Source organism: Prionailurus viverrinus, chromosome A2 (assembly GCF_022837055.1).
Source record: "Prionailurus viverrinus isolate Anna chromosome A2, UM_Priviv_1.0, whole genome shotgun sequence".
Lineage (NCBI taxonomy): Eukaryota > Metazoa > Chordata > Mammalia > Carnivora > Felidae > Prionailurus > Prionailurus viverrinus.
Window position 1 is genome coordinate 150,617,311 of NC_062562.1, and position 72,089 is coordinate 150,689,399.

Consider the following 72,089-nt stretch of genomic DNA (forward strand, 5'->3'; position numbering starts at 1 on the left):
CAAAGATGGCTAAAAGCTAGGAGAAATCTAATAAATGGCTGAGCATGGGAAGGAATCCCGTTCAGAGAGAATAACAGGAACAAAAACAGAGGTGGGAATTATTACACTGAACGTCGGACGGAGAGGTATCGTAAAGAGAATCAAGCGGTTTGTTGTTTCTCATGTTGCCACAAGCTTTCCACAAGTAGGCAGTGGACGGGGACATGACTGACCCCAGGGCATGGCCTGATATGACATTACCCCTACCATCCAGGCTTTAGATGATCGTGGCTTTTATGACCCTATACACAGTCCCGCGGTGAAGAGGTTTTCGGTGGCTGTCTGAGGCGAATCCTGCAATGGTGCCGGCCAAGACCGCCACCAGGGGAGTGGCCTGATGGCCTGCGGATTCTGCAGGGGCTGGATACATGGACGTCTCCAGTCCTGACCCATGAGGAACCACATTCGCCCAGCCACCACCCTCACTGGCTATTATCACCTCTCACTAGGGACCCCAAGGGGGTTCTTAGGGAAAGGTTGGGTTGCACACAGCATACACGCCTACAACTCCAAAAAGAGAGTCATGAAATTATGCTGTTTGAGGATTCAGTTGACGGCAGTGAAGGTATTCCGGGGTCCGCAGGATCCTCTGGGAGGAAAACAGCAGGGGCTACATGCCACGACTGATGTCCTTCGGCACTGCTCACTGCTTTATGAAGGCCTCCGTTTCCTGGAGGGTTTGGGTATGGTTGGGCGTAGATGGCTTGTCCAGGGTTGTCCCTATTCTTACCGATTTCCCCGTGCCAGCTGGCCAGCTACAACCAGGGTGCTCTCTGAGACCCAAAGCAGTTTTCACCGTGTAGTGCTAACTGGTTTGCAAGTGGAATCGAATCTACAACCTTGGCCTCATCCTCCCTGTGTTCTAAAGACTGAAATCATGAACTCAGAGGAAAATGTTAAATAAACCCCCCATGTGTGTATGCACGCACGCACACACACACACACACAAAGAGTGAGATGCCAACGTGAAATGGGCTAAGATAAGTAAAGTAGCTTTGTCTTGAGCAGAGCTGACCCCTCACGGGTGCAGCAGAGAATCAGGGACACAGCCAGAAGGACTTGGCCCCGTCCTCGTTCCTCCTGCGGGTTCCAGCCCCTTTCTCTTATCTTCTTTCCCACAGAAACACAGTCCTGCTGAATCTGCAACTGAAGCCAACACGCTGTCCGGCAAGCTCCCTCGTGCAGTCCATTTCAGACTTTTAAGTGATGCCCTCGGTGACTGAAGGGGCGTCCGTATGGCTGGCTGCCAGCTGCTCCCCATCCCAGGAATCCAATCTGAGCCCCGGGCGATCAAAGCCATGTGCGGCAAATCCTCAGCTAATATGTCACGTCCTGGCATAGGTCCTGGCAAACACACGCTTCGGCCTTTGTGGGTCAGCCAGAGGGTCTTGGCAAGCTGGGGACCCTGCTGATCTTGCTGCTGCTTGAGCTGAAAGAGCTGTGAACCCCGAGTCTGGGGCCATCAGTATGATAAAATATGCATAATATAAAAGGTACCATTTTAACCATTTTCAAACGTCCACTCAGTGGCATGAAGTCCATTCACAATGGCGTGTGAGCGTTGCCGCCACCCGTTTCAAGCGTCATTTCATCTTCCCAAACAAAAAGGCTGCACCCATTAAACAATAACTCCCTATTCCTCTGTCTCCCAGCCCCTGGCAACCACGGTTCTACTTGCTGCGTTTATGAAGTTGCCCATTCTAGGTACCTCATGTAAGTGGAACCACACAGTATCTGTCCTTCTGCGTATGGCTTAGTTCACTTACCGTTTGCCAATTTCATCTGTTCCAGCATGTATCAGAATTTCGTGACCTCCTAAAGCTGAGTAATCTTCCATTGTATGCATACACCACATTTCGCTTATCCATTCCTCTGTTGATGGACATTAGGGCTGCCTCCATCTTTGGGCTGTTGTGGGTAATCCTTTCATCAACATCGGTGTACAAGGATCTGTTTGAATCCCTGCTTTCAGCTCTTTGGGATGTATACTGATTCCTGGATCGTATTCTGTGATTCCGTGATTGACCTTCTGAGGCAACACCATGTCGTTTTCTACAGCAGTTCTACCATTTTATGTTCCCATCAGCAACCTCACCAATGCTTGTCATTGTCCTCTTTCTTTCTTTCTTTCTTTCTTTCTTTCTCTCTTTCTTTCTTCCTCCTCTCCCTCCTTCCCCTCCTCCTCCTCCTCCTTCTCCTCCTTTTAATAATAGCAATCCTACCATCCTAATGGGTGTGAAGTTTGTGGGGTTTTAAGTTTATTTATTTATTTTGAGAGAGAGAGAGCGCGTGCGCGAGCAAGCATGTACGTGTGCACACACAAGCGGGGAGGGGCAGAGAGAGAGGATTCTAAGCAGGCTCCATGCTGTCAGCACAGACCGCCTCGCCAGGGGACTCCGTCTCACGAACCATGATATCGTGACCTGAGCAGAGATCAAGAGTCCCCCTTTAACGGAGTGAGCCACCCGGGTACCCCAGATGCACTTTCTTGTTTTGGGTAGGGTAGGGTGTTTAAGTGGTATCTTTGGCCTCTCCCCGCTAGATGTCAGTAGCACCTCCTCCTGAGTGGTGACAATCAAAAGTGTCGCCAGGCACTACCAAAAGTGCTTGGCGCGGCAGAACAGCCCCAGTTGAGAACCGGGAAGTCAGGACTAGCTAAAGCCAGCCTGGCACATCAGGAGGAGAGGTGGGGGGTGGCCCCAGTTATTGTGACCTGAGTATTAGGAGTTCCAGTTCCAACTTGCTCATTGTCTCAGTTGAGATTTGTGGGTTTTTCCATCTAAAAGTGGAGCTCAAAGGGAACTAATTTGCTGCTATGCTACAGAAAACACGGCGTTTTTTGCTACACCACTAGGGGGCCCTGTTGCCCAAGAAAGGCTCAAGATGGTGGGGCTCTGTGACCGGTGAAGGGAGCTGAGGGCTTGAGAGGAGGCTTTTAATGAGCAGATGGTGCTCAAAAGCTCAGGTTCGTGTTCCTAAATGCACGCCCCTGCTTCTAGAAGCCCTCTCCCCTCTTCACCCCTTCTGGCTCCAAGGGAAGGATAGTTGCCTTTCCTCTCCACATACTCCTTCATGTTACAGATTCTTTCTTTGACGTTGCTTCCCTCCAAGGCTGAACTTGAAAGCCCTCATCAAATTTCATAGGTTGGAATAAAAGTACTCCACCTAAAATATTACAAAAGAATCCAGCTCACCGAGCCTACCGACACTCTGAGGTATCTAGCCACGATGATACTTAGTTCCTGAATCATGGCAGCACATAGACACCCGAGGTCAGCCTGCACACTTAGAGTCATGCACTGCGCGTGCTCTGTTGGCACTTAGAATACATTCCCAGCCCTTTCTATGCTTCCTTCAATATTGCAAGGGAGGAGAGGCCAAAGCCTACCTTCCCATTCTTTCCCAGAGCTAGGATTCTAGGTGCAATTCAGGTTGTGCCAGTGAAGCGAAATTACAAGAAGAATGGAGAAGCAAGCAGAGCTCATCTGCCTGCTCCGGGGCTTTTGGAAGAAGGTCAGTCAGAGGGGAACATTTGTGGTGTTTCACTCCACTCCCAGGGTCTGGTCAGTGCTTGAGAAGTGTGAGCCAATTGTGTGGTGTCATTAGCAGTGACAGCTTCCTGACCTGTGAATGCAACTGGAGCAATTTGATCTCGATTAGCCTAAAGTTGGTCGCCTTACTTGTGCCCATCTAATAATTATGAGAGTGCCTGATTCCCAATATTCAATCCCTTTCAGCTACGGTGGTTCTGTTTCTCGCATTGAACTCTGCCCGACCCGTGTATGTTCACTCACATGCACATGCTCTCGACTGCCTTTCCACGCTGCTGATTTAAATTTAAGTACTACTTATGGATCATTTGTTGCATGGTGCTCTTGGAGGTTGTCATCCAAAGGAATCTTCTATCGATCTTACAAAAATAGACTCTGGAACTCAGGGACCTCAGAACAGTACAAATAAATAGTTGCTAAGTTCCGTGTCATTCTCTTGGCAATCAGAAAGAATGGGATCAATGGAGTTACCTCATTCAAATAGGTTTGAGTGAAACTTGAAGAACAGGTCAACCCTGCATAGGTGAAGAGAAGGGGGACAGTAGGATGTGAGAAGAGACAGGCAGGGAGTGACATCTCAAAGGGTCAAAACCTGGATTGATGTTCTTGCTTTGCCACCTCTTCTAGTTGGGTCAAGGATTTGATCTCTGAAAGCCAACTTTTACCTGGTTTGAAAAACAAGAAAACCCTATAGGGTTGTTGTGAGGACCAGATGAGATTACAAAATTGATCTCTATCTATATATCTATACCTCTGGATATCATCATATACTACACAGATGTAGGCTAGGTGTTCTCTGTTTACCCCTGCAGACCCAGCACCTCACCTCCACATCCTGTTCAGATACTGGCTTGAATGGACAGCATCCAGGGGTGTCTTGCTCTCTCAGTGGATCTCAACGTTGGGTTCACCCAATAGGAGGCTTTCACAGGAGACTAGAAGGTAAGAGGAAAGAGGGTCAGAGCCCTTTCACCAGCTCCCTCCCTTCCAGTTCCACTGTGATCCTATACCAAAGATACAGCTTCCGGAAGGCTGCTGTCTGTCTCCCAGAGGTAGAACTTGATCGAGTTGCAGTGGTGGCTCCAGGTCACCTGCATTCTCCTTTGCTGGCTTCCCTACTTCACCCACACCATTGCACATTGTCTCTTTGATAAGCTTTCTTCAAACACCCCTTTGGAAGGCGCCATTTGTTTCCTGCCATGATTCCAGCAGATACAAAAGGTAAGCGGCTGTATTCAAATATTCCCCTTGACTACGAACCTGTGATAACTCCCTGCTGTTTAATAAAGTCAAGTCCAAATTCATTTTAACAGCATATGAAAAATGCAATTAAGAAAGTGGATCCACATTGCATGGTTTACAGGTCACCCTGCTACTTCTCCCGGCAACCATGTGCACAAAGGAGACTTGAAGCCTGAGGTTGAACATGGGGCCAGTTGGAGGGGCACAGGGATGGTCTTCCACTGGTTTCATTTCAGTCCCCTACTTCTAAGCCAGATAAACAATTCCAGAACATCCCTTCTGCCCTTTCCTTTCCCTGTTTCCCCTTGCCTCCATTCCTATGTGCTCCCCCTTTTATTTTCCCTTTTAAAATCCAAAGGTGAACACTGAAGGGGAAGCGTGAACTTAGGTGAAAGGTGGACATAGTGAACCACTGGAAAATTTCTTAGGCTTTAAAGCCCCATGGTTCATTGGGCAGCTAACCTACCAGATGAGGCAAGCACCAGATGACTCATTTGGATAACAGGAGGTCCAGATGGGGAGAGAGAGGGAGGAGGTACAAATCACAGGGGGGCTGTGCAGTCTAATCCCGACTCAGTGCCTGCCCAGCGTTCATTCTCCATCCCTTTTTCATCCAAGGTGAAGCGTCAGAGCTTAAGACTCCATTTTCATGGACTAATGACAACCCTTTTGGAGATATAGACATGCTACACCTATGCTGACCTAAAATAAGTTTTTAAAATATTAATGGTGGTGTCACAGAGACTTCGTCTCTGAATAAGGAATTACAGGCAAGTATGGTGGTAAAGCACAGGTTGGACACGAACACACCCTATCTTATTGCATCCCGCAAGTTTTACTGAGCACCTACCCTCTTAGGGATCCTCTAGGACTCTGGTAAAGGATAAATTTTATTATGTAAAGACTATCCTTTGTGGCTTACAGAAGAGGGTTCTTGCCACGGGCCTTTGGTAAATGGCTTACTTCAAGCATAGGCTCAAATTTTGTCCACCCCTGAAACCTTTCCTTTATTTCTAATAGTGTGATAATGACCCTTTATTTGGCATTTACATGAGTGAAAGAATGTGTGAACCGCTTCAGGTTTTCTTTTCTCCCCCACAATTTGCCTAGGGACTGAAATCATGTTGTATGTTTAAATGATTCCCAACAATGCCAAGCACAGGGTTGCATAGGAGTTAAATTAGAAAAATCTTGTGAGTTAGAAGATACTCTCAGGAGGGACCTATCCCTGAACGCCTCCATTTCCAGGTGAGGAAACAGACACATATAGAAATAGACATTATCAAGTTACTTATAAAACTCAGACCAGAATTCAGATCGTTGGATGTCCAATTCTGTATTCTTCCACAGCTTTCTGATAGCTTGGAAGCTGGCCAGCTCTGAGGTGTCTGTACTGACACATCAGCTCAAGGGTGAGAAGAGCATGGTAGATCACAGAGGGATGAGTCACCATGAGCTTGTCTGCTCTGAAGATTCTAGAAAGTACTGGAATCTGGTAGCTCATTCCAGTAGCTGATCCATAAGTGTTGGATGCATATAAGAAGACATTTCCCTTTTGCATCTGGAAAGTAGGTATGGCAGGTGTGAGAGGCCAACTCCCTGGATATGGTGCTCCCCAGGCCATGATGGGATGATGATCTCCATATTGTGGACTTTTGAAAGTAGGAATTATCCATGTATTCCTGCACTGCTAATCCACGAGAATGGGAATTTCCTACTTGAAGTTAGCATTTATTTTTTTTCAACTTTTTTTTTTTTTTTTTTTTTGGGGGGGACAGAGAGAGACAGAGCATGAACGGGGGAGGGGCAGAGAGAGAGGGAGACAGAATCGGAAACAGGCTCCAGGCTCCGAGCCATCAGCCCAGAGCCCGACACGGGGCTCGAACTCACGGACCGCGAGATCGTGACCTGGCTGAAGTCGGACGCTTAACCGACTGCGCCACCCAGGCGCCCCGAAGCTAGCATTTAGATCTACCATCTAAGCTTACCGTATGACGACAGATGGTTGCACTTTCTTCGTCTCTCCATGCCTTTTCACTAACCAGAGCCTTACACTCGTGGCTTGACTTTCTTGCCATTTCTGTGGAGGTGCATCATTTTCTAATCCGAAAGAAAAAGCCTTCAAGAAAATGGCACCTCCTCAAAGTCTACAACTGCTCAGCTTTTGGGTATTTTCTGATTCATTCAATCACAATAGCAAACCAATACGTTAAACACAGATTGTATTCTGGTCATTCAACAAATATCTATTCCCTGCTTACCACTGGTCAGACCTGCAAAAGGCACTGAGGATAAAACCAGAATGACACAGTCCTGTTCTCAAGGAGCTTAGTATTTGGCGGGGAAGACAGTCAGCCACACTACAGCGTGATGAATGATAGGGTAGACACTACCCAGTGCAATGGGAATGTTAAGAGGGGCAGGTAGCCCAGCCTTGGGATGGGGTACAGCGTGGTGGCTGGGCTTCTTTACTCAAGAAAATAACATCAAAGCAGAAATTGGAGAGATTAGCAGGAGCTAAGGAGATAAAATTGGGGGTTGGTGGTGAAAAAAGTAGCCTAGGCAGGAAAACCACATATACAAATTCTTGGAGACCTTCCTGTATCTCCAGGAAGTGGCAAGTTGCATAATGTTACCAGAACATGTGGTTCAAGGGTGAAATAGCAAGAGTTGAAACAGAGAGGGCAAGACAAGTTTAGCTCATGCATGGTCTTGTAAACCCCATAAAGGGGACTGAATTTTATCCTAACAGCAGTGGGGAAACCAGTGGGGGCGGGGGGGGGCGGTCAGCAGGGATGTGACATAATGTGATCAGGTCCCAGGTGAGAGATCACATAAAGCTAATAACCATAATAATGATGATAATTATTAGTACTAGCATAACTGTATTCAATGGAAGGGCAATTTCCTTCACTGAGGAGGTGAGTTGAGATAATAGCCAGCGTATAAAGTCTAGGTTTATAACATTAGGTGGTTCTGTGATTATCTTTACCAGTAATTGTTCTAGGAATTTTCCTAAGGACACACACTAAAAGGCAAACAGATATTTATCAGGCACAAAGATATTTATCAACCCATTATTTACATAAGTGAAAACTCTGAAATCTTCAAAATTTACAATAAGAGGATTAAATCAATTATCTCGAAAATGAAATAGTAAGCAGCTATCAATATAAAGTCACCAGAGATTTTTTTAATGACATGGAAGTATAAGTGAAAAAGGCAAGGCCTATGGCAGGAGTGCGTGTGTGAGTTACATGAAATTTTTATTTTTTCCTTTATACTTTTAAATATAATTTTATACAATCTACGCTTATCAAAAATATTATTTGGAAAAAAATATTTTGATGACAGTGACCGTCCATGCACTTTTCTGAGTCTCATTCATGGACTAATTTGGTGGGGCAGATATTCAGCAGACATGCACCCATACGGTTGTACACATTAACTGCTGACTCCCTTCCAATTGGTCAATGCCCTGGCATGTGCTTGGCTAAATATATATTTTTTAACGTTTATTTTTGAGAGACAGACAGAAACAGAGCACAAGCAGGGGAGGGGCAGAGGGAGAGAGAGACACAGAATCTGAAGCAGGCTCCAGGCTCTGAGCTGTCAGCATAGAGCCTGACGCGGGGCTCAAACCCACAAACTGTGAGATCATGATCTGAGCTGAAGTTGGACGCTTAACCGATTGTCACCCAGGTGCTCCTAAATATTATTAATATCGCCCCGGGAGAAGAATTTGTATCACCAGAAGATTCATTTCTGCATAGGCATCTTCCTCAGAACACGTATGTAGTTTCAATGGAAAAGTCATAAGTTTTAATGCTGGCCCTGATTCTTACTAGCTGGATGACAGATTGTTTTAATCTTCTGAGACTCATTTATAAAATGGAAATAAGAAATACCTACCCCAGAACTTACGCAGGGTGGTTGTGAGACTAAATAAATGAGTAAAGCCTCTGGCTCCAATGAGACATAGTTGGCTTCATCTTTGTCCACAGAAAGTATATTTGAGTTGCCATATTGCTTGTTGGCTAGCCTTGTAGTCATGGGATCCCACGAAGAATTCACTGACATCGTGAAGTATCTGTTATGTCTGCACAGCCTTTTTTGACTACCAAAAAGCTGGTGATTTTTTTTTTCAGGAATTGCTGGTTTTGTTGTTTTCCAACAATGGTTGAACCATTATTGACATGAAGCATTCTTTAGCTGACTTCATTCAACTGCAGAAACTTTCCACCAACACTCACTACCAGCATAGACTCATCAGGTTGTTTCTGATTGGGCATGCACAATGCTTAAAATATCCATGAAAATAGACCTTTCCTGGGATTTTCCATCAAAGTCGTTGGAAAATCTACTTCCCAGAGAAAGCTTTTCTGGTAGGGTTTTGATACCGTGGGAGGGGACATGTGTATGAAGTGTTGTGATGACTAAACCCATTCAAATTGAGAAGCCCAATGCCTACTGATGATCTAACTCAAATTTCCCAAGATCTTGTATTACCAACACAGTTGTTCAGTTAGATGGAGCTCTTGATTTGTGTGCAATGGCAGGTTGCCTATACAGCAAATAGAATTCATTTGTAGAAAAGAAAGAGAGAGCAAACATTTTTAAAATGCATTTTGTGTTGCTGTTGTTATTGTCTTCCATCAGAATGTAAATTTTAACACTACTCGATCACCTCGTGTAGGACACAGGTTTCAGTCAGTTTCCGTGGTGGATCCAGGATGGCTGCCTGTCATTGCCTGCAAGGGGTGAGGGTTTCAGGCCACAGGCCAAAGCAGAGTTAATAGAGGGGGGCGCTGAGGAAGGTTGTCCTGTGTGGGCAAAGCTGATGCTGATCACAAGTGTTTATGAATTCTGAAGAAGTGAGATGTCTTCTGTTTTTCCAGTTCTGGAAACCAAGGCTGGGAGTGGAATTGCATGAGTCACAGCTATGCACAGAAGGTTTTCGTGGTGGGTTTTAGGGCCTCAGTGATTCATTTCTCTGCATCATTTAACACTGACCAGGCAGTGCTCAGACTTGCCCAAGACCCTGTGTACACAGGGATGTCGGCCTTTTGTAACTCACAATGCCAGCCTGAAAATAGGGAGGGAATGGTCTATGAGCACTGGACATGGCCATCTATATGGACATACAGCACTGCTAAACAATGGGCAGATGCCTGGTGCCCTCTCCCCTCCAAGCCAAATCCTACCTGGGATATTGGATTCATAAACTGTAGCAGATTGTAATCTGGTAACTGGGAATGGGCTTATAGTGTGGAAGGGGGAGGCATTTGAGGTGGGTGTCATAGGGTGGGAGAGCTGGCTAACAGCCTGACGCTGAGGAAGAGGGAAGAAGGCAGATAATGGAAACTCAGGGTAGAACCGTAATGGTGCACTTGCTGAGATTCAGTTCTGCCGGCATCTCTCAAGAAGGCAGAGAATTTTATAACATATTTCAGAAAAGTGTCAACATTCTCATCAATAATGAGAAAAATTTATTTTTCTATTTTTAGATGCCTGGCAATTATCAGATCCTAGGAGAGTTACAAGGCAAGATGCCTGCCTGGGGAAGCTGGGCTTTTGTGGGTAGAAGAAGGAATTAAAAATGCAAGGTGGCTTCTGCTAAGTGCCAAATAAATGATTTAAGCAGTAATTGCCTTGCAATTGAAAGAAAGGAAAATAATCAGGGCTCCCTGAACCACCCCCTCCTACCACCTTATGACCAACTTCCTAGGGAGGAAAGAGGTTATTTGTTGAAAGAATGATAGAACTGTCAAAAATCCAAGTAATCAACTACATAAATTTTGGAGCATAAGTCACAATTCTATTTGTTCTACAAGAGTGTAAAATTTACAACTTGTCATTAAGATAGAAACTAAGAACCCACTACTGCTTCCTCTAAGAGCGTCACGCACACCCCTTGCATGATCCCCTCGTTTTCATCATGCTTATCTGTGCAGGTGTCTTTGTTACCAGCATTTGTCATTTGAGGTGATAGAGGGACCATTGGTCATCAGGTGAACTCAAGGGTGGATTTCTTTCTTGCACCTTCTGATAGGATCACTGGCATAGACTTGTACCTAATGAGGCAATTAAACAGAGAAATGGTCACGAGGAAAAGTAGATGATGTGAACCCAACAGGAGTTTACAATGTTGGCAAATTGCCTTGTCAGAAACGTCAAGGACTGGCATCATGGGATGCGAAGGACTTAGGCAGGGAGAGAGGCCAAGAAAGGTTCTTCCAGGGAGGCCAAGACTGTGATGAAAGATGTGGGCCCGGGTCTGGGTGGGCGTCAGGGGACAGCAGGGAAAGGGCATGTCTGACACAGATGTTTCTCTGCAGAGACTTGTAAGCATGTGATGTAGGGTGGTGACTGGCATGGGGAATATGAATTAGCTGCTAGTTTTGAGAAGACATGTTGTCATGGTTTGAGTTCTCCAAAGCACACTTTGAGGAATTGGGTACAAGTAGTTTATTCAGGAAGTGATCTCAGGAAGCACGGTGAGCAAGAGGGAAAATGGGATAGATGGAGGGAAAGCCAATGCAGGTGTGTTGGACCCACTTGGACCCACGGGGTCCGCAGAGGGGCTTGAGGGACACCAAAGCGTTCTTTTTTCTCGGAATCAACCATTTATCACAAAATGAACAATTTCAGTTTTTAAACATCCGATCACTTTTTCTTCATGCTTAACTGGAAATGAGTAAATGGAATTTTATTCAAACTTCACAAATACCCTTACATTTAGCCTGAGATGAAGTGTGAGAAAGTCCAACCTTACCACAAAGGTGAGCATCTGAAAATAAAGCCAGGAACCAACAGGCAATTATCAGACAGAATTAAAGCACTCCAGCGAAGTGACAATGAACAGTGATGCAGCCCTGAGGAAGACTTTTGGCATTAGGAAGCTGAAGTTTTGATTCATCCAATTCCATCTTACGGGCTTGAAGTTTGCTCCTCAGCCTTAATTCCGGGGCACTTCGGGCTTCCCCACGAATAAGCTTTGTGTGCTCCTAGTGTCCCCAGAGAAAACCTTCAGGAGAGGCAGGTGTCTGACCAGCTGAGCCATCACCCTATATGGGAAACTCCCACTGAGCTACAGGTGACTTCAGGTGTTCAGAGGAGAGATGCATGGGTGCCATCAGCTTCTGCCATCCATTCTTCCTGCCTTCAAGGAAAACTCTCAGAAAGGGACCTTGGTCCCTGGATCCCCAGCTTCCTCCTTCTCCCTCTCCCTGTGCTTCATGTCGTTTCCTTTCCCAGTCCACCTCCCCAGAATCCCTACTTTTTTTATCCTTTCCAGGTAACTGAGTGGGGGCAGGAGTTCACAGGTAGCATTTGCCTTTCAGCAGGTGTCCAAGGAAGGAATTTTTAATTATGAAATTTCATCAGATTGAGAAATACGTTTTGGGAGAGACAGAGATCTACCCAGAGCCTTGACATAAGTTACCTTCTAGGCTTCTGCCAGATGTTAGCTAACTCATAGCCCTTGGGAAACTGTGATGTTTGGTTCATGAATGCATATCCTCATCTTATTTTCTGCAAGACTGAGAACCAGGGGACAGTCTTTTGTTGACTTTTGGAAGCGCCACAACTGTAAAGTGACAGTGATATTAGCTGGGCGCCAATCTGTGAGTTGAGAGTAAGAAAAGAATTAAATAAGGTTTTAAAACATTAATCAGAAGAATTCTTTCCAACAGGCGATCTTTCCTGCTCTTGCAAGAGCAGCTGAAGAGCCGAAATGATCACAGAAACTATCAGCCAAGGATGTACCAAGTCATCCTGCACCTGAAATTATGAAATTCTCTATTCTTGACACATGTAGTCATCTCCACAGCGACTGCCTGTCATGTCACAGAGCAGACAAGAATATGAACACAAAGAGAAATAGCACCAGCGAATGACAGAACCATGGTTCCACGTCCATGTGAATAGTCTAGGTCAGAAAAATAAAAGAACAAAATCTCTTAACATGAAGGTAAAATTATCTAGGAATTGATTTTTTTCCTGAGACAGCCTTTCTCTTCACACAGACTGTTTTTTTTTTTAAGTTGATATTTTTGGGAAGGGTTATGAGGAGATGACAAGCCCATTAGGAACTACAGTAATAAGAATCATAAATCTGGAGGGAGTTCAAGGGTTCACCTTGCTCAGCTTCTGGTTGCCAAGCAGAAATGACCATGTTCTGAAGGCCTGCAGGAAAGATGATTCTACGTCTTTCTCAATGTCCCAGCTTGCATGTTTTAACCTCTCCACTAGATAGACCCTTCTTACATCAATTGTGTGTCTCGTATTGAATTTTAAGTCTCTATGTTCTGTTCTCACTGGCACACTGAAAACAGCTGGTTGCTGTGAATGCCACACTCTGCCTTGATGATAATGTATCTGCCCCTGATCCTCTGGGTTCCCTCTGTTCCTAGACCAATAGTGTTGACCCTTCGTGTGGAATTACCAAGGAGAAGGGAATGGGGAGGAATTGGCTGAGGCGGGTGTGGAGACAGCAATTTGTCCCCCCAGATTTGCAACAGTTGCTTAAAGGAAAATTACTTTGCCTGAATTTCTGCCAGTAGCAAGTTGGGTGAGGTGGCCCAGCTTTGGCCATCCAGACCCAGTGCCTTACCAGATAGAACTAAAAGTAGGGAGGAAGTGGATGGGACTGAGCTGCTCCTCTGGTCAGGACACCCTACTCTGGACTTAGCAGTCACAAAGAAAAACACTCTTTCACAATTAAGTCCACTGCACATTGGTTTTCTTGTTGGAGCAGCCTCCGTTGCACCCTAACACAGGGTACAGCCACTGGTACGGAGACAAGCCAAATGGGCAAGATTCACATTCAAAACTCTCCATGGCGGACTCAGATTTTAAAGCAAACTTCCAGATTGGGAGTCAAGTAGAGCCCCATGCAAAGCTCAGATGCCAGAAATTCCAACAGTCCACCAGCAGACAGCTCACTCCGGATCGAGGCCAGGGCAAGCTGGGCTCTGGTTACATACTTCCAGGTCCTCAGGCTGAGGACCACCCCATTCTCCTTTACTTAGGAAGTTATCAGGTTGGGGAGGAAGAGAGGAGTTCTTCCAGGGCTCACCTGAACTCCACGCTCAGGCATTAAAAACTGTGGATCATCCACATACCTGTGTGTGTCGAGACGCCGTCATGGTTGAATCCATTTCCTCAGCAGGTTCCACTGGTGCCGGGACTTGAGCAAACCTCTAAGAGAAAAAGAAGGTGTTAAGGGGCAGGGGGAGTGGGACATGTAGGCCATGAAGCATGGCTCTCCAATGATTCTTCATTTTTGTCCCATAGTAATATTTGCAACACGTACAGACCCCATCATGCCTTATCTCATTTGATTGTCCTGGCTAGTTTTGTCTCTTAGAGAGAGAAAAGTAAGCAGGAGCCCAAGTCGCTGAGGGCACCACTGTTCTTGGGGGCTCTCTACCCATAGTTCTGCTTGCTTTCATTATTATTTTTTTAAGATAGTCTTTTTTTTTTTTTAATGTTTATATCTGAGAGACAGTGGGTGGGGAGAGGAGGGGCAGGGAGAGACAGAGACAGAACCTGAAGCGGGCTCCAGGCTCTGAGGTGTCAGTACAGAGCCTGAAGCGAGGCTCAAACTTGTGAACAGGGAGATCATGACCTGAGCCAAAGTCAGATGCTTCACTGACTGAGCCTCCCAGGTGCCCCAAAGATCATCTTTTTTTTTTTTTTGAGTTTATTTGTTTTGAGAGACAATGAGCGAGTAGGGGAAGGAAAGAGAAGAGGGAGAGAGAGAGAGAATCCCAAGAATGCTCTGCACTGTCAGCACAGAGCCCAATTTGGGGCTCAAACCCATCAACTGTGAGATCATGACCTGAGCCAAATCCAAGAGTCAGTTGCTTAACTAACTGAACCACCCAGGCACCCCTGCTTGCTTTCATTATTTATCTTCATTCACCCTTTGTTAAATTGCCTCAAACATGCTTGTTTCACCCTTTTGGACGTTATTGCTGGGAGTAGAATATGGTAGAATTCCTGTAAAGACCAAGTTTGCAATATCTATCAAAATGATAAGTATATTTACTTTGGGGCTAGCAAAACCACTTCTGAGAATTATTCTCCTGATTATCTCCACACACGAAATGTGTAAGTATGAAATTATTTATTGCATTATTGTTGATAATAAGAAGAGACTGGAAACAACTTAAGTGTTTTCAATAGGGTATTGGTTAATTAAACCATGGTACATGCCCACAGTGGAATCCCATGCAGCTGTTACAAAAAGATAGAAAGACAGAAAGATGGAAAGACAGACAGACAGACAGAAAGAACATTTAGAAACTCTGTATCTTTTAATATGGAAGAGCCTTGGGATGCATTGTTAGGTGATAGAAGCAAGATTTAGAGCACTTTATAAAGCATGTTACCTTTTGTGTATGGAAAGGAACACACCCAGTTTATAAGAAAATAATAAAAATAAATACAAGAGAGGGCTCAAAGCTCAGGAAGTGGGTGAGCGAGGACAGGGAGAGAGTGAGCCTATTCAATGTATGGCATTTTATTCATTTTGATATTTAACTCCATATACTGCCTACCCAAAAATAATAAATTAAATGAAAATAAAAGCTAGTTCTCTTCCTGGGATTCTTTTGTTTAATAAAGTCTGGAAAATATAGCTCAGAGATGGAAGCTGACTCAGTTTACCAGGTAACCAATGACAGAACTGAAGTTCCAGAAGCAAAGGGACTGGGGAAAACTCATAGCTGCTAATATGACAATAGTGGTCTGCTATTATTAGGAACCTGGAAATGACTTACCAAAAAAAAAAAAAAAATGCTTCAGTCAAATCTATTCATTATGGAAAGAGGATGGAGAGAGAGCATTTAAGGTTTATTATCATAGAATTATTATTATGGTTATCAGGAGTTTTATATATTTTATCTCACTTGGTCCTCTCAACAATACTATAGGGTACTCTCAGAATTTCCATTTGTTAGAGGAGAACACTGATCTCAGAGAGGCTCAATAATTTGCCCCAGACCACAAAGCAAGTGGGAGAATGGCTGGGATTCACAGAAAGCCTATTTTAATTATGAAAGAAAAACCATTATCAGATGCAAATCCAATTAATCTACTCAGTTATTTGTTCAAAAATGTTTAGTGAGCGTCTATTAAGTGGTAGGCGCCACTTTAGATCCTTGCGACTTATTAATCAGATTAGCTTTCCTTAAATACAGAATAGATGTCTCTTGGAGTTTGTCTCAGGAGTTTTTGATCTATTTCCTGTTCTGCAGATGTTAGCTGCTTGCACTGGGAAAAGGGATCACGCTCAGCCTCTTTTCTCACCCACTTTTCACTTTATTTCTTTTTTTTTTTTTTTTTTTTTTTTTTTTAATTTTTTTTTCAACGTTTATTTATTTTTGGGACAGAGAGAGACAGAGCATGAACGGGGGAGGGGCAGAGAGAGAGGGAGACACAGAATCAGAAACAGGCTCCAGGCTCTGAGCCATCAGCCCAGAGCCTGATGCGGGGCTCGAACTCCCGGACCGCGAGATCGTGACCTGGCTGAAGTCGGACGCTTAACCGACTGCACCACCCAGGTGCCCCCACTTTTCACTTTATTGATGGTTGGCTAAGCCCCCAAGAATCAGGAAAGAAAGTGGAGCCCAGGTTACTGACTTTCGATGCAGATACTCTAACCTCTGCCCATATGCACTCAATGAACGTCCTATTCTCCGATCAATCAATCCTTGGGGAGGAGGAGCTAGTAAGAGCAGCAGAAAGAGATCAGAGGTGGGAATGTGGTGAGGGTGTGGGCAGAGAAATGCCCCCTTCTTCTCCCATCTTGCCCATTCACACACTCCTATCTGAGCAACATTTCCCTGGGACTCTAGGGGGAGCGTCAAAAGTGAAATCTCCCAAATCTCAGACAAAACCGTTATTATTCTCTATTTTTACTAACAACGTAAAAGAAAGGTTGCCAGGGAAATGCAAAGATTTGGGTTAAATGGGATGCTGATAAGTATCAATGGCATTTTTGAGGGCTGTATCTCGAGAATTTGGTTAGAGAAGCTCTCCTGCTAGTATTAAGCCCATTGGACTGGAAGCGGACTTTTCCTGACCAGCTTCTTTGTTCTGAATACCGAGCAATTTGGGGGAAATCTACCACATTACATTATGTCCACTCACAAAGCAACTGACAATATTTCACACTGTGTTAATAGGAGAATCTGGAGCAGTCACTGCCCAGACTAGGACATTTCTCATGTCATACAGTTTTGTTTTGTTTTGTTTTGTTTTGTTTTGTTTTAGAGAGACAGAGAGAGAGAGAGCATGAGCAGGGGAGGGGCAGAGAGAAAGAGAGAGAGAGGGAAAGAGAGAATCCCAGGCAAGTTCTGCACTGTCAGTGCAGAGCCTGACACAGGGCTCTATCTCACAAACTGTGAGATCATGACCTGAGCCAAAATTAAGAATTGGATGCTTAACCAACTGAGCCACCCAGGCACCCCATACAGCTTTTTGAAGTCCGGGATGTCTGATGCCCTTAGGTATTTATTCCCAATACCTCCCCTGCTCATACTTGATCTAGTTCCATCTTAACTTTATTGTTTCCCTGATTTTATTTTCCTTTCAAGGTACTGAGCTCAAGGAACTTCAGGAGCCACAGGGAAGACAATGGTCAAGATGGACAATTGTTCAAGCTAGGAGACTTAATAACTAAAAGGCAGTTCCACCAAGAACCACCTTATTGGAGTGGTTCCGATCTCCAATTCATGTTTATTTAACGACCCTTTAAGGTCCTGCACTTCTCATCAGACTCACCAGCAGGACGGGGTAGTTTCCCTCAGAACTTAAAACACGTTAGTACGCGTGACAGAGACTCTGGTGCTCACTCATACCTAGAGGCACGTGGGTGGGCTACATTTCCCTGTACCCTTGCAGGTAGGCTGATCATGTGATAAGTGATGGCCGATGGGCTGCAAGTGGGGTGTTGTCCAGGGCTGAACGTCTACTTGCTGTGATGAGAACTCCAGCCCTCTCTTCTCCTGCACATGGTGGTCATGGAATCCTCTGGGAGAGGGTCCCAAGAGCAAGGTACCACTGAGACACTACAGGGACAATAGCTGCTTGGAACGTTTTCCAGATCCATAGTGAACCATTTCTTGTTAAGCCCCTGAGATATTTGTATTGTTACGACAGCATCATCTAGCTTACCCTAACTGGTACACCGTGTGCTTTTAGCTAGCTATAGCTTTTGTCAGCTCTCTGAACAAACTGGAATCACACGGCGTTCTAGAAGTTAAATGCCTAGCCACCATCCCAGAGCATGCTTAAGGAATAACCAAAATATCTATTGCCATCACGAATAACTGTTCACCCAAGGCAAGGGAGAAGACCCTAATCCCTATAGGAGTTAGTGGCACCTCTATCGATGGAAATGGAAAGAAAATACCAATTTTGGCAACTCTGAAGAACACATTAGAAGTCTGGAGGGTCCGTGGGGCTCCGGGTTAGCTCCTTCAGCAGCTCGGTTATGTTATCAAGGATTCACATTATTTTCCAAAGCTGACAGCGAGGCAGTGTGTCAGTTCCAGACATCACATCCACATGGGACGATGTTCAAAGGGAGAAGAGAGATCAGCTTATCCCGGGTTTATCACTCAAGAGAGGAAATATTTCCCACAAGCCTCTTCTCATCTGCCAGAAGTGGTCACATGCCCAATCCTGAAGCCATCGCTGGTGAGGAGGACAGAATCGGCAGCAATGACTTAGAACCAATTACAGCAGGTGTAAGAGGATGGGTGTTTGGGCGGAACGGGTGTTGGAGAGTCTATCACAGATATGATCTCTGTTTCCACTTTGCAGCCAAAGAAATAGACATTCTGGGGGCATTTCCTTCCTTTTGGTCCTCCTGAGGTGACTCCTGTTGTCTGGATTCTTCTATCACGACCACACGTTACCGTGTGACAGACGCTCCAGACGCTCACACTTTTGGTCGTAGATTTTGCAATAACTTCTCATGTGCCTCCTCCGGCTCATCTTGTTTTTCTTCAGTCCACTCTGCACGCCCCTGCTTGATGAAGGTTCTTAAAATCCTCCTCTCATGCCGACCCATCTTCCTGCAGTTATGTTTAATCTCCCTCTCTCGTCATTGGTCTTTGCTTCTGACGTCTCTGGGTATTTTTGGTATAGCAATCCCATCCACCACTGCTAGGCAGACTCCCCTCTTCAAATCACTCCCCTGGCAGGGCACCTGGGTGGCTCAGTCGGTTGAGCATCCGACTTTGGCTCAGGTCATGATCTCACGGTCCGTGAGTTCGAGCCCCTCGTCGGGCTCTGTGCCGACAGCTCGGAGCCTGGAGCCTGCTTCGGATTCTGTGTCTCCCCCTCTCTCTGCCCCTCCCCTGCTCATGCTCTGTCTCTGTCTCAAAAATAAATAGAAACATTTAAAAAAATTAAAATAAATCACTTCCCTTGCTGCTCAACACATCTGGCTCAACGCAGCAACTCCTGCTTCCATAGTTTCGTGTCTTTTCTCTCATCTTGAATATCTTATTCCACCTTCTCTGCCTGTCCAAAGCCCTTGACCATTTGTGTCGAACTCACCTTGTTCGCAAAGGCTTTCTTGGCTACCTCCAGCCCGTGCTGGTCTCTCCTCACTGAATTCTTACTTCACATGTAATCGACGTCCTAAGTGTGATCCTTAGTACGTGCTAAGCTGCTCTCCCCAAATAAATGAGGTTGGTCTGGAGAGCGGAGACCACTGTTAGGCTTCGTTTCTGTACACATTTGGCACGCTTCACTGATCTTTCAGTCAATCAGCAAGCAATGACGGAGACCCGCTCCTCATGGTTACACTGTGACCTTAACCCAGAGGGAGTCCAGGAAAAATCTGTACTGATTGAGCGCATTTTGACTCAGAGGGGACGGAGAGGTCCCCTCTGAGTAAGATCAGCTTCGGAACAGGACTGGGAGTTGAATCTCGTGTCTGGAAGCTTCGAGCTCACTTCGGATAACTTAAATCTGGGTACCCGTTTAGAAGGTCATGCTTCTGGAATTGCATTCCAGAGTCACTGCAGAGGGTTGAGAAGCACTTGGTGTAGCCCTTTAAACAAGAGCTCCACTCACACATAGGTACTTTTGTAGATACTATCCTTTTTGTATGAAAAAAGAGGTGTGCCTCAGTTCTTTTTGGTTTAATAAATGGGGAGATATTCACAGAGACATTGCATCCTTCCCCTTGTGATCAGTGATATGCATTTGCCGGCCAGTCAGTCTGAACAGCGCATACGGACAAGCACCACTGAACAGAGGGAAGAAAAGCGTCCCTTGGAGGAATTAGATTGTTCCTCTACCCTGTGCTTTGTGCACCAGACCTGTAAAGCCCTCCGGACCCTGGGCTGCTTATGTTGTATGTGACTGTGTGAGATGGGAATTAACACATAATTCTGTGTCCCAGCTTTATTGCTGAGGTCCATAATGAGTCGGTATAATTAAGCACCATTTGCCTGGTTAGTTAGTTCAGGTGTCTAAATCTGTCACAATAAAGTATGTGATGTTAAACATGTTTGGATTAGAACCTTCTGGAGCCAATGCCAATGCAGACAGCTATATTAATCACATGGGAGGTTATCTTATTTGAGATTTTCTATGCACCTCTGAGTTACAGTGTTTCATCCATCAAGGGCTTGCTGAAGACATCTGTAAACTTTGATTTATTGCACTGTTCCTGGTACAGAATTAAATAGCATTATACTCAAATATATTGGCTTAATTGACAGGTAGAGATTTAATCCTGTTAATTATCTAGCTTGCCTGAAAGCTTTCATTAACCCCTTGCTGAATCGGCAGGATTCAGAAGAGGTATCTCGGTACCTGTTTCAGGCTCAGGTAAATCCATCATTGTCTTTCCTCTTCACAAAGTTTATTCCTGCCAGCCCCAGTTTGTGAGTAAACACGCATCCCTACCAGACAAGTATGTCATCTGGGGTCATCTCCTCTGGCTCTCGACAGCCCATTCCTTTAGGTAAATGACATCAGGAGGTTTGTGGTCAGGGTCTCCCCTGCCTTTGGGTTTTGTAGGTGAGCATTTAATGAGATAACATACATGGAAGTTATTCATTCATTTATCCAACATGCTTTAATTGAGCACTTACTATGTTGAGGAACTCTGCTAGGATGGAAAAAGCAAAAAAAAAATTTACGCATATATATATATAGGACAGTTCAAATCCTCAAGAACTTACATCATTTATAAATCAAGGTGATCTACAAATGTATAAGACACCTATTAATAATTCTTTATATCTGTGCCATTATAATAATGCGTGCTAATAGGTTCTCTATGTCAGAAAACATCTGTGCAGTTAAACTTTATCCTCCTAGAACTAGGACTTCAACAAAGGACACCAAGGTGGAAAATTTTAATCAGGGTGGCAAAGGAGTCTGGGAGACATCTGAAGGGGATGGAGATTTGGAGCTCTTCGGCTCCTCCTCACAAAGCATCTGTTGCTTCCTGCAAACATGGCAGGATCCCACCCATAGAGCCACCTCTTAGACTTCTCTACCCCTCAGGTCGACTAATGTCCTCCCTGCTGGGCTGGATATGGAGGACACAGAGAGAGGACAGACCTCTCGGCCTTCCTGCAACTCACAGTTTGGCGGAGACACAGACAGCAGTTAAGAAGGCAATGAGCAAAGGCCCCACAGGGGGGCTATCAAAGCCCTAAGAACACTGACAAGTTCAAAGCAGTGGAAATTATCATGAGGACTGCAAACACAATGCAGAAACCCTCAGGTCACATTCTGGCTTATTAATCTTGGTTTCTTAATCCGTAAAATGTGATGATTAAGGGGCACCTGGGTGACTCAGTCGGTTCAGTGTCTGACTCTTGGTTTTGGCTCAGGTCATGATCCCAGGGTTTGTGAGTTCAAGCCCCGTGTCGGGCTCCTCGCTGACAGTGGAGAGCCTGCTTGGGATTCTCTCTCTCTGCCCCTCCCTGCTTCTCACTCTCTCTCAAAAAATAAAATTAAAAAATGTGAATATTAATAATAGGTAACTTCTATGGGTTTTGTGAGGAGTAAATGAGTTTTTACAGAGTTTATTATAGTGTCTGGAATATCATAAGTACTTAGTACAGGTTAGCTACTGGTATTATTACCATTGTTATTTTGGGGTCACATCTTCTATTATCCCAAACAATACAAGTTTAAAGAACTCAATCTAGTTGGTTGAGTGTCTGACTTCAGCTCAGGTCATGATCTCCCAGTCCATGGGTTTGAACTTCACATCAGGCTCTCTGCTGCAGCTTGGAGGCTGGAGCCTCCTTCAGATTATGTGTCTCCCTCTCTCTCTCTCTGCCCCTCTGTCTCTGTCTCTCAAAAATGAATAAACATTAAAAAATAAAATAAAATAAAATAAAATAAAATAGAAGGAATTAAATGGCAACAGTAAAAGCAGAAATCATTTTTTAAAAAGCCAAAATCATAATGTGGGAAAACAGCAAAATATACTCAGCACTTACAAATTTAAGTTTTGAAAAGATGGGGACACACGCGTGCTTCTGGATAACAAGACTGAATACTGTAACAATGTTCATTTTCCCCAATTTAGTGTATCCATTTATTAAAAACCCAATCAACATGCTGATGGGATATTTTTTAGAAATCAGCAGTATCTGGAGAACAAGTGAGGACAGCTAAGAACATTTGAAAACATTCTAATAATATTAAATTCATCTGACCAATCTAGATTAGAAGAAAAGTTATTTTGAGAGCAGGCAGACATCAGTATAAAAAGAACCTGATACCTTACTGAAATACTAATTGCCATCAATCTGGAATTCATATCTACTCACTCCCAGCTCTGGATCCTTTTGCCTCTTTGATGCACAGAGCTCTAAATCAATTAGACAGGTTGAGAATAAATTGCTCATGTCCCTCAATACAAGCCAAGGAAAATAGTGAAACCCTAAGGCAAAAATATCTTTGGATCTTATTCAGATGGGATCCTGTGTATTTAGTGAATTTTGTTATTCGTTTCAAAAATATCTATTTTAATCACAAAAAGAATTTGGTGCACATGAGCCATTATGAATCTTTTTGATTATTTTCAGTCCATGTTTTTCTCATTTTCAGGCTGGGAAGTTTGGGAAGTTCCTGTTCAAATGTTAACTTTGTTGGCCAAGGGTAAACGCTACCACTTATAAGTAATTTGTAAAGTGACCGCTGGAATGATTCGAATTAACAGTTTTATCCCTAGGGTCTAGAAATACAGGAAGTTGCTTCATCCGACATATGAATGAAAGGAGAGGAGATTTGATGGTGGGAGCATGGCCTGGGGAGATTGTTAGCTGGGATGAGGCTCAGGATACTTGGAGCTGGCAAGATAACAGTGGGACAGAATGCACAAGGATCCCCCCCCCACCCCCCGTCCTCCCAAACATACAGGTATTAAATGAAAGATGGGAAGTCTAGAAATAGAGGGGTAGCAGTATAGCAATCAGATGTTAGTGTCAGTACTGATTTCAAATACTAAGCACCATCACCAGGCTGTGGGTTAAGAAAACATGTTCTAGGGGTGCCTGGGTGGCTCAGTCGGTTGAGCAACCGCTTTCGGCTCAGGTCATGATCTCACGGTTTGTGAGTTTGAGCCCCGCACTGGGCTCTGTGCTGACAGCTCAGAGCCTGGAGCCTGCTTCGGATTCTGTGTCTCCCTCTCTCTCTCTCTGCCCCTCCCCCACTCATGCTCTGTCTCTCTCGGTCTCAGAAATAAATGAACATCAAAAAAAAAGAAAGAAAGAAAACATGTTCTAGAGTCAAAAAGACACTGACTTAGGTCCTGGCTCGACCACTCATGAGCTGTCTAATGTTAAATGGGTTTCCTAAACACTCTGACTCCCAAGTTCCTCATTTCTAGTTCAAGGATTACACAGATCTCAACAAATGGTAGCCAATAAGAGACTGGTCATTGTAAGTCAAAGGTTCTCATCAAAGGCAGTAGAAAATGAGGTGGGGAGTGCAGAACTGTGGAAGTAAAAGGAACTCCAGGAGATCAAGTATTGGGTATAGACATTGTGTGTGTGCATGCATGCGTGTAAGGGAGAGGGAAAATTACAGATGTTGGGGATGGTTAAAAATACTAATGAACTCACACAACAGAAAATCCACATAAGTTTTATGTAAAGAAGAGAAGGGTAGAGTGGATGGTCCAGAGAAATACTTGGAATTCAGCTTTGGGAGAGAGAAAGGATACCGATGGCCAAAGATCTGACCTTTGGAAAGCCAATTGGAACCCCATTCCTGTGTGCAAAGGAGGAAGCAGCAGTTCTGGGGAGGAATAAGATGGGTATGAGGTCAGTGGTTCCTGCTGCCCCTGGGTGACCTCTGTCTGGAGGCAGTGCTACATCAGGGGATGCTTAAATGGCCCCGAGCACCAGGAGAGAGCCAGGCATAGACAACAGGGTCTCCATGGAAGCTTCTGGTACCCATGAACTCAAGCACAAGAGCTATAACCATGAGGGCAAACTTTCTTGTACTCTATGCTTCTTCCCATGCAGATCATTGGATGAAACAAATGGCACCAAGTAACGCTTACGACAGCACTGGACTCGCAACTCCCTTCCAGTGTATTTCTTGTCTTTCCCAATTTGGGGCTCATCTACTTACAACTCAAAGAGCGGAGAGGGATATTGATGACAACACCAGGAGTGGGGAGCAGATGGAAGAAAGGGCTCTAGCTCAACTCTGTAAAGGGATTATATGATCTAGCAGGCTATAAGGCCACTAGCTTGATCTGGATTTATAGGAACAGGATGTCTAGCCTAACAGAAGAGTAGCTTCAGCCTCACTTATCCATAGGTGCCAGGATCTTAGCTAACATGTACCAATGGAGCCTGGAAGATTTGAGAAAAATGAAGCGATGAGGAAATTATTGTGGAAACCCAAAGATTCTAATCTTCTATTAGAGTTGGAACCGTCTCAGCCCTTTCCTGAATCAGCAAAAAGAACCACTGTCGCCATACCTGTGTCCCTCAGAGAGGAAGGAGAGAGAGAGAGATGGGAGGACAGTAGGGGAAGAGAAGAGAGGGTGCCCTACATGAATTCTGTGCAGTAGTTTCACAGTGGCACCCACAGTTTCCCTTTTCCTGTTCATTGGAGGACACCAGGTTGGCCAACTCCAAAAGCAACGCGTGGGCATGGATTCTCCACCTAGATCACCACCTCAGCGGCCACAAGTTGGTATCTATGTGAAAGACTAGCTATCTGAGCAAGGGAGTTGTCCTGTGGCACTTTTGAAGCCCCTGGCACTCTCCCACCAGTGCAGAGCTGCTAGGACCAATATGGCATTATCTTGTGTTCTCAGAGTCCCGTGGGGATAAATAATGAAAGAGCTCCCCGAGATGTGATTTGCTCTTTTATTGCAGAACTCAGCCATGAGCACCTGGTGTCCAGGCCAGGAGATGGGCTGTGTGACAGAGGGCTGCTTATGTACTCAGCTACAGTTCCCAAGCACAATGAGATGGGGAAAATGCTATCCGCTTAATAGCTAGTACAAGAATTTATCTTAGGAAGAGACTTGTCTTATTTGAGAAAACTGCCTTGATAAGCTCACTCGTGTAGTCAATTCCTTTGAAGCACGGCTATTCTCTGATGCCAAGTTTCCAGTGAAAGAGCCAAAGTTCCTCTGCATAAGAAAATTACTTATTTATGGTTTTGTTTTGTCCGGGAGAAGGAAAGGAGGAGAATAAAACAGGAAGAAGGAGGTAGAGTGGGGGAGACCATGTGTTGCATAGTGGGCTTCATCTTTTCCAATATTCTTAAAAACCATAGAATACTTGCTTTGATCGGATTTCTTATGGAAACCCGTGAACAGGGCTGATGGTGTGTATGCCAACTCCAGGCAAAACAGAGGTCACAGACACAGATGAAAGAAAGGGAGACAGACCAGCTGCCATCTGTACAGCTAGACCAGTTTTCTTGTCTTTGAAGTCAAACCTGTGCAGCCTACCTGGTCCTCGGGGATGCACGTTGAGCCCCAGCAGCTGTGCCCCATCAAGGCGGAAGATGAGCTACCCTAGGTGTGTAGGCCCCAGGTGGATGCAGCTTAGCAACTACTGAAAATGGAAGCAATGATGGCGCCTGCTACCACCTCCTCTGACTGTCTTTGTAGTAGCATTTCCTTCCCTCTTCGAGGAGGGGCTTCTGCAGGCTCGGAAGGGCCTCGGCACCTTCACAGCTGCCAGGAACCAAGTCTCTGCAGTTTCCAGGAGGAACTCCATCTCTGTCCCAGCATTCTCTTCCACTCCATTCCATGCCACTCACCCCCCACGCATTCCCTGCGCACGAACTCTGCACACAGAGACAAACCACACACAGTCTATGTGAATAGAATGCTTCCTTCTCTGCATCGTTGGTGGCCTGGGCCCCAGGGGACGGACCCCTTATTTCTCCTTGCTTTCTGAGCACACTGCTGGGATGCAGAGCGTTTCCTTGTCTTCGAGATCAGTCCTTCAGAGGGGCTAGTATCAATTCTAGCATTTCTCATACATTTTCACGTTTCCTTATACACTGTTGCTCCCTGTATGTTTTCTATTGCTGCTGAAACAAATTACTAGTAAGTTTGTGGCTTACAGCGATATAAATTTCTTCTCTTACAGTTCTGGAGGTCAGGAGTCGAAAATGAGCCAGCAGGGCTGTGTTCCTTCTGGAGGCTCTAGGAGAGAGTCCATTTGTTTGCCTTTTCCAGCTTGTAGAGGCTGCCAATATTTTTTTGCTTGTTTCTGCAACACTCCAACCTCGACTTCTGTCATCACACGACCCTCTCTCTGACCCTGACCTGCCTGCCTCCCTCTTATAAGGACGCTTGTGATTATATTGGATCCACCTGGCTAAGTCAATTTATTCTCCCCACCTCAAGAGCCTTAATTTAATCACACCTGCAAAATACCTTCTATCATGTAAAGCAACATATTCCAGGTTCTGGGGATTAGGATGTGGGCATCTTTAGGGGGCTGTCATTCAGTTCACTGTATTCCCCAAGGTAGAAAAGCATGCACTTGTGCCCCCACCCCTTCTGGAGCCATGTTTCATCGCGCAATGTCAGGTTCACAATGGTCTATGGCTGGAAGCCCAGTCTCCCCAAGACATTGTGGGTTATCTTGGACGTGAGGTGCAACTGAAAACTAAACATCATAAGGCTCCACTTTTCTTAAGATAAATTCGTTCATTTATTTAGCAAACATTTATTAAGAGCCAACCTTGTGTAGATGTGGTTCTGAGGCATGGGGGAAAATAACAATGAATGAAACAGAGGAGTCTCTGATACTGTAGGACTGATCAACTAGGAATAACAATATAAAGGCAGGTTCGACATCATATTCAGTAGGGGATTGTGAATGAAAACAACGACAAGATTCCACACATATCTATTAAAACTCTGAAGTCCAAAACACTGACAATGCCAAATGCTGGTGAGGACGTGGAATGATAGGAATTCTCACTCATTGCCGATGCAAATGATGCAAAATGATACAGCAACTTTAGAGATCGTTTGCCAGTTTCTTACAAAGCTAACCATATTCTTTTTTTTTTCTTTTTAATAGACTTCACTTCCTTAGAGCTGTTTCAGGTTCACAGAAAAATTGAATGGAAGGTACAGAGAGTTCCCATGTACATGCTTACCATCCCCCTTCCACAGCCTCTCTCATTACCAACATCCCTCACCAGAGTGGTACATTTGTTACAACTGATGAATCTACATTGACACATCATGATTTCCCAAAGCTCATAGTTTATGTTAGGATTCACTCTTGGTCTTGTACATTCAATGGGTTTGAACAAATGTATGATAACATGTATTCATCATTACAGTAAGACAGAGAATAGTTTCACTGCCCTAAGAATTTTCTGTGTTCCAAATATTCATCCCTTCCTTCCCCTATAATCTCTGCCAAGTACTGTCTCTATTGTTTTGTCTTTTCCAGAATGTCATATAGTTGGAATCATACAGTATGTAGCCTTTTCCCATCGGCTTCTTTCATTCAGTAGTATGCATGTAAGATTCCTTCGTGTCTTTTCATGGCTTGGTAGCTCATTTCTTGTTAGCACTGAATAATCTTCTACTGTATGGACATACCACACTTTACTCACTCACTGAAAGACATGTTTGTTGCTTCCAGGTTTTGGCAATTATGAACAAAGCTGCTATAAATATGTGAGCAGGTTTTTGTGTGGATATAAGTTTTTAGCTCCTTGGGTAAAATGTCAAGGAATGTGATTGCTGGATCATATGGCAAGGGCATGTTCCACTTTGTAAAAACTGCCAGGCTGACCTCCAGAGTGTCTCCACCCTTTTGCATTTCCGTCCGGAATGGATGAGAGATCCTTTGTTGCCCATCTTTGCCAGCCTTTGATGTTGTCAATGTTCTGGATCTTGGCCACTCTAATAGGCGTAGAGTGGTATCTTGTTTTATTTTATATTTCCCTGGGAATATGTATATGATGGGAAGTATTTTTTCCATGTGTTTATTTTCCATCTGTGTATCTTCTATGGTGAAGGTATGCATTGAATCAGTGCATATCTTTTAATCAAGTTGTTGATTTTCTTCTTGTTGAGTTTTAAGCAACCACAAACTTTTACCCTGTGTCTTTGGGGGCAACTCCTTATATGAAGTAATATGGACTTAGCATGTTAATGGCATTCAGATCCTAAAAAGGAGGGGAAAGATGTAAAATGAAACCAATTTTTTGAAAGATCTAGTTTCCTTCAGTCTAAAATTCTTACCAGATGATTCAGTAATCATGCTTCTTGGCATTTACCCAAATGAGTTGAAAGCTTACGTCCACATACAAATCTGCACATGAATGTTTAAAACAGCTTTGTTAATAATTGCCAAAAATTGGAAGCACCATAATGTCCTTCAATAGGTGAATGGGTAAACAAACTGATACATTCATACAATGGAGTATTATTCAGTGATTAAAAAAAAGAAACGAGCTCTTAAGCCACAAAAAACATGGGGAGGGGAAGTTAAATCATATTGCCGAGTGAAAAAAGACAGTCTGAAAAGGCTAACTACTGTAGGATTCCAACTAGATGACGTTCTGAAAAAAAGGCAAAACTAGGGAGACAGTAAAAAGATCTGTGGTTGCCAGGAGCTTGGGGGGAGGGAGGAGAGAAGAATGAGTGGAACACAAGGTTTTTAGGGCAGTGAAATGATTCTGTATGATACTCTAGCGGCAGATACATGACATTATGCATTTGTCAGAATCCATAGAATTTCAAAACACAAAGAGTGAACCCTAATATAAACTGTGGACTTTAGTTAATAATAATGTATCCATATTGGTTCATCAATTGAAAGTGACGTACCACATCAATGCAAGATGTTCATAATAGGGAAACTGGGTAGGGTGGGGTATATGGAAACTCTCTGTACTTTCTGCTCTAAAATAAAGTCTATTAATTTAAAAACACATAGCATGTCAGATGACGATGTGTACTGTGAAGAAAAATAAAGCGGCACACAGGTAGAGAAGCAATGGTGTGGCGGTGGGGTGTGTGTGCATGTGTGCATGCCATTTTGTTTTTTAGGTGGTTAGGGATGACCTCACTGATGAGGTGATGTTTGAAAATTCTTCCAAGAAGTGACAGGGCAAGTCACTTAGACTGCTAGTGAAAAAAAAACCTTTTTAGATCAAGGGAAGCAAGTGCAAAGGCCCTGTGGCTGGCATATGCTTAGTGAGTTTGATGTTAGTGTGGCTAGAGTAGATGAGCTTGAAGAGATAGCAGAGGTGGGATGGGAGAAGGGATATGTTATGGAGCACCTTTTTGCTCACTACAAAGAATTGGGATTTTACCCTGAGTGAGATGGGAGATTGTGAGCAGAGAGGTGACACTGACTGATTTATTGTAAAGAAAATTCCTCTCACTATTGTGAGAAGAATAGATTGTAGTGGGAGGAAGAATGGAACTAGAAGACCTAATTTAAGGCCTGCAGAGTTGGTGGGAGGAAGTATCATAGCTAAATCCAGACACCGGATCATGTCCTCACATGAGCTTCTGACCCATTTAAAAGAAGAGATTGGCTCCCAGAGCAGCTGGGAGAAAGGAAACTTGGGGAAAGAGTTTAATTCTCATGAGAGTTATTGGAAGCCTAGTATTTTGGTGACACTGTTCTCACTGTCCCTCAAAGTTCCCAGGCTAGGGCTTCCCCCTGGGTAAGTGTCACGATGTCTGCATACAGAATGAGCCTTCGCTACTGGCTTCCAAGAAAATGTGAATTCTGTGCTCCTATAATGACTTGGGCAGATAGCGTGGTATCTTCTGTGTGACTGAAGACCTGATACATTGCAAGTTCTACCTCAAGTTCCTTTACATTCACTAACTATCGTAATCCTCATAATTGTCCCATTATTAGGCCTTATCGTTGTCCCAGTCGATAAATGAGGAACTGTAGACCAGAGAGGTCAAACATCATCCCACCATCATGTAGTAATAAGTAGTAGCCAGGTCTACCTGACCCGGAAGCCTAGTGCCTTCCCAAGATGTGTGAAGACAGACGAATAATAAAGTACTGAACACCTCAATGGACACTCTCCCATACAACCTTGCTGTTTAATTCCAGAGTAAAAATATGAAAGACCACCATTTCCATGTAAAACATCTTTCCTTCCTTTGGCTGTTTGACACCTGTCTGAGTGGGTCTGGGGAGAAACAGCGGAGTGAGTGAAGGAAGGGAAGGTTCAGAGAGCAGGGTAGTGAAATGTGTCAGAAGAGGCAAATTTGGGCAGATTTCTTTACTTTTCACCTACTGTTTCTTTCTTTTTTTGTGTGAGATATAAATGTTTATTATTTTAAGCCACTACATTTTGGAGTAAATTGTTACATCATGATGATAACCATTGGACATCCAATTCTCTTTCTTTTTTTTTTTTCAATATATGAAATTTATTGTCAAATTTGTTTCCATACAACACCCAGTGCTCATCCCAAAAGGTGCCCTCCTCAATACCCATCCCCCACCCTCCCCTCCCTCCCACCCCCCATCAACCCTCAGTTTGTTCTGTTTTTAAGAGTCTCTCATGGGGCGCCTGGGTGGCGCAGTCGGTTAAGCGTCCGACTTCAGCCAGGTCACGATCTCGCGGTCTGGGAGTTTGAGCCCCGCGTCGGGCTCTGGGCTGATGATGGCTCAGAGCCTGGAGCCTGTTTCCGATTCTGTGTCTCCCTCTCTCTCTGCCCCTCCCCCGTTCATGCTCTGTCTCTCTCTGTCCCAAAAATAAATAAACGTTGAAAAAAAAAATTAAAAAAAAAAAAAAGAGTCTCTTATGCTTTGGCTGTCTCCCACTCTAACCTCTTTTTTTTTTTCCTTCCCCTCCCCCATGGGTTTCTGTTAAGTTTCTCAGGATCCACGTAAAAGTGAAAACATATGGTATCTGTCTTTCTCTGTATGGCTTATTTCACTTAGCATCACACTCTCCAGTTCCATCCATGTTGCTACAAAGGGCCATATTTCGTTCTTTCTCATTGCCATGTAGTACTCCATTGTGTATATAAACCACAATTTCTTTATCCATTCATCAGTTGATGGACATTTAGGCTCTTTCCATAATTTGGCTATTGTTGAGAGTGCTGCTATAAACATTGGGGTACAAGTGTCCCTATGCATCGGTACTCCTGTATCCCTTGGGTAAATTCCTAGCAGTGCTATGAGTGGAAAACAGTGTGGAGGTTCCTCAGAAAATTAAAAATAGACCTACCCTATGACCTCACCTACTGTTTCTAAGTGGTTCCTATGGTATGAAGGCTAGTGGCTAACAAGGAGGGAGAAAAGCCACTTTCCTCTGAAAGGCTGTAGATTGGGTGGGTTTTCTGCTTGTTGCCAACTCTTCTGGCCGGGAAGTGAGTCCAGGGTGGGTCAGGCTGGTCCGGACGCCCAGATCTCTGCTGTGGTTCTCAGCCATCCTGTCTCCCAGAGACTCTCAGCTTTCTCCCAGGCTACATCTCCTCACTATTGAGTAGAAAATCCTTCCCTGGCCACAGAAGCTGGGTGGATTTGCTTAAGGAAGGTCCCCCACTTCTGTACCATGGCCTAATGGAGGTTTGGGTGGGGAAGGTTGTCAAAGAGGTCCCAGCTAACTGATGACTCTGGGGTGGGTAATATTCATGTCCACAGGCCATTAACCAGCTGAGTTATAAACTCCAAAAGCAGATACGCTGGCTGACTACACTCTGTATGTTCGTGACAGAGAGGGTGGTTGGCAGGGAGATGCTGTTTACTTTATCCCTGCCCCCCGAATCCTGAAGGCCATTTTAATCAGCTTTCAAACAGCTTTTGTACTTTTTGGTCTTTGAGTTTGTTCTTATGGCTACACACAGACACCCATACATAATCCTATTTTAATAGAATCAGGGGAAGCATCAGAATGGCTATATCGTATCAATGCCTCATTAAAATGGACATCTTTTGCTATAGCAGGGGAGAATGGCTGCTTTGTAGTTTATCAGTGTTTTTAATTATTTAAAGCAACATTTCCACACACAGTTGCTTTGGTGAATAGAGGTCAAGTTTTATTTTTATTTCTTTTGTTTTTTTTTTAAATATAAACAAGAAAGGTTGTTTTCCTGCTTCCAAAGTAAGATGCCAAGGAAGGACAGGCTGTGACTGGCTTTGAATATAATATCGGATTCTAGGTAAAATTGGACATGTTTTTTAAAACATATTGCTAATATTTGGAGCGCGATTGTAAGTATTTCTGGGGGGCAAGGAGTGGGGAGCCACACTAGGGGACTCATGGAGGAAATGAAAAGATACCCAATTAGCTCTGGGTGAAAATGAGCTGTGTATGCTGAAGAAAGGGCCGCTGGTGAAATCAACCACGTCTAAAAGAAAAGTGGCAATAGTGATTTCAATAATCAAGGTATTTTGCATGTGTGTGTGAAGTGGGCCCACGCATATCATTAGGGCAGATGAGGGAACCGCTGGCCTTGACTGAGCTGGCTTCAGAGGCTGTGGGTTAGGGGATACCAGAGAGAGCAAGGCTCAGAGGACAGGAAGGAGGATACAGATGTTGTGGAAGAAAGGACATGAGGTGATACTATGGCAAAGGAGAGGCTCCGGTTCCCCCCTGCTAAAATGCCATCAAAGGTCACGGGAAGACTTGAGGCATCTGAGTGAGCACAGCTCCCCTGAGGGGAAGCCTTGTGAGGGGAGAGGATGGGGAGTAAGGTGGGGGCACGCCTTAGCTGTGTCTCACCGAGAGCTGCAGAGCTTGGAACATGACAGTTTGGGGACTTGGGAAAAGTGATACTAATGAGCACTTGAAGTTTTCCTAATGGAATTCTTAGTGAAAGGCTTAATCCACATACCCAGCATGGAGTCTCTGGTAAATTGCTTTCTCTGGCATCTGTATCACTTGGGGTCCCAGAAGGAAACAGAAGGAGCACTCACACTGGGTAACTGAGGGGTGCTCAATAAAGAGACCACAAAGGTGTGGGCAGTGTGAAGAAACCACAAGACACTGAGCTCAGGGCTGGGAACAATGTGGGGAGAGCATTGTCACCACCTCCTCTGGAGGGGATGGGAGGAAGCAGTACTGAACCTGGGCAGTGGGGAGAGGACCACGCTGGTAGAGATGTACAGCAAATACGGGAGAGGGCCATGGAAATAAATACCCCGACCCCTCTCTCTTCCACCCTCCAATCACCTGCTGCTGAGTCTCATTGGTTTATCTCAATTCGAAGCCAGACGTGATTGTGTGGCTGGCATGTCCCAAATCCATAGGCAATTGGCAGGCTGGAAATCTGAGTAAGAGTTGATGTTGCAGGCTTGAGTCCAAAGGCAGAGAACTCACGTAGAGTTTCCATGCTACAATCTGGAGGCAGAATGTTTTCTTTTTCAGGAAACATCAATTTTCGCTCTGAAGACCTTCAACTGATTAGACAGGTCTCACCCAGATTATGGAGGGTAATCTGCTTTACTCAAAGCCAACTGACTGTGAATGTTAATCACATCCAAAACATACCTTTGCAGCAACACATACACTGGTGTTTGGCCAAATGTCTGGACACTATAATCTTGCCAACTTGGCATACAAAATTAGCCATTACGCGCTCCATGTAGTGGAGCAAGACGAAAGCAGAGTTAGGCTGAGGTTCAGTCAGGAACTTTACAGTTGAAAAATTACCCCCATACATGTTGAATTCTCTAATCAAAACCAGATAGCCAAACAGGCATTATCATCCATTATTTACAGAAGTTGCAACGGAGGCTCAGAGAAGTTATTGTCCAAGGACAGCTGGAAAATTGTAGAGGCAAGACTCAAACTCAGGTCCCTTGATTTCAATCCTAGACAGTTTCTAAGTGAGGAATACAACATTTTAAAGTCCCATTATGAAATCACATATTAGGAGTTTACTGAAAATAATAAAATGGGGGAGTGAGCGAGAATCGGGATGAAACATGATTGGTCATATATCGATAATTGTTGGGGACGGATGATGGATAAATGGAAGCTCATTGCATTTTTTTCTCTACGTTTTGGATATGTTTTATAATTTCCACAATGAAATTTCACGCCTTTGTGAGCTGAAAAAGTAGAGTTATTCACTCAAGCTTAACATTCGTAGTCGTATGAATTCAAGCCCTTTGGATCTAACTCTGCTTTTCCCTATATTGCTTTGGAAGGCTGAGGAGCGAGGGAGGTTACAGCAGGTGTCTCTGCTGTCAGGTTACACTGAGCATCTTCTGATGACATTGACCCTTGCATCTGTGGGCTGACATGCAGGTCACGCCATGGGATAATCGTCACATGCACAGACCCTGCAGCCAGATCGTCTGGGTTTGATCCCTGCCTCTGCCACTTACCAGCTGTATACCCTTGGCAGGCCACTTAACCTCTCTGTACTTCAGCCCTGCTCTCCCAAAAATAGGACAGTGATACTTTCTTGATCCTAGATTTATTGTAAGGACTGAATGAGTTTATATCACTAAAAGACTTAGACTATAGCTGCACACAATTGGTGTTATGTAAGCGTACGTTGAATAAAATCTATAAAATTCTCTTTTCATGAGAGAATCAACTTTTAGCTGCATCTGGTTTTCTGGTTCCTTTGTCTTTTTAAAAAAAAATGTTTACTTATTTTTGGGAGACAGAGAGACAGAGTGCAAGCAGGAGATACAGAATCTGAAGCAGGCTCCAGGCTTCGAGCTGTCAGCACAGAGCCCGATGTGGGGCCCGAACCCACAAAGGGGGAGATCATGACCTGGGCTGAAGTCAGATGCCCCACCAACTGAGCCACCCAGGTGCCCCATCCTTTGTCTTCTAATGCTGGAAGAGAAAGCAATAGGTAAATTATTGATTCATTTAATAATTATTGAGGCCCTGTTTTATATCTATCATGAGGATGACTGTAAAGACGAGAGTCTTTGACAACAAGGAACACAATTCAGTTGGGAAGGGCAGACCATTAACTAAATCGATAGTTCTTAACATTTACTAAGATATAACCTTTAGAGAATCGTATGAAGATTATGAGTCATCTTCAGAAAATACTCATACACACACATAACTGAGTTTAATTTAACCCCATATACCATGTTAGGAACCCCTAAAATAAACAATTATAAATAGTATGATAAATACTATGATAGAGATATGTTCCCTGTTTACATCTCCAAACCAGTTTCTCAACACTCTCCTCTCTTGCTTCACAGTTCTACTATATTGACCTTCTTTGGTTCTTTAATGAAATAAGTTTCCAAAGTCGTGGTTGCACACCACAACAGACAAATCTGTGGTTGAAGACAACAACAGGTAAATAGGCAAAAACCTTCTATGTTCACACACACACACACACACACGCACACACACACACACACTCCAATATATGTATATTTATTTACAAATTGTATACATGTGTTATCACCATTAATAGATCAAGACAAGAAGAACCACAGCTAGGGTAAGATTCAACACTAACAACAGAGGATGTAAATCTGCATTTCAAAAAGCTTTGGTGATGATTTCATATTCTTTTAGCAGACTTCTTGTCAGATTTGATTAAATAATTGTTTTTGTCTCATAATGTGGCTGAGAAAGAATTTGTTTCAGGCAGTGTCAGTTCAGCAGCAAATTCTTTTTAAAAAAATTTTTTTAATTGAAGTATAATAGATAGATAGCCTTATATTGGTACCAGGTGTACAACATAATGATCTGACATTTGTATACATTGCGAAATGATCGCCACAGTAAGTCTAATTGCCATCCATCATCCTACAAAGTTAGCTTTTAGGATTTAGTCTCTTGGTAACTTCCAAGTATGCTCGAGAATATGACTGGCTGTAGTCACCATGCTGTACATGACATCTCCATGACTTATTTATTTTGTAACTGGCATTGGTACCTCTTGACCCCCGTCATCTTTTTTACCCACTTTCCAACATGCCCCCCACCCCCGGCAACCACCATTCTGTTCTTCGTATGTATGATTCTGTTTTGTTTTGTCCGTTCATTTGTCTCGTATTTTAGATTCCACATTAATATGTGAAATCATATGGCATTGGCTTATGTCACTTAGCAGAATTCCTTCAAGAATCATCCATGCTGTCACACATGGCAAGATTTCATTCCTTTTTATGGTTGAGTAGTGTTCTATTGTATATAAACCCCACATCTTCTGCACCTATTCATCCACTGATGGACACTTAGGTTGCTTTCATATTTTGGCTATTGTAAGTAATGCTGCAATGAATATAGGGGTAAATATATCTTTGTAAATTAGTGTTTTTGTTTTCTTTGGAAAAATACCCAGAAGAGGAGTTGTTGGATCATATGGTGCTCTATTTTTAATATTTTGAGGAACCTCCATACTGTTTTCCCTATGGTTGCAACAATTTACGTTCCCACTGGCAATGTACAAGGACCCCCCTTTTCCACATCCTCACCAATGCTTGTTTCTTGTTTTTTTTTTTTTATAACAACCATTCTAACAGGTGTAAGGTGATATCTCATTGTGGTTTTAATTTTAATTTCTCTGATGATTAGTGATTTTGAGCATCTTTTCACGTGCCTGTTGGCCCTCTGTGTATCTTCTTGGAAAAAATGTCTATTCAGGTCCTCTGTCCATTTTTTAATTGGACTGTTTTTTTGCTGCCATGTTTAATGAGCCTTTGTATATCTTGGATATTGAATATATCATCAAAATATCATTATTTTCTCCCATTCAGTAGGTTGCCTTTTCGTTTTATTGACGGCTTCCTTTGTTGTGCAGAAGCTTTTTAGTTTGACATACCCCACTTGTTTATTTTTGCTTTTGAAGTCAGATCCAAAAATTCATTGCCAAGACCAATGTCAAGTAGCTTACCATTCAAGTTTTCTTCTAGGAGATTTATGCCTTTAGGTCTTACATTCAAGTCTTTAATCTACTTTGAGCTAATTTTTGTGTATGATGTAAAACAGTGGTCAGAAGAAAATCCTTGTTCATTTCTACTCACATATCTTCGATCTGTGGCTTCTTTGCAGAAACCTCTTTAAACCACGCTTCATTTTGCATAGGTTTAGACTAAGTGATATAACCCATGAGCTCATGTAGTAGACACATATAGGCTGCACATTAAGGCATGGCGGTTCTGCTTCCAGATACATCATGTACTTCCTGTGGCACGTGACCCTCTGACACTAAGGGACTTGCTGGGTTCTGCCGCTTTATTAGACAATAACAGAGCTTAATTTCCTATTCTGTTAAAAATTCAGCATAAGTAGGTGACTATTCCCTCTTCCTGTTTCCTCGTGGATTATTTTATGCACCTCTTGGGGAATAGCACCCTACTTGGCAAACCTGGGCTCGCAAACACCAGGCCATCTAGCTACAGTCTTCCCAAAGCTGTGATCACTGCCTGGAACGCTTTTGCTGCCCATTTACTCGGGGCCTCATTTCTACACTCCTTTCAAGGTCTCCAATTCATCACAGCTTCTGAGCAGCTCTGTCTACCTCCCCCCACCCTTAAATCAGGTTGGGTATTTCTACTATTTATTTCCCTAGCACTTCATCACGCAACTAATACCTGCTGAGTTTCTGTTATTCGAGGTTTATCTGGGTGAGCAGAATGGACATCTCCCTGCACTTACGAAGCTTACAGTCTAGAAGAGTTAGTAATCATTAACCAAATAACGATACAAATAAATATGATATTAAAATTGTGTTACATGCTCTGATAGAGAAGTACAAAATGTGATAAAAGCATAAAGGATGGGGATTTGATTTCACCTGGGGAACTAATTAAGTCTAAATTTGAAGGAGTACTAGACAAAGAAGAGACAGAATTCTGGGGAGGGAGGTACGGGAATACCATATGCAAAGGCCCTGTGGCAGAAGGAGACACTTATTTTAACAGTTACCATATATTTTATGGTTCTTTGTAAATTTGTCTGTGCCCCTCCTTAGATGCTGAGCTCTGTGAGAACAGAGACTGTGTCTGTCTCCTTCACTATGTATCGCCCTTGCCTAACATAACACCTGCCACATAGTAGCTGCTCAAGAAATACTTGTTGAATGAATGAGCACCTAGGAAAAGCAATAAATCCAGACTGAGGGTTCAGAAAAATTTTCTCAGAGGAGACAGCACTTGGGTTGAGATAGAAAGGACAAGCAGGATTTCGCTACAGGAAGAAGCTGGAAGAAGGGAAGGAAAGACAGACTGGGAGGTAATAGGGGTGCACCGGCAGGGGCCTCCATCTGGCAGTGGTTCATGGCACAAAGGGTGAGGCTGGAGGGGACATGAGGTGCTGTGATACAGGTGCAGCATGAGGGCCCAAGCTAAGGCAGGTGCAGTGGGGATGGAGAGAAGGGGCACTCCCAGGTGGGTGGGGGGAGTGGTGCCAGCAACCAAAGGGAGGACACAGGGAGAGCAGCTGTATGTGATGCGGGGCGGGAGGTGCGGGGGGGGGGGGGGGGGATGACAGCTGCAGAGGTGGCCAGGCTGAATTGGAAATGCTCGTGCAATATCCCCAGGAGTAAACGCTACTGGTGAAGGTTCCTGGGCCTGAAGTCACCTTTGCTCTCTGACTTAGGGTCAGGAGATCCCAGTGAGTGTACTGTCTAGGCTACAACAATGGCTAAACCACTGTCCCTGTCCTGGGGTGCATTCCAGGCTATTAGGGGATGAGCTACACACGTGGAATTACACGCAAGGTAGGAAGTGTTAAGTGAGGGAGGACCGAGCTGGGAATTCAGAAGGGACAGAGTGGGAGGTCACTTCTGTTTTTAGAAAAAATATTTATTTATTTTGAGAGAGAGAGAGAGAGAGAGAGAGAGAACAGAGAGAGAGAGCATGAAAGCAGCGGGAGGGGCAAAGAGAGAGAGGGAGAGAGAGAACAGAGAGAGAGAGCATGAAAGCAGCGGGAGGGGCAGAGAGAGAGAGGGAGAGAGAGCATCCCAAACAGGCTCCATGCTGTCAGCGCAAAGTGACACAGGGCTCCATCCCGGGAACCCAGAGATCATGACCCGAGCAGAACTCAAGAGCGGGTTGCTTAACCGCCTGAGCCACCCAGCGCCCCCCGGGGAGGTCACTTCTCGAGGGGCAGGAGGTGGGGAGACTCTGCTGAGAAATCACTACATGGGGTGAAAGTCACGTGTCATCCATATTCTGTGGGGGTGGCAGGAAAACGGGGGTGTCTTTGTGGGCATTAACCTCAAAAAGCTAGTCCTTTAAAACCCAGATAGCACAGTGACTTTTAAAAATAGCCGTTAGCGCGGAGCCTTTTGGAAAGTCTAATAAATTGCATTCATTGGTTTCCCCTTGTCCACACATTAATCTTCTCAAAGGCTGCCGTGCATTCATCAGGGCTGCCTTCTCCTTCTAGAATTGCCTTTCCAGGGGAAGCTCCCGTATCAGTGCACCGCATGGATTCCCGGCGCCTGTGGGTGCAGTGCTGGAAGGAGCGAGCTCCACTCCTGGTCCTCAGAACCCCCTGTGGACTCTTCCCCTTCCTCTGGGTCGGGTTAGCACAGGTGTTTTCTGCGCCCCCCCTGCCCCCGACATTAGGGCTCGCTGTACTGACGTGTGACACACTGGCAGAGTTGCACCATGCCACTGCCCCTCCCGCAGCCTCTGGGAAAGTCCTGGGTAGGCCCCATCCCTACCCAGGGATTTCTCTTGTTGAACAGCTAAGTAATTGGTCTCTCTTTGGTCAGCTACCTGGAAACTACCCGCTTCCATAAATAAATAATCTAGAAGTGGCCCAGCCAAAGCATCTGAGTATTTGCACCGCCAGGCCTTTCTCCCTCTGCCGAGTCATTGGCCATCACCTTTAGCAAATGTGCCCTTGACTTTCCGGAGCTCGGGTGAAGTCAAGGAGCCTTCTGTGGAAGCTTTGGGGCTCCTAGCAGGGCACCTTTCGAATTACTTATGTGCCTATTGAGTCCATCTTGAGCAGAATCTGTCACACTTCGTGGGCTTCCCAGATTTAGTTGATTGACTTTCTCCACCTCTCCAAAAAGCACCAGGTTCACACCCCCAGAGTCCCCCAATGTGTCTGGCCATCTGGCCTGCCAGGGTATCTTACCCGCTAGCCGGTAAGTATGCAATTTCAGACAAATACAGACCAGGACTGGGTGAAGGACTAGCGTTCAGCTGCATGGCTGGACAGGGCTGACCCTGCAAGGAATGGTCCGGGACAGCACTTGCTTTGCAAAGAGGGTTCAAAGCTCCGGGTGGAGACGGGGGTGTGTTTCCATGGCCTGTCCATCGCTCCTTAGCTGGCCATGAGTCCAGGAAGGATCTTCTTTATTTTAAAGAACCATCCGGAGCAGTTCAGATTCACAGGCTCCTAGATCAGCAACAAACTGAAAGACTGAAACCCGTAAGGTTGGTCCCCCTTGTTTAGGCGAAAACCTTGTCTACAGTGTTGGAGATGGCCTCATCTTGGAACTGAATTAGGAGGCAGCCCGGGTGTCCACACCCAGCCTCAGAGAGGAGAAGCCGGCCATGGCTGTGAGTCAGAAGTCCGTGGGGGCGCCTCCTTCTCATTCTGTGTCACCTCTCTGCGGTGTCACATTTGGCTCTGTGTCTGCCAGTCGTGGCCAGGCTTCCCCTACCCATTAGCCAGCTTTAAAAACAATCTGAAAAATAGCATCCCTAGACCTCCAAGGCCATCCTGGCCCTTAGCCCTCGAGTGACATTTTTTTAAATGTTGCCTTTAAGTTGTTTTGATTCAGCGTGATAAGGGGAGAGCTTTGAATCTGAGGAATGTGCGAAAGATCCCCTGAGTTTATTGTCAGGCAAAGCATGTTGGGATTGTTGGACTAGTTGATGTTTGAAGTCCCTTCCAGCCATGAATGCCATGTTCTCATAGGTGGTCTGACAAGTGAAGGCCATAGTGGAAAAGCCACCCACCTCGACCCGGGAACAGTGAGGGTTCCAGCAAACCCAAGTTTCAGGAAGAAGGATCTGGTTGTAACAAGTAAGGACCAGGGGCCACTCTCACCAGATAGAAGGCACAGGCTATTTTTAAGAATTTAGGTTCAAAATAGGACATCAAGCCTTGGAGGAGGCAGAATAAGGTTCTATCCTATTTTTGGATGTGCTGAAGTCCTTGGAACCAAGGCAATGATTTAGTTGGAGGTAGGCTCAGGACAAAGGCTCAGCCAGGTGGAACAAGGCTGGGGGTGGGGGTGGGGGGAATTATTGGAACCAAGAGACCAATATCAGATAGGGACTAATAGCCGAGGTGGCTTACGTTCTCGAATTTCTCCTTCTAGGGTACAGGATGTAAAGGGTTGTAAATTCTGGCTTGGTGGCCTCAGTTGAAAAGGTGAGTTTCAGCTGGTTATTAATGTTAATTTTGTGGAGTGAACCTTAAACATGCGGAGAGAGAGACTGAATCTCTGGCAACATCTGCACAGACAGCAAAGCCAGCAGAGTGGTATCCAGCCCTGGCTTTTCTACCTGTGTCTGGAATCGTCCTCGGAGAACCTTCACGCAGATAGCACAATGAAGAAAGTGCTTAGCTGGCCTCACCTGGGATAGTTATCAGACATTAATGCAAAGGACAAAGATGTGCCATCAACTAGACAGGAATGAGGGACCTCGCTCGGATCACAGCGAAGCAATTCAGCAACTGAAGATATTCTCGACAAGGGCTGTTTCTGCGCCCCTCGTTTTGTAGGACGCTGAGTGTTTTGGTGGGCAAGGTAAAACACAGAGTGATGTCTTCTCAGAATGGTGAGGGAAGACAGGCACACTGCCCTATAAAGTCTCTATTATTCCTTTCCTGCTCCCAGCTCTACTGCCCCAGTTCTAACCTCGCCACGCATCTCCTGCCCCAGCCCAACCCTCGCTCCGTCTCTGCTTTCCGCGGGGAGCTGCAGGGACGGGTGAAGAAGGCTTTGGATCCCCAGCTGGCATCTGCTGACTCAGCCCCTTGTGAGTAGCGTTTCTGCTCACATTGCTGTTCTCATCGCAAACAAATATCAGCGTTGGCACTTCTGCTTGAGTACTCTTGTCTTTATCTTGCCTACTGGGTTAGAGCGCTGCTTCTGGAAACGTGCTTCGGAGGAGGTGTGCGTGCGTGTGTGTCCAGGTTCAAATTTGCACACTCTAGTATGCGGTGGGTTGAAATAAGAGCCAAATTATCCTTTTTTTCCCCTCTTCTTTCGGACATATTTACGTGTAAGTCATGAAACAAAAATGTCATGCAGGACGCCTGGGTGACTCGGTCGGTTAAGCGTCTGACTCTTGGTTTCGGCCCAGGGCACGATTCATGGGTTCAAGCCCCGCATCAGGCTCCGTGCTGACAGTGCAGAGCCTGCTTGGGATTCCCTCTCTCTCTCTCTCTCTCTCTCTCTCTCTCTCTTTCTGCCCTTCCCCCCCTCAAAATAAATAAATAAATAAACAATAAGAAAAGAAATGAAAATGTCGTGCTCTACAGACTGTACAAATTGGGCTGGAATTGGCTTGGAGCCACTCCTGGGAACGATACCGGAAGTGCCTCATCCACGTGCAGACCTGATTTACAGGACAACGTTCTATATCGTATGTTGATCCCAGAATGGGGTGAGGCTTCTGCGGATGGGGGAGGAGAGTGAGTATATTGTGCACATGGGATGGGTGTGCAGCACTGGGGCCCGAGGGTGGATGGCGGCAGGCAGTCCCTAACAAGGCCCCTAATGAGCCCTGCCTGCCTCCTGGTATTTATTTATATGCTTCTGTAGCTCCCTCCCCTATCATACCAAATTTGGGCTGCATTGCCAAGAGAATACATCAAAGTGACCCTTTTCCCCTCAACTTCTGACCCATGGAAACCGCGAGGTAATAAATGTTCATCCAAAGCTTCCAAGTTTGGGGGTAATTTTTATGCGGCAATAGATGACGAATTCACGCACCACATGGGCTTGGTCACCCCTGCCCCTCCTGTTCCAGGCAGGATGACCGCCAAGGTGGAGAGATGCCTTATTAGGGGAGCAACAAACTTCTGCTTCTCTCCACTGAACAAGAACGAAGTACATGGCTCTCCCCGGCTGCAGAGCAGGCTGGGAAATGTGTTTTGGTTTTGTTTTGTTTTTCGGCTGAGAAAATTACCGCCTCAAATTACAATCAGGGTTCCGCAAGTAAGGGAGAGGGAATGGATATTGGAAAGGCAACTATAGTGTGTTAAAATATATTAATTTCAGGGGCGCCTGGGTGGCTCAGTCGATTGAGCTTCTAACTTCGGCTCAGGTCATGATCTCACACTCTGTGAGTTTGAGCCCCGAGTCGGGCTCTGTGCCGACAGCTCGGAGCCTGGAGCCTGCTTCGGATTCTGTGTCTCCCTCTCTCTCTGCACCACCTCCCCCCCCCCCCACTCATGTTTTGTCTCTATCAAAAAATGAATAAATGTTAAAAAAATTTTTTTTAAATAGATCAATTTCTAAGTGGACCACACCTCGCATTAGTGCTTCCCAAACTTTTCTTATCAAGGTACCTAGAAAATCATGTTTGTGGTAACCCAGCAAAAATGGAGAACGTTGAAGAGGGCCAAGGCAACTCACCTGGGGACACAGACTGATGTGGGACTGATCTAGCTTTTCCAAGGGCTGAGAGGATCAGTATCCTTGCAGACCAGTAACCCATTTCCAGGAAGGCCGCTTGAGAGGTGCCGTGGGTAAAGGTTCTCAGAGATTGGCATGCAGGAGCTTTATCAAGTAGTGCTTTTGAGAACAACACCTGTAAGTGGGGGAGGGACTCATAATTGGGCAAAGGGAGAAGTGGGGTGGCTTCAAATCAGATACCTCAGAGGATCCGATGGGGAGCTCTGGAGCTGGGGTGGCCCTTCTGAGTTGTACACTTTGAGAAAAGGGATCCTGGTCAAGGGAGCCATCCCTCCGCATCACTGACGAGTCACTGGATACGGGAGGGGCCTGGCTTTGGACACGGGGCTCTCTTAGGCTGAGGGCAATGCGTTGATTGGGACTCAGCTGAGAGCCCTCAGCTGCCATGACTCCCATCAGGTGGGGGAAAGGGTGCCTCAGTCCCAGAAGGGTGGGAGGGTCTGGGCAGAGCTCCCTGAATTCACTTCCAGAGGCTCTGTGCTCCACGATCACAGGGCACAGCCATGCTCTCTTGCGGAATGACCCGTGGTGGCATGGTGAGAGCAGGAAATTGAAATGCATGAAATAAAGGTCTTACCCAGAATGGCATCTGCAGTCTTATGCAAATTGGCATCTCAGCCAGCGGGTGAGTCCCAGAGGCCTGAAGGAGAATTCTGCCAGTCTTCAGCAGCGCTACAGGGTTGACATATGTATTTCTCACTGCTGTTTATTTGAATTCAGCCAGACTCTTCTGCAGCATTTAATTGTCATGGACCTCATGTAGCAAGAGGCAGCTGAGAGCCTGAAATGAGTTCCCAATTTGTCTTTGGAATTTTTTCTCCATTATGAGACTAGAAAGATTAAAGGGATAATAACACCTTACGCCCATATCATACTTTCCCACTAGCAAAGAGCTTTCAGATGCATATTATCTTATTTGAGCCTCCTGATAGTCCTGTGAGGTAGCTACAAGAGCAACTATTAGCTTAGAGGCGAGAAAATGATTAGTTAGGGAAGTTATGCCACTGCCTTATATTCCAAAAATGGGTTGTTATTTCTTGACGAAGGCGAGTGAGCAAGAGAATTCCCGTGCTCTTATGCATTTCTGGTTTATAGCATCTTTGTCCCATCTCCGAAGCTACCATACAAGAGCTAGGAAGCAGAAACCAAAAATATGGCAACCGTCAACCTCTGTGGTTGCACCACTTGTTCACTGTGCTCCTACTGCATGTTGTGGGAGTGGTCTAAAAAATGTGAATAAAAATCACAGTTCTGGTGGTGCGAACCATGCAATAAGGGACCTACAATAGGCCGAGGACTAGACGACCACATTAGGGAAAAGAAGACGATCCCAATTTGCTAGGAGTTTAGATGCTGGAATGTTCTCACAGAAGAGGCAGCCTAAGAGCTGATCCCTAATGGGGATCCTTGTCAGAAGGTGACACAGCATTACCTACCCCGAGCTTACTGAGTGCTGGGCCCTGGGCTAACATGAGCGTGACTGCATTCACCATGTGGCTGAGGCCACGGGGTCAGTATTGAGCCCATCACACACGTGACTGCCAGCCAGTCCACCAAACAGCCCATGCCTGCTTGCTCTCTCAACTGGGCTCTTTTTTTTTTTTTAACCTTATTTTGTTTTCAATGTTGTTGTTGTTGTTGTTGTTGTTGTTTTTCCAACACTTCTGGTAGCATGTGATAGGGCTATCACCAGAATTAAAAAAAAAAAATGTCTGGCTGCAGTTTTCCTTGAAAAATAGACTCTTTGGTCTGGGATCTCCTGGCGTCTTTGCGGGGGGATTCAGAAGACACTTTGAGCAGCCAATGTTCTTGTATCGGCACCAAGTCAGATGTCCATTTTGCACACAGGTGATATATAAACCTGTGCCCAAGAGAAACAGCAGGGCTTTGGATGGAGTGTTGTTGTTGTTGTTGTTGTTTTTCCACAGTTGCTTCTTTGTCTTGCCTTTTTGTTTTTGTTTTTGTTTTTGTTCCACCTTTTTTATTCTTCTCCCGGAGGGAACATTCCTAATAGGCTTCATCAATGAAAAATGTAAATAGGCCACTACTGAAATAGAGATTTTCCAGGGATGCAATTTATTCCTGGCTCTGGAGAAGCTAAGTCACGTGGTGCCATCTGTTAATGGCCACTTTGCAGGCTGCCTGGAGGACCAGGTCCCACAAATATGAACCAGAGCTGTAAGTTGCTGGTCTGGTCTGCCGTGCGCAGCTCCCAGGGGCAGCTGACCCGTGGCAGAGCGGAAGAGGAAGGTGCTGACTCCGAGGGCAGAAATAACCTCTGACCATAAACCAGTGTTATGTGGGCACAAGTCTTGGATCAGGGGGGTGAGGACTTTTATGCCCCAACTTGAAGCAGTCAGTTGGATTGGATTTGAAAAGAATGGGAGTGGGACTAAGACAAGGCAAAGTGGATGACGACTGGGGGTAAAAGTGGCAGATCCTTACGCAACAACCTTGGCTAATGGGGTATGTTTGCAGCCTTGACCTTTTGGGAGAATTACTTGCAAGACTGGGCAAACCCACGTGCCTTCCGGAAGCTAGACTTCCCAGTGAGGAGAATCTGCCTTTGCAGCATCTTGGTGGTCCAAACTGGTTAGGTGATCTGGTGTGTCTAGAGTTGCTCGACCTTATATGAACGATTCCATGTCAGCATCAAAAGCTTTATAAAATACTTCTTTGCTAGATTCATTCAATGTCACCTTTGACACCCCTTGAAAGAGAGGGAAATGGAATCTGGGGTGACTTTGTCTACATCACCAACCATCCTCTCAAAAGGGGAAGGAAACTGGAGAGCCAAAAGGAAATCTGAAGCACAAAGGGAGGAGTCAGGAGTTATGCCTCTGCCCCAGGGGGGGGCCGTAGAATATGTCTCTACCTTCATTGCTACCAAAGGAAAAATCCTGAAAGGGGGTGATAGGGACTGCCAACCTGCATGTGATTTCTCCCTGGTCCCTCCTTCCCTCTCTCCAACCTTTTTCAATCCCAAGCTCTTCCTCCCCGTTATCAGAGATTTACATTTAGAACGAGACTGTCTAGGAGAGGCATATTTCTGGGAGCTGGTCTTGACCTGAACCAAAGCAGGAAGCGTGAAGGTGTCAAGCTGTGAGCAGGAGAGGGGAAACCAGTTCACTTTGCCAGGGCACTGGGCGGGAGGTGGAGAGGGTTGAGGGCTGAGTGGAGAGGGGAAGGCATGAGATCCAAAGGCAGGCTGGCATTCAGGGACCAGGCTTCCCCTGTGGCTCTGAGAGGTCAGTGTTGCAAGGAGGTCCTAAGGAGAGAATTGTGACAATGAGCATGGGTCTCCCACTGCAGCCCGAGCCCAAGAATGACTGGAAAATTTCTCCACAAAAAGGCTTCAATTTCTTCAGAACCCATTGTATTTCATGGGGAGAATGAGCTTTTGCTCCTCATTCATTCATTCACTCATTCATTCATTCATTCATTCATTCATTCAATAAGCTGTTACTGAGTCTGCAGGGTACTACATGCTGTGGAGCCTCTTGGATTCTGTGGTGGGCAGGAGATTATACAAAAAATCCCTTCCTTCAAGGAGCTTGAGTTCTAGTGGAAGGACAGGAACTCAAGACAGAATTGAAAAACTATAAAATAAGAGTAAGTGGGGGAAATGTGTAGGGTAGGCTAGGTTCAGTCAGGTGGGGAGAGAAGGCTCCTCGGAGGTGACATTTGAGCTGAGACCTAAATAAAGTCAGGAAGCAAGCTGTGGGAATTTCTGGGGGGGAAATCTGTCCTCCGGCTGTGGGAACACATCTGCAAGAGTCCTGAGACAGGAAAGTACCTCGCGTGTTGTAGGAACAGAAGGCAGATGGTGTGGCTCTCACAGGGTTGAGAGACGATGTAGGAAGAAGTGAAGTCCTGGAGGCAAGCAGACACCAGCCCGGGGGCCCCAGAGGGCCCGGACTTCCTTCTAAATGTGATGGAGAGCATGATGGGTTTTAAACTGTCAAGGCATCACCCTGGCTGGGGTGTGGAGAACGGACTATATAGGAAGAAAAGCATAGGAGGTGGAGACAGGTTTTTGACCCAGCTGGCACCATAATCTGGGTGCTAAGGGGTGTTCTCTGAGCGTTTCCCACTTCGTGGGATGTTAGCAGCCTAAGCAAGGAGTCAAGGTCATCCCATGGGAGGGTTTAGCCGGGGTGCACGGCTGGGGGCTTCGAGGTGCCAACGTCTGAGTGCCTGACTCACAGAAGGCTGGGACAGCGTGGTCTCAGAGCTTTGGTGTCTTGAACAAAGATTACAGGCCAATTCCTCACTCTCATTGTCTCCAGCACCCTCCTCGGCACGCTGTAACAGAAAAAAGACAAAGCTTGACAAAGTCAAGGAGATCTGTGTTCAGATCTCAACTCTACTATTTAGTATGCCCTCTGGGCAAGTTACTTAACCTCCCCGGAACCTCAGTTTCCTTGTGAGTGAACTCCCAACCGGAAGGGCGGATGTAAAGGCGTGAGATAAGTTATTCATGGTTCTCTGGCACAGTAGGTGTTCAGTAAGGGTGACTCTTGTGCCAATTCTGATCCTGCAAGACCCCCCGCTGTATACCAACGATTCTGCCACCTTTTCCCAGCAGCATCAAGATTAAAGACTCTAGAAATCTTTCTCAAGTTGATTCAAGCACTGCCACGTATGGGGCCGGGGCAGGACCAGGAACGTGGAAAATCAGAAGAATTTATTGTCAATTTTTCCATATCCCCCTTTCCTTTCCCCAAAAATAGGGAGACCCAGGGGAGGAATGGAAAAGAAAATATTGGGTGGGTAGTTGTGTGATGTCAGAGAAGCACCCCTCCACACACACACACACACACACACACTGCCTGGCTAGCTTCAGCTCATTCCTCTGTAAGGGAAGGTTGGGTCTTTTCTTTTAATGTAGATTAAAAAAAAGTTATTTTGAGAGAGAGAGAGAGGGAGAGAGAGAGAGAATCTTAAGCTGGCTCCATGCTCGGCACAGAGCCTGATCCAGGGCTCGATCCCATGGCCCTGGGATCATGACCTGAGCCAAAACCAAGAGTCAGACATTCAAGGGTTGGGTCCTTTTAGCTGGAGCAGTCTAAGCAGTCTATGCCCCAGGAGACAACAGGCTGCCCCAGGTCTCCAGCTCCCTCTGCACACCAGTCAGGGCCAGAGCAGCAGCGCCTTCAGAAATCTCTTATCTCCTAGCGTCACCAAGAAGCCATGACATCGCCCATTTGCCGTGATGCCCATCCCTCGGTTCTCCTCCTGCGGAAACCAGTGCTGAGTCAACACCCCGGGAAAGTGTGCTGTTGGGGAAGGCGCGCATGGCTCCTGGGGACAGATCCCGCCCACGCAGCTAAGCCCCCGGTCACGCTTGGTCACTCCACATTTCTTTACCTCCACCCTGCCTCTCATCACCCCTTGATTTTTGTGTGCCTGCTTGTTTGCTCAGTCTTTGCGCCCCTTCACTAAAATACGCTCCGTGAGAGCAGAGCCTTCGTTGGCCCCCCCACCGTGCCCTCCGCTTCCGAGAAGGGTGCTGGGCCCAGAGTGGGTGGATTCAACGGCCATTTGCTGGGCAAGTAGGTGAGCAAATGCACGCGTCAGTGATGCCCAGCATACACGGGCGGAGTTCACAGGATGCCAGCACCTAGATTTCATCCTCAGTCCATAGGTGAAGCAAACACCCAGCTCCCCAGGGGCCGCATCCCTCGACACACAGTTTGGTGCTGAGCAAATCAGATCCGATATTCCCTCAGCCGCAGGCTACCCCAACCACTTGCGGGTTAGCTGGGTTTCCCCCCTTTCGCCTTGTTCGAGCAGCCGTGGAATCCTGAGAGTGGAGGTGATCCCAGGAAAGACGCTGGGATGAGTGGGCCGGTTGGGTGTATGGGAGGCTTGGGGAGGAGCAGAGATGCCAAAAAGCCCAACAGGCGTGTAAAATAAGAAAATAGGCCGCTCACCCGTTAGGGGCCAAAGGGGGGCTTTTACCATCTCCTGCTGGATTCAACGGTCCCTGCACCTCCTCATAGTTTTGGTTCGGACGTGGCTCCTTCCTATCAGATCACACTTGCTTTTAGTGGTCCCCCTAATGACATTATGTGATTCCTAAATTGAGCTCTTATTTTTTTAAGTTTAGTTATTTATTTTGAGAGAGACAGAGACAGCAGAAGTGGGGAAGGGACAGAGAGAGAGAGGAAGACAGAATCCCAAGCAGGCTCCGCATCGTCAGCCCGCAGCCCGGCGTGGGGCTCAAACCCACGAAACCGTGAGATCAGGACCTGAGCCGAAACCGAGAGCCGGATGCTTAACCGACGGAGCCACCCAGGCGCCCTGTAAAGTTAGCTCTTTTAAAGTCCTGTTTGCCCCGTAACTAACCTGGAAGCCCTCCCTGCCTGTGCCCACATTATCCATATAGACAGGACATTGTCTCTTCATGTGACTCCAGCTGGACGCCCCACCAGTGGCTTTTGGAGCCATAGCAGAGTCCACAGGTAGGAGAGGGCAGGAGATGTCCTTAGGAAGCTAAAGGAGATACGGGCTTCTGGGCCCAGCAGGCCTTCATCCTGACTTAAATGCACTCGATTGTTGCTTCATTGATTTTAGCTGCTGCTGGGACTGTTTGCCGACCCATTAGAAAGTTCTGCATTTTCCTTCCTCTCATTTATTTTTTTGACCTGCTCCACCTTTGGTTGAAAGAAGGGAATCAGTCTGTGTCCACCGCTCGCCAGCTGGGGGCTCAGTAGTTTCCTTCCTGAGGCTTGAGCGCCCTTCAGTTGGTCCAAAACAGAATCGCTTGCAAATCTGTTTTATTATCAATGTTTGACCAGTGAATGAGCAGAGACCGTGTTGTGTACAGAAAGCACACGGGATTTGGCGAGATCTCGGTCTCATTTTCCTCAGGCCCGCCCCGTTCCCTCCCGAGAGAGACGCAAAATACAGGATTAGTGCGAGGATTAAATGAGGCGACATGTAAAGAGCCTGGCGCACAGGAGGTTATCGGCAAATACTAGGTGTTTACAGCGGATATGAAATCTCCGCATTAGGGCCGAGGGGGAAGGCAGAAAAATGACTCCCCGTGACTCTGGGCTATGGGTCAGCCTCTCCGAGCTTGACTGTCACCAGCCCCAATCTTTGTCTACGCTTTGGGACCATTTTCTCTAACTCAGTCTAGGATGTACCTCCCCCAACCCGTGGCGAGCGTGCGACAAAATGCAACCCCTTTCCAGGCTTGCCGATGCGTCACCGTTTATCTGAATCAGAGTTGAAACAAAGGATGAAAAACATTAGAACATCAACAAATTCTAAACCGTTAGCAAAAGACAGTAGGAACTCTCCGGACGCCAGACTGCCCGAAAATGGAAAGTGGGGCAATGGCGCCACCAAGTGGTGAAACTGCGAATGACACTCTGCCTGCTGGTTTTTTCATAAACTTCATCGTCCTCAGCGGTGCCTGGGAACCAGATCCAAGGCCTGGCTCATCAGAGAGGAAGGTTGATGGAGCTGTAGAGAGTGGAAACAGAGCCAAAGAAATGAATCCTCTCTAGGGGGAAGAATAATAAATAATTGTATAATTTACGGCTTGCCAGTGACACAGGGAAGTAATTCGCAAAATGCTCCCCTTCTACAAGGGGCCTCAAAATCACCTGGAGAGCCCGATAAAGGTGCAGATTCCTGGCCCCTCCCCGGACCTACTGACCCGGAACCTCTGAGGATGGCGACTGGGAGTTTGCATCTGTGACAGGTACCCTGGGCCGCCTGGGGAATGTCAAAAGGTGGGACCAGAGAGTGAACAGAAGCCAATGAATATGGAGCCATGAAGGTTTCCCAAACTCGTTCTGTTAAAAAAAGGAAAGTGCAAACAATGAACAGTGGAGGCTGATCACATTTAAAAGAGCCAGAGGGGCGCCTGGGTGGCTCGGTTGGTTAAGCTTCCAACTCCTGGCTTCAGCTCAGGTCATGATCTCACGGTTCCTGAGTTTGAGCCCTGCTTCGGGCTCTGCGCTGACAGGGCTGAGCCTGCTTGGGATGCTCTCTCTCTCTCTTTCTCAAAATAAGTAAATAAAAGAGATAGAAGCCTGAACGGAAAGGGAACCCTGAACACTAGATTGGCACGCGCCCAAGCAGGCGCGCACGCACATACACATACACACACACACACACGCCTGTACATGCAGCTGAACGACTACACGGATGGGGGTTTTGTTTGCTGCACCGAGGATTTTTAAGATCCTTTCCTTTTTTTGTTAAATCAGGTACAAGTTAGGTTGCTTAAGCTGAAGTGCTTCCCACACATTTCGGTCCTGAGCAATCCAGTTACATTGTGGGACCTTTAGCCCTTACCTGAGATCTGCTTTCCCCGCCCTTTGTCAGTTTTGGATTAGACGGACTCCAAGACCCAGATGGGCTGTATTTATTTCCAAGGAGAGAGAAAACAGTGCTTTCTCTGGCATTTGTCTTCTCCCAGGGGCCAGGAAGGTGACTGACAGATAGTGGGCATTTCAAATATTTGATGAATGGAATGAATAGGTGATTGGATGGAAGGAAGGAAGGAGGAAAGGAAGGGAGGGCTGGAGGAGGGGAAGGGGGAGGGAGGGAGGAAAGAAAGGAAGGAGCTGAGCAGATGTGTGTGTCCTTTCCTTTCAACATTCCCTTCTTCCTTCTCCCCTGCAATCCATCCCTGTAACATGCCCCAGTAGCAACTCTGGTTCAAGTCTCCTTGGTCCTCTTCCACAATGGCGGATGGGGAGCAGCTATGCTATGGAAGTTCAGCAGTTATGTGCAAACGGTCTGCCGATCTGAGCATGTCATGGACCTTTTGGTGGCTGATAAATGTAAAAATGAGACAAAACCTTCATTTGCAGCATTTGCCTATTTCTGTGGTCCAGAAATGGACTCCCACTGGGGTCCATTTCAAGCCACAGTGTGATGTCACTGAACACAGAAGAGGTGCACAATCGTGTAGTATTTTACCATATAGATATAATCGTAAGCAACCTCAAGCGCAGAGATCATAGTAAAACGTAATAAAGTAACAAAGAGGTGATGAGTTTTGGGTGTTTATTCCCTTTGTGTCTGATATAATTTATTTAGTTATAAGTTACCATTTTTGAAAAATAAATTGTGTTTTTGCAAAATTCTTTTAACGGGGACAGTCGGGTCTCATGAGCTGGGATGAGCCAGTTCCAACATATCATCCCTCTGCCCCAAGAAATGTTCTGTCACTACCATAAGGCCGGAGGTGGAGGGCCAGGGAGCCAAGCTTGGGGCGGGGGGCGGGGGTAGCTGCTGACAGGAGCTGATGAGAGAGGCTGTCAGGAGAGGGCTTTCTGAGGCAGCTATTACAGGGCTGTGCTGAGGGGGTTTCTCTCAATCTTTCCTCTTGAGGTTAGCCCTCCACTGGACATGGAGTGGTTGCTTCTCAAAGTCCTCCCTGGTCTGCTGCCTAGAGCTGGAGGGAGGGGGTGCAGCCTGAGTGTGCACTTCTAGGTCAACCCTGTCCAGCACCCAGCCCACAGGAGGGGTTCAGTGAACATTTACTGTTGAATGAATTAGCTGGTACAGAAGGCATTGGCCCAAGGTCAAAAGAACTCGGCTCTGGTCTTAGGTCTTGGGTCTGCCATTGTTGGGTTGTTCAACTCTGTGGTTTCTGGATCTCAGTTCCCTCATCTGTTGGAGGAAGGAGTTAAGCTGCATGACTCTGAAGGCTCTACCAGAATCTCCAGGCCTCTCTTCTCCAGGAATATTGGCCCTGGGACCCTGTCATCAGCCCCAGCCTGAGGCCCTGACCTTCTCATCTCACCCTCAGGGCTTGACTTCATCATCGGGTCAGGGTTCTCCAACCCCTTATGAGTTGAGCCTGGTGCCACTGATGTGAGAGGCTCCGATACATGGAAAACTTTGCTTCAGAGCCCACTTGTTCCATTCGTGGCAGGATTCCAGATCCAGGGACAGGATTTCCCCAGAAATTCTGGAGAGGGGTGTGTCTGTGCCACTAGGCTGGAACATGCCTTTAGATCTCAGCTGCCAGGGTTGCCCTGGTAATGCGTTCAGGGAAACTGCCAGCGCCCATTCCCTTCCTCTCGGTCCTGGGGAAGTTGTCAGTGGGATAAGAAGTCCCGGCGAAGAGTGAATATACCCAAAGCCACTGAATTGTACACTTTAAAATGGAGAATTTTATGTTGGGTGAATTATCTCAGTTTTAAAAAGCATGTGATTACTTACCAAAGCAGAAGCAGAAGAGGAGGAGGAGAAGGAGAAAGAAGTCACGAAGTGGCTCTTTGGCGGTTAAGAGAAGCAAAAGAATATTCCAAGATTCTCTGGACCAATTCCTGGTAGTTTTCTTTTTGGAAGAAGAGCTCAAACTGAGTACATTCATCCTTATTTGATTTAATATGGTGGATAATTAGGTGTCTGATGGAACCCAAGTGCTGAGTCCTAGAAGAAAGACAGGTCGGAGTGTGAGGTCGCCACCCTGTCCGGGGTAAGAAGATGGCGGGAGAACAGAGCAGGGTGTTGCCTGGACCTGCCTCAGCTCCAGCCTCCCCGGGATGTCCCTTCCTATGGATCCCAGCTCCTGGTTCTTTACAGCTTTCAGACAAGTGTCAGCTGGGGGCTCCGGGTCCCCCTAGCACCCACAGCCTCTTATGGAAAAATCCCCTTTTCTCTTTTATTCAGCTGAGATTAAGTTGGAATTTTCCAAAAGGAACCTTTACTCAGAAACTTAGGGAACCAAAAGAGTACAAAGGTATTAGGACACACACACACACACACACACACACACACCAAAACACAACAACCACCCGTTCCAATAGAGGGTAGATTTCCACTGTGGTCAAAGTGCACAAAGTCGGAAGAAGACTTGGTGGGATCTCTTCTCTTACCTCAAACCTGAGCAGGGGCCCCGCTCACAAAGACCTGTCTTTGGGGCCTTTGGTGTCTTTCCTTCCTGGTCTCCTCTGGGGTCCTCCTGCCCCCTGGAACTTCCCTGAAGCCATGTCTGAGGCTGGATATTGGAGAAGGAGTCTTCAGAGGCCATATCTCCAAGGGTTTAGGCAGGATTTTTTTTTTTTTTTTTTTTTTTTTTTTTTTTTTTGGTGCTACTTTCCAAATTCATTCCAGAATTACAGAGTGAGAGAGCTAGTAGAAACCGTATTTACCACCTGGTCCAACTCATCTTTCTGGGAGAAGTACTTTGCCCAAGAGGATCCACCATGTCAGGCTGGAAGGTGCTCATATGTGGCCACAGCGCTGGCCACCTGGCATTGGGCACCTCAGAAGCCAGTCCAGGCTCTTCCGTGGCTTCAGAGAGGAGAGGTCCTCATCCATGCAGCCCCCCCCCACTCCCCCGGGCAGAAGAACCTTGAAAGGTGGTATGGGGGTGGTGGGAAGAGAGGAAAGTGGTGCCATACCAAAAATTCTGTTCTCTAGTGCATGGTGGGTGTTTTGCTGTAGGCGAGGCTGGACCAGATGGAGTGCGACGAAGGAGCCCGAGGGCCGGCCACTCCCACAGTCAGAGATCCTGAGGGACGGTCACCCCAGGCTCCATCTTCCTCAGCCTGCAAATACAGACCAGTTTGCATTTACCTTACAACTTCACATCCCTGGGCTGGGCCTGCTCAGTTCGCAGGCCCCCAGTCCTCCTGCAGACTCCCTCACCCCACGTGTCACCAGGTCTTGCTGAAAGTGCTCACGAATCGGGCCCGATGGCCCCCCTGCTACCTGTACTTCTCACGTCCCTGGCAGTCCTAGGCCCATGGCGGAACTGAATCCACCCTGGCCTGTCCCTGCTGACCTTGGACAACCGTCTGCAGACTTGCCAGACGGTGAAAGTCCTCTGAGGTGACAGACCGCTTGTTCCCTCTTTGTCACCCTCCCTCAGGGGCATCCCACAGCAAGGTAGGACAAGTCCGGACCCCAGATACTGCTGTTCTGAGTGGTACAGCCTTTTCAGGTCTCACCATCCCCCTACATTCTCACACACACAACCATTTCTCTCAAGGTGGGTCCCAAGGCGACTTCAGCCCTCCCATGTGCCCCTGGGGTATGCCAGGGTCTGGCTGCTTCTTTCAGAATGTGCCCTGTGGTCTCTTCCAGGGGCTTTTCAACTTGGCCTTGTCTGGGCTCACCCCATACCTAGGACATATTTTTTCATTCCGGAAGCACAATGGAAGTTGGAATTTGAATCGCTTTTTGGCTCAGAATTTTTTTCAGCCAATGTGGATTCAAATAGATATGTGGGACAGGAGTTCAGCGGGAGTCCACATCCGGCAGCCTGCAAATACCCACCTGGGATGCTGAAGGAAGGTGCTGAATAACCCAGCAGAAGCAGCTCCCCATGGTGTTTCAAGGGATTGTGGGGGAGACTTTGGGGGACGGAGGTCTATTCTCTCTCCAGCAGTATCTGACCCCCTTCCCATGCCCTCACACTTTAAGAAAATAGCTCACTAGGGGCGCCTCGGTGGCTCATTCAGTTAAGCATCGACTTCGGCTCAGGTCATGATCTCACACTTCTTGAGTTTGAGCCTCACTCTGGGTGAGGCCCGCTTCTCTCTCTCCTCTTTCTCTGCCCCTGTGGGATTTCTCTCTTTCTCTCTCTTTCCCCCTCTCTGGCTTGTGCCCCCTGTCTTTAAAAAATATATATATACACACATATGTGTGTATATACATACATATACACACACACATATATGTATATAAAAATATAAAAAATATACATATACATATATATGTATATAAAAATATAAAAAATACATATTTTATATACATATATACATGTATATATTTATATATACATACATATATACATGTATATACATGTATATATATATAAATATATGTATATATATGCATATATACATACATATATATGTATATATATGTGTATATATGCATATATATATTTATATATACATACGTATATATGTATATATATTTATATATACATATGTATATATACATGTATATACGTATATAAAAATATACATATTTATATATGTATACATATATATACATATATACACATGTATACATACATACATACATGTACCTATATACATATATACATATATATAAATTTCAAGTGTATTAGAAAAAGAATATAGCTCACTGGCCATTTTGCTCTAAATCCTATGATTATTAAAGCTTTTGAGATCGGTCTTAGGCTCCTGGTACAGGGATACGCGTGGTAAGAAAGGATTCGTAGCATCATCTGTCCCCCAAAGGACCATGAGGTCACGTGAGTGTCTAAGGAATCTTTTCGAACTACAGGCCTGGATCAGGCTTGGTGGAGCCAACACAGCAGAGGTGGGAGTAGAAGGAAAAGATGGAAACCTGCAGGAGATGGTCCCCGGCAAGCCGCTCGACGCTGAGGGCTCTGGGGGACCCCTGCCGTCTAGTGCTCACGGCTCTTCATGGCCACGAGCCCCTGGCATTAGTGATCCTGTCCTGCTTTAAGTATTGACTCCATTGGACTGAGCAAGGTCTGCCTCTAGCATAGATCAGAACGGATGGGTGGAAATGTGCTTCCTCTAAGTCAAAGGTCCCCCCTGGGTGAGGTCTGGCTCACAAATAGAACCATCTAGCTCTCTTCAGAGCTACTCCGAAGCTTGCCTCAGAACTTAGCTTGCAAGATATCTGAGTGTTAAGAGTCACCAAAGCTAGACCTCACTCCATCCCCAGGGCTATCCGCGACTTCAGCCCTAGACCCTGCTGGTACCCAGGATCTTGATATCTTTTTTTTAATTTTTTAAAATGTTTTATTTATTTTTGAGACAGAGAGAGACAGAACATGAGCGGGGAAGGGGCAGAGAGAGAGGGAGGCACAGAATCCGAAGCAGGCTCCAGGCTCTGAGCTGTCAGCACAGAGCCCAACGCGGGGCTCGAACTCACGAACTGTGAGATCATGACCTGGGCTGAAGTCGGACGCTCAACCGACTGAGCCACCCCGGCGCCCCAAGGATCTTGATATCTTTTTACACACAGTTGCTATGTAATAATTAAGACTTGGGCATCCAGGACCCAGAGGAAGGGGTTCCTGTGGGATGGTCAGAGAAGGTGGTCACGACTTGGTTGAATGGAGAGGAGGGAGGGACAGGGAGTCAGTAACCCAGATGGGGCATGTCCAGCGTGGTGAGACCAGTCTCTAGTCGACTGCCTCTGTCGTGGCTGTCTGCCGGAAATCTTGGTCCTGGAGTGACCACGTGGCTGACAACATGCCCTTATCATGGGAGAGCATGAGAAAGGCAGAGAAGGGCCTGGGCCAGTGCAACGGACTGTCTGTACAGCAGCTAAGGAGTCAATATTCCAACGGATAACCATGTGGACCGAGGATACAGAGAATCTCAAGGCAGCTATCAACCTGCCAGGCAGCGCTGAAGGCAGTTCAGACGTATTTTCTCATCTAACCTTCATAACGATCCGTTTCACAGATGGCGAAACTGGGGTGTAGGGAGGCTATGTAACTTGCCCAAGGATCTACCAGCAAATGGAAGGGCAGGATTTGACCTGCGGGTCTGGATCTAGGGTCCATGCCACACCCAACCGTGAAGCTATACTTTCCTCAGGTCAGGGCCTGGTTGTTGGGTCCCGGGGAAAATGCACAGAGGACAAAATATGGCTTTGCCCTCGGGACTCCCGAGTGGATGCTTTCTACGTGGCTGTTTGATTCATTTCAGCGGTGGAGCCTGGAGATGCAAAAGTGAACAAAACTCCCTCCAGGAAACTCCTACTAAATTAGAATGAGAGGCGGCCTCTAGGATCCGCCATAATAGCCTGCACATGACATGTGCTCTAGCAGAACAGACACGGGCGGGGCGGCCGGAGGGACTGGGGTGGGGGTGAGGGGGGGGTGGGGCACACTTACCAAAATCCAGCCCCGGCCTGGGTGCAGGGGGAGCAGGGCAGCTTACCACCCAGGGCCTTCTGGATGCAGAGCACCAGGCGGGCACTGGATAGTCTAGGCAGGGCGGGGAGCGCACAGCTGGAGCCAAGGCCCAAGGGACTCAGAGGCTCTGGCCTAGGGGAGAAAAAACAACTTCCGGTTTGGCCAGACGGAAGGATCTGTGCGAGCGAGTCAGGTGCTTCTGGAAGTTTGGCTGCAGCTGTGAAGAGTTTGGGTCCGAGGAAATGGCAGCTACTGGGGGCCTTTAGGTGGACGCTGCATGAGCAGAGTTTGATTTTATGAGAGCTCTCAGGAGCCAGCGCAGCGGGTGGATTGGATTGGACATATCCTAGCCGGGAGACCCAAGGATGGGTGGGACAGCACAGTCATCCAGTTAAAGATGGTCCAGGTCGTAACCAGGGGGTGGGAGGGGGAATCCAGGGGAGGGCATGGAGGCTGGAACGGCCGATTGCCAAGGCGGGGGGTGGAGGGGGAGTGGGGGTGTGGGGGGCAGCGAGAAAGAAGCAGGCCAGAGGACTCCCAGGCTTCTCAGTGGGGCAAGTGGTGACGTCATTACGCAAGACGCAAGCGGCAAGACGGTAGGAGGGGCGGGGACGCCACAGAGGCGGTTGCTCCACCCCCTCTCTCGGGTTTGGTTCCCGGGTGACCAGACTTACAGCAGATTTTCTAAACGTGGTTCCCACACCACTGCTTCCCGCAGAATCAGAATCATCTGGCTTGTTTGGTAAAGCTGGAGATTCCCAAGCCAGACTCAGAATCTGAGAGTGACAGGGTAGAGCCTTGGCATTGGAAAAACACGTGGTCCTGGATATTTGTGATTCCTTCCCCCGCCCCCCCCCCCCCAACTTGTTCTCCCTCGTCTTAAACTTTGGTGGAAAAGGAAGAAGAGCCAGTTTTAGAGGGAAGATAATGAGTTTGGCTTTAGAGGTGTTTGCAGGAGTCCAACAGGCAATTAGATATGATAAGCTCGAGCTCAGAGAAGTCACTGGGGAGGGATGGATATAGAGATTCCAGAATATAACGGGAGGAATAATTTGAAATTGTGTATGATTTTCTCTTTTGTCTTCATGAGTCTATGACCTTTACACATAGTCTGCCTCAGGCAACCATATGTCTGGGAAGAGATTAGAATTTGTTCTAGAAGGATTGCCTGGGAAAAAGCCAAATCCGTATTCAACTTTTGACGTTCAAAATAGGATTATGGCCGGACAATAATCTTCAAGCCAGGAGGCTATCTTGAGGGAAGATTCACCAAATTCTTTACTTCCCCCTTTCCCTGTTGGTTCCTTAACAGCTAGGCCCTTACCCTGAAATTTAGGCTCAGGTCGAAATCTAGAAGACAGTAGTATGACATAAGGAAGTTAAAATAAAAAGCCGGCCTTCTTCTGAATGGGGAGGTTTAAGGGAGAAGGAGAAAATGGTAGACGTAGGAGGGGTGGAAGGCTAAAGATTCTGCGGCCATCAAGAGAGAAGACGGGGCCCTGTCATCCAACAATCTGACCGGGCCCCAGAGGAGCACATCCCTAGTTAGACAGCGGCTGGTTCAAGGTCAGAGGCTGTAAGGGCACACAAGAGGCTGGCCACCATCTGGGAGAGCCAGTGGCCCCACTGGAGGACTGGACGGACACACCCACGGCCAGGAGGCTCTTCTCCTAGCAGAGATAGGCCATAGCAGCTGAAAGGCTGAGAATCTTAATCCAAGAACGACTGAACAGACGCCGTAAGGACTCGATAGTTACCCAGCCTGATTAAGCTTCATTAGTTGGAGGCCTCGTTTGCACAATTGCAGTTTTGATCCTGTACACCCAAGACGTAATGGGAGTTCAACGTTCAGCTCAGGGGACGAGTCAGTAGGTGGTAGTAGAAGCGAGTAGACACTGGACGTGGCTGAGGAATGTGGGCGGAAGGAGAGCGGAGGCCTGGAGGAGCGGAAGGGGTGGACAGAGACCAAGGAGAGTGCCGGAGGGCCTGGAGGCATCTGTTCAGGAAGCCCACGGCGAGCTTGCCAGTTCGCAGATATTTAAGAGGCAGGCGAAAGTAGTGATAGGAAAGAAGGTTGCCAGGTAGGTCCTGGTTGAGGGAGCGAGTGATGAAATGGAAACAGCTGGAGTGAGCTTGCCCTTCGGAGGGTTTGCCCCGGGAGTAGACGCAGTGACGCCAGACGGCAATTGGAGAGGTAGTGGGGATGGTGGTGTGGGGGACTGAACCGAGAGAAAGGATGCAGCCAATGAGAGAAGGCTAAGGTGCTAGGAAAGCGCGAGGGTATGGAGTGTGGCGGGTGAGGGAGAACAGGAGGACTGGCCAAGAGCACAGGTGGAGGGACTGACTCTGTGAAGGAGGAGGGGGCCTCCCTCTCCAAAAGAGGAAGACAAGCGAGGACACGGGTGGTCTCAGGTGGGCATGAGGGTTTATTCATAAAAGAGGCTCGAGGCATCTCCCTCTCTCTTTTATTCCTTCAGGGACTACAGAGTGAGGTCATCTGCAGGATGAGGCGGCGCAAGAGGGGACGAGTCAGGTGGCGGAGGACAGGACGAAGACCGGGCCGTGTGTGGGTGATACACATAGGCCCGGGCGCTCGGCCTCTTCCCCAGGCCCACGTCTCCTAAATGGGAGGCACCTTGCTGACGCAGTTGGTTAAGCACTGACAGCTGGAGTTGGGGACAGTCGAGCTTTATAAGTGGAGGAACCCAGAGAAGCGGGGGTTCCCCGGGAACAATTCCCAAAGTTTTGTCGATCCTAATTCCTCGTTAATATAATTGTACGGATAATCTTTACTTATTGCTCAAGGAATATTGTCAAACTATAACAGATTTTTTTTTTTTTTGCACCAGGCTTTTGTGTTTCCATGTGTCTTCTCAATCCTAATCCTAATATAATACCCTTGTGATTTTTACGTGGTTTTTAACCAGAGCACAGATTTCAGCAGATTGTATTTTCTGAAGCAGAAGATGGGGGGGAGGGGAGGCAAAAAAGTTACAGAGAGGGAGGGAGGCAAACCATAAGAGATCTTAAATACTGAGAACAAACTGAGGGTTGATGGGGGGCTAGGGGGGAGGAGCACTGGGTGTTGTATGGAAACCAATTTGACAATAAATTATATTTAATATATAAAAAAATGATGTTTGAACTCAAAAAAAAAAAATGGCCAGAGCAACATTTCCAGTCCTAAATGCTGCTCCCACTTCTCACTCTCTCATGAAAGGCACAGTCTCTTTTCCTTCCCCCCTCTGAACCTGGATGGGACTTTGTGACTCTCTCAATGGAGATGAAGTGATGCATAATTTCTAAGACTAGATCGTATAAGGTCTCTGTCTCTGTCTCTGGGAACTCTCAGCCTTGAAGCCCAGCCACCATGTGTTAAGAAGACCCGAGCCACACACAGGTGTCTTGGCCAAAAGGTCCGTCTGAGGTCTGAGCTGACAGCCAGCATCGATAACCAGACATGTGGGCAAATGAGCCTCAGATGATCCAGGCTCAGCTAAAGCTCTAGGAATCGTGGCTCCAGAGAAGACATACACTTGTGTCCTGTCTGAATTCCTGATCCGTAAAAAATGGTTGTTTCATGCCACTAAGGTTTAGAGTAATTTTTATGCAGCCATGGTAACTGAAATGCATATAGAGTTTTGTTTTATGATTTTTGCATTTGTTAGCGTGAGCATTTACTCCTGTTGCCTCCTAGTCATAATTATTTTATTGGCTGCAAACATTTTGAATTAATGTAGTATTGCTTATTTAAATATTGTGCTATTCTTGGCTACTTAGACTACTTTTCATTTGCCACTATTAAGTAATGATTTAAAAAGTTGTGCACAGCATTTTTTTTTTCTTTGAACTGCTTCACTGGGACAAATTCCCAGAAGTGGAATTACTTTGGGAATGAACATTTTTCTGACTCCACAAATGTGCTACCCAATTGCTACTCAAACAAACTGCATCAGTAGATTCTGCCATCTATTGTGTTAGGCAATTTCAGCACATAAAGCCACCTCAAATTTGTTTTGAATTGAAGTGGGCTATAAATAAACAGCTGCATTAAAAAAAAAAACCCTTTACTACAATGTCAGCAGCATTAGCCACTGCTTGTAATTTTTGCTGATTTAATTGTTGAAATTGTATTTTATCCCTTTTATACTCTGTATCTCTTGAGTGAGTATGAAAGCTGAGCTTTTGCTATCTTCTGAAAGTGTTTTTTCCAGGGGCACAGTCAGTCGAGCGTTGGACTTCAGCTCAGGTCATGATCTTGCGGTTCGTGAGTTCGAGCCCCACGTCAGGCTCACTGCTGTCAGCGCAGAACCCGCTTCAGATCCTCTGTCCCCCTCTTTGCCCCTCCTCCACATGCACTCTCCCAAAAACTAAATAAATATTTAAAAGTGTTTTTTTTTCTGTATTTTAAAAATTGTAAAAATATGTTTTATACATAGAAGTATCTATGTATAGTCTTCATCCAATAATGTATTTATAAGAGCTCTTGGAATCACTGTTTTTTTTTTAACTGCAAGTCACAGTTCATTTAGTAGATTATGAAATCAATTAAGTGGCTCATAATGAGCATTAAAAATTAGAATACAATAAAATAAAAACAAAAACATAATTTCGCGGCACAGTGAGTTTTTTTGTGTGAAACTTGTGTTTCAGGGTAAGTATGTTTTGGGTCATGATGCAAAATTTTAAAAGCTGGCCTTATAGAAACATTTATCAAGCCCTTTTCATACTGATGTAAACATCCCCCAAGCTGTGTCTTACTTTTTTTTATATTGAATTATCTTCCTTTTGTACCATTTTAATTTTTCATGCGGCCGGGCCCTGGCCGTCCTTTGTAATTTCTTATTGCAGTTCAAAACAGAAATTCATCTTGTTTCTACAGAGGTGATAAATGATCCATCCCAGTTTCTGTCAACTCAATTCTTACTGAAGCGTTCTCTGGACACCCCTGAACTTATAAAAATTCACATCGGCTCAGCAAAATGCAAATAAAGGCGCGGGCGCAAATGCTGTTATGGAGTAGGCCGATGGAGAAAATGCCATAATCGTGAGAGTGCGGGCTCCTGTTCTCACTTGGAGTTGTCAGAGTGCACGTTGCCTCAGCGAACTGAGTTCTGGGACAGATGCTGCGTAAGCAAATGTTATAACAGTCACGCAAAGGTAGCTACAGAACGATGAACGAACTTGAAGACAAAGCAAAGCCAAAAATTCCCGAACAGGTAGAAATACTCAGAATAATAGGGGAAGATGAGTTTGGGGATCAATCAGTTGAAGACTAATAAAATGCTAATGATGATAAGAATCATGATGATGTATTACGATTTTCCAGGCTCATTTACTCCTCACCATCACCTGTAAGGTTTATCATTACTCACATTCTGCAGGTGAGCAGATGTCAGTCCCAGAAGGCTATGTGACACGCCCAAGGTTACACAGCTAGTAGGTTCTCCAGGATTTGAACTTCAAGTCCATGCTTGTTATCACCGCCCCAGGCTGCCTCTCACAGGGGAGCCAGGGCTTGTAGTCAGAGGAAAAAGGCGAATGCCTGGGGACAGTTACTTACAATTTAGGAATTGTAGTAGAATACTTCTATTGCTCTATGGGAACCTTCTAGACTTCCCCGTCCACTCTGGGGAATTGTTTTCAAATAACTGGATCTACTCACCTAGAATAGAAGTCGCTGGAGATAAACAGACTCGTGTTTTGTATTTCATCTATTATTTTGCTGGACTCCATCCAGAACGTGAAAACTCCTAGCGTTCTAAGGGCTCAAAGAGGCAGTGGAGACCGTGGCTCAGGGCACAGATACGGCAGCCAGTGTACGTGGATTTGTGACTCAGCCTAGCCTGCTGGCTGTGCGTTTTCTCACTTATAAGATGGGAATGATAATAGTACATACCTATTATTACAGACAGTGCCTGGTCCACAGTAGGTGGTACATTAGTTACATTATTATCGAACAACATGGTTACTTCTTTGAAGCCAGTACATAGGTACCCCCCACTTTCAAAAGTCTTCGGTATACTTACTGCTTTTACAAAAGGCCTATGTTAGTACCTGTTTTCACCAATCAAAAGAAATCCAGAGAGGATTTTCGCTCTTACAAAAAAAAGTCCAAGAGCACACACAGCATTCAGCACCTGTTCTGCAGCGAGCCCTTAGCACCACCCGGCCCCTCCTCAGGAACCACACTCAGCGTCTCAGCATCGGGACTGTGTGTGTGAGCGTCTGTGCTTTATCTCAATTTATTCTGTGCAACTATTAGGAGGCTGTGTCCTCAGGTAAGAGAAAAGCTTGAGAGAAGTTAGTTTGGGGGTCTGAGGATGCTCAAAAATTTTCTATGCAAATTAAGGGTAATCGGTTTTTCAATTTATACCATTTTGGATTAGTAAAGTTTTCATAGGCGCACTCTACTTTGGGGTTGCAGGGGAAACCTGTAACTTTATATCGGTTATTCTTTGGTTTCTCCAGATTTTAGGAAATAATCTAGTTTTATCAGCAGCATGTTCGCAGAATTTTTATGTTGGTGTTTGTAAGTTGCATTCAATCACCCGCATTTTCCCATAATTCTTCAGTTTCCAGGATACGTGCTATCTGAGGGGGGGGGGGGTGACCGTATGTCCCAGCTTACACTTTTGTCCCAGCGTAATTACCCGACGCAGGGCTTGAACACACGAACCGCGAGATCATGACCAGAGCCAAAGTGGAATGCTCAACCGACTGAGCCACCCAGGAGGCCCGCAGTGTAATTATTTATTTATTTTTTTTAATTAAAAATGTTTTGACTTTTTTTATTTTATTTTTGAGACAGAGAGAGACAGAGCATGAACGGGGGAGGGTCAGAGAGAGGGAGACACAGAATCCGAAACAGGCTCCAGGCTCTGAGCTGTCAGCACAAAGCCGGACGCGGGGCTCGAACTCACGGACCGTGAGATCATGACCTGAGCCGAAGTCGGCCGCCCAACCGACTGAGCCACCCAGGCGCCCCCCCCCCCCCCCCCGCAGTGTAATTATTAACAGTGCCCCCTTTCAATTCGGAAGCATTCTGGTGTGGAAGATAAACCATACGGTCATCTTTTTTTTGGATACTGATCAACACGCCCGTCCCTGGTCACTGCTACATTATATGATCTGGGTCAGGAGGCCCAACGTCTGGCACAGGACCAAGGGCAGTAGTTCTTACCATCTTTCATGCCAGGTCCCGTTTGGCTGGCCTCTGAACCCTTTCTAGGCATAATTTTTTAATACATAGAAAAATGTCCAGGATTGGGGCGCCTGGGTGGCACAGTCGGTTAAGCGTCCAACTTCAGCCAGGTCACGATCTCGCGGTCCGTGAGTTCGAGCCCCGCGTCGGGCTCTGGGCTGATGGCTCAGAGCCTGGAGCCTGTTTCCGATTCTGTGTCTCCCTCTCTCTCTGCCCTTCCCCCGTTCATGCTCTGTCTCTCTCTGTCCCCAAAATAAATAAACGTTGAAAAAAAAATGTCCAGGATTACCGCGGGATTCCATAATTTTCAGAGAATGCTATCAAAATATTGAAAAAAATGAATTTGTGATGTAGTAGCATACATACATTTTATCAGTGATTAAATCACAGGCCTGATGACAGGTTTGATAGCTATTGTAATTTCAAAGCAGTGATGAGCGTAAAGGCTATGTTGAGATACCTGTGACAATGGTGACATGATACAGAAACACCTGTGATTTCTATCCGTGACAAAGCCACAGCATTTCTGCCTGCTTTCTGTATTCTGCACAGAATAGAATTCCTTCCCCGTCCAAGTTCACAGACCCCTTGACTCTACTCAGGCCTCTTGTGAGCTCCACTTAAAAAAACCCCGCACTAGAGCTAATTTTTGCCACACCAGGAGAGAGGCAAATTGCACAAAGGGTGAAAAGAAAAGAAGAAGACTGTGATGGTCATAAGTTTGGTGATGGGCATAGGAAGTAGAGACAGGTTGCCTGGGTGTGGACAAAAGGAATAAAAAGGCGTGGTGGGTCTGTCACTGCCTCTGTTGACGGAGCGTACGGGCGAGTATAGCCCATCCAGGATATGGCCGGCCAGGAGCATGAATTTGCACAGTGGCTCCAGATGTGGGCTCTGAAGTCTGACACACCTGCGTCTCAACCCTAGCCCTGGCATATGCCAGCATGTCCTTTGCGCCCTCATATAACTGCTCTCTGACTCAGTTTCTCCTGTGTAGTGGGAGTAATAATACCTATTGCACAATGTTACTTTGAGGATTAAATGATATGATGTATGTGAAAAGCTTAGTGCAGCGTCTTACGTGTTTTTATAAGCCCTCCACCGATAGTTCTAGCAATAGTATCGTGGTTATTGTTGTCACTGTGGAGACCCGCTTCTGAGCTGTAAACAAGGGCTCAGTCCAAGTCGCCAAGCATCACTGAAAACGTTGGCGTTGACTCACATGTGGCCAGCAGGAGGCAGCAAACACCATACTATAGGCTTAGGAAGACAGGAAAAGGCAGTGGCGAGTGTGGATGGAAAGTGCCTTCTCCCACAGAACGAATTCTGATGAGCTAGGTTCCTTCTGCCCCCTTTGCTTGGCCCACAGTGTCCAGAAGGCTGTCCAGCCTCGGTTCCAGACCACTGAGGCGCTGTCAGGAATGTTCTGGTGAGGCTGGCCAGGGACCAGGCCAGAGACCAGCTGTTTATACATACCCCATCCTAGCCAAGCAGCGTTTTAACCATATAACTGGAGACAGCCATATATTTGGGTCCCGGGAAGAATTCTGTGTACAATGCGGGCCACTCAGTCTGCTCTCATTCACTCCCTTCTTAAACTTATCTTGTATCTACTTTGCCCCTGCCCTCCAGCCAGTCCCAGGAGCCAACAGTGTCTACACTGGGTGTGCCCCACTGGGAAACATCCAACCTAGGACGTCCTGTTCTGTCCTCTCTCCTCCCACTCACTATGAGGGAATAATTGCCGATGCGATCCTGGAGAGAATAATCTGGAAATCTTTTGAACGAGAGATACCTGTGCACACGTAGAAAGAAGTCATCCCTATTTTATAGTGGCAGAAAGTTAGTGAGTTGTTGGTGCCAAGATCATATTTCCCTATCCCTTTTCCCTTTACAGTCCTTCTCCAGGACATCCAAGAAATGAGATCCGATTCAGTGTGATGGTAGGAACACTGTGTATGAAATGGGCACGTTGAAGCAAGTATTCGTAAAACTGTTTCCAAAGGAAAGTGCTTCCCTCCTCCAAGTGACTAACCTAGGGATCATTCATGGGTCTGTACTTTGAGAATGGGGTAATCTCCTTTTCAGTGCCTCTTAGCCATGGAACTGAATGTGACACGAGGTGTCCAAGAATACTTACTGAAATGTATCGAAACCTGGGAAAAGAACAGAGGGAGCCCCAGGAGATCCAACTTGATTCCCCATTGAATGATTTTTTTTAACATTTATTTATTTATGTTTGTTTTTGATAGAGACAAGAGTGTGAGAGGGGGAGGGGCAGAGAGAGAGAGGGAGCCTCTCTCCAGGCTCTGAGCTGTCAGCACAGAACCCGACATGGGGCTCGAACCCACGGACCGTGAGATCGTGACCCGAGCCGAAGTTGGACGCTTAACGACTGAGCCACCCATTAGCCCCCGAATGCGTTTAATTTTGGGGCAACTCTTTTTTCACGAATGAAATCTTACACACAATTCCAACAAACAAAGCAGATAAAAAAGGAATTTGCTCTGGTAGAGGCAGAGGGGAGGGAGACAGGACACCTCTACTACCCCTTCTTGACCCCCAGCCCTGACCAGTGAACCCAGGCTGCCTCAGAAGGGCAGTTTGAAGTCCTTGGCTTCCCAGTGGATGACGAACCAGTCAATCTCTAGGGCAGATGAGACCACAATTGAGCGGTTTGGGGGTTCTGAAATGGTGTGCCCAGACTAACAAGACAACAGTGTAGGTGACCTACAGAAAAGGAAGCACTGGATAAACATCCTAAGACCTAAGTTCTGATCCTGGCTGTTTTCACCACTTGGTTGCCTGCTCTTGGAGTCACTTGGCCCCTCACGCACAATGAAAGCTAAAACCAATGACCTCGGAGAGCCCTGCCAGAGTAACCGTTCTTGTCCAAGTCGGCTAATTTATGGTGACTGGGAGGGAAGCCCACACAATTCTCTCGGGGCCCAGGTCCAGGCTGAGAGCCTCTGCTGCAGGTTCCCGTGGAAAGAATGCAACAGGAATGTGTCTACAGCCATCCTCTGCTCTGGGCTTGGTCCCACGCTGGGTCCTCGTGGCCTCCCTGCTATACTGAACCATGTGGAGGTACCCTATGGTCAGTGGCCCCTTTTCTGGGCCCTTTGACCCTGTCTTCTAATCTCACAAAAACATACCTGACTTCTGTTCTGGGTCCACAGGCTGACCTTTCCTTCCCAGGTACCAGTTATCTAACATGTACAGAAAAGGCACTGATATTTCTCTTCCCAAATCTGCTGTCTCAAGGATGACCACCTCTCTCACTTCCTGATGCCACCGTCACTATTCCTGGCTTGCAACTCAGCATGTACCTTGCTTCTCACTAGTGAGCGAGTATCTTATCTACACAGCATAGCAAATCAAGAATAGTGGGAGAGAACATAGATTTATTATTATTATTATTATTATTTAGAGAGAGAGAGTGCACGAGGTGGAGAGAGGGACTGCTCAACACGGAGCCCAACAAGGGTCTCGACCCCACAACCCTGGGATCATGACCTGAGCCAAAACCAAGAGTGACTCAACTGACTGAGCCACTAGGTGCCCCGAGAACATAGATTTTTAAAAGACATTTCTATTTTTTTAACTACTTAATTTTATTTATTTATTTTTTTAAATTTACATCCAAATTAGTTAGCACATAGTGCAACAATGATTTCAGGAATAGATTCCTTAGTGCCCCTTCCCCATTGAGCCCATCTCCCCTCCCACAACCCCTCCCATAACCCTCAGTTTGTTCTCCATATTTACGAGTCTCTTCTGTTTTGTCTCCCTCCCTGTTTTTATGTTATTTTTGTTTCCCTTCCCTTATGTTCATCTGTTTAAAGACAATTCTATTTTTAAACAAACAAACCTGTCTCTTATTTTGCTCAATAACATGCAGTTGGTTACTCCCAATTTTCTGTGTCTAGAGTTAAGATAGCAGCAGAAATAGTCACAAAAATCAGTTTCAGTGTGATTCAGTAGAAAGGTCACAGAATAAGGAGATGAAACCGCTGACCTGCTATGAGATATTTGGCATATCAATGAATTACTCTGGATTTAAGTTCATTTTCTGTGAAGAATCATGATACAGGAGTCTCACCGGATTGTTCTAAGGATCAAATGGGATAATTCATTATTTTGAACACTTATGTTTTCTTAATGAAATATTTATACACAAAAAACTGTGTAAAATCTCTGTATCTCCTTTAAAGGACTAAAATAAAACGTGGGGTGACTGGATGGCTTAGTCAGTTAAGCATCCAAGTCTTGGTTTCAGCTCAGGTCATGATCTCACAGTTCGTGGGTTCAAGCCCTGTGTCGGGCTCTGTGCTGACAGTGTGGAGCCTGCTTGGAATTCTCTCTCTGCCTCTCTCTCGCACGCTCTCTCTCTCAGAATAAATAAAAATAAAATGAAATGAAATAAAACAAACACACATATTCCCAGAACCCAGTTTAAGAAATAAGTAGTAACATAGAAGTCCCTTCATGTCCCTTCTTGATATCAAACCTCATCTGACCTCTACCTCGTGTGTGTGTGTGTGTGGGTGGTAATTTCAGTCTGCATTTTCCCAGGTCTGTCTTTGTTTTCCAACTTACTGAGATATCATTGACACATAGCATTGTGTAAGTTAAAGGTGTACAATGTGATGATTTGATACACACATATATTGGGAAATGTTTGCCACAGTAAGATTAGTTAACTCATAATTACCATTCTGTTGTTGTTATGGTGAGAACATTCAAGCCCTATTCTCACAGAAACTTCCAAGAACACGATACAGTATTGTTTACAGTCATCATCCTGTACATGGGATGCCCGGAACTCATTCATCTTATAACTGGAAGTTTGTGTCCTTAGAACACATCTCCCCATCACCCCCACACCCTAGCCCCTGGCAACCACCACTTTCACGTCTGGGTCTATGAGTTCCATGTTGTCAGATGCCACATAGAGGTGAGATTATATACTTTTTGTCTTCCTCTGACTTACCTTCCTTAGCAAAATGACTTACGGTCCATCCAAGTTGTTGTAAATGGCAGGATTTTCTTTTCTCGTGGCTGAATAACACTCCGTTATATATACACCACATCTTCTTTATCCACTTATGCATTAATGAACACCCAACTTGTTCCATGTCTTGGCTCTTGTGAATAATGCTGCGATGAATGCGGGGGTGCACATATCTCTTCGAGATACTGATTTCGTTTCCTTTAGATATGTACCCAGAAGTAGGATTGCTAGGTCATGTGGTAGTTCTGTTTTTTGATTTTGGAGGAATCTTTATCCTGTTTTCCATAATGGCTGCACCAATTTACAGCAATTTACAAGGCACAGGGGTTCCCTGTCCTCCACACCCTCACCAACACGTTACTTCTTGTCTTTTTTATAGTGACCATTCCAACAGGTCTGAGGTGATACCTCCCTGTGATTTTGATGTGCATCTATCTCCCTAATGATTAGTGATGTTGAGCGTTGTTGGCCATTTGTATGTCTTTGGGAAAATGTCTACTCAAGTCCTCCTCCCACTTTTTAGATGAAAAAAAGGGAGTTATTGTCAACTCCCACTCTTGAATCTTGAACAAATTACTCCTTGCTCTTCGTTACAGTTTTATGACCTGGGATTATATCCTTACAAAAACGTACTGTTTAGTTTGCCTATTTTTGAACTTTGTATTAGTAGAATCTTACTTATGTCTTTCTCTGTGACCAACTTGTCTTGCCTCAGTGCTCTCCTGTTGAGAATTGTTCATGTGGTCGACTACAGTGGTAGTTGGTACACCATGAGAATACGCCATGGTAGGTATATGAGATGGCTGTGAAGATGCCCTTGGCCACGTTAAAGAGATTTTCTCCCATCCTGAGTCTGCCAAAAGGTTTTCTCATAAAATGATTTTAATGTATCGAATATTTTTTGTTTGGATACATACATAAACCTTTATTTTAGCAACGTGGTGAATTACATCGATGCCTTTCTGATATAAAATCAACATTGCATTCCTGTGATTAAAATTGCATCGATCATTTATACATTATTGGATGTGACCAAGTATATTCTGTTTCGGATGTTTACATACACGTTCTTCAGTGGGATTAGTCTGTGATTTTCCTCTTGAACTGTCCTAGTATTTTGAGTA

General features: G+C 45.9%; 1 long non-coding RNA gene across 1 annotated transcript; it reads right to left on the reverse strand.

Annotated features, from left to right (window-relative positions):
- Window positions 1-51,169: 51,169 nt before the first annotated feature.
- On the reverse strand, window positions 51,170-59,193 carry LOC125160940 (uncharacterized). Its single transcript, XR_007150413.1, has 4 exons — window positions 58,727-59,193; window positions 55,275-55,421; window positions 54,088-54,300; window positions 51,170-51,366 (listed from the first exon to the last, which is right to left on the reverse strand). It is a non-coding gene; the product is annotated as an uncharacterized LOC125160940 (long non-coding RNA).
- Between the last annotated feature and the right edge of the window lie 12,896 nt (window positions 59,194-72,089).